We start from the raw sequence: 72,089 nt of genomic DNA, 5'->3' as shown, positions 1-72,089 counted from the left end.
GAAGGGAAGGAAAAAACAAAGAACATATAAATAGAATTCCCAGAATTGATGAAAGAAAGATACTGTTCAGGGGGAGGAGTCAAGATGGCAGAGAAGTAGCAGGCTGAGACTAATTCAGCTAGCCAGAGATCAGCTAGATAGCTTATCTAAAGATTGCAAACACCTGAAAATCCATCAGCAGATCGAAGAGAAGAAGAACAGCAATTCTGGAAACAGAACAACAACCACTTTCTGAAAGGTAGGACCGGCGGAGAAGTGAATCCAAAGCGACGGGAAGATAGACCCTGGGGGGAGGGACCGGCCCCCGGCAAGCGGCGGAGCAACCACGCACAAAATCAGGACTTTTAAAAGTCTATTCCGCTGAGGGACATCACTCCAGAGGCTAAACCAGGGCAAAGCCCATGCGGGGTCAGCATGGCCTCAGGTCTCACAGGGTCACAGAAGGATCGGGGGTGTCTGAGTGTCGCAGAGCTTGCGGGTATTGGAACGGGAAAGCTGGCTACAGAGACAGACCCGACAGTAAGCTCGCAACTTGGGGTGACCTTGAACCCGTGGCAGGCTCAGTGAGCTCGGAGCGCGGCCGGAGGTCAGGCAGACGGGAGTAACTGGGCGCTGTTCTCTGAGCGCGCACTGAGGAGTGCGGCCCTGGGCTCTTGGCACCTCCGGGCCGGACCAGAAGGCTGCCATTTGTATTCCCGTCCTCCAGAACTCTACGGAAAGCGCTCAGGGAACAAAAGCTCCTGAAAGCAAACCCGAGCGGATTACTCACCGCGGTCCCGGGTAAGGGCGGTATAATTCCACCTGGAGCAAGGACACTTGAGAATCACTACAACAGGCCACTACCTCAGAAGATCAACAAGAAATCCAACCGAGACCAAGTTCACCTACCAAGGAGTGCGGTTTCAATACCAAGGAGAGCAGCAGAATTCCAGAGGAGGAGAAAGCAAAGCACGGAACTCATGGCTTTTTCCCTGTGATTTTTTTAAGTCTTGCAGTTAATTTAATTTTTTTCTTATTCATTTTTTGTTTTTTTGTTTTTTTTCTCGCCTTCAGGTAAATTTTTTTTTAACTGTTACCTTTTTCTTTTTTAACGATTTTTTACTAGTTTATCTAAAATATATATTTTTTTCTTTTTTACATTTTTCTTAGGTGTTTTCTTTTTTTTAATTCTTTTATTTTCTTTTTTCTTTTTTTTTCTTCCTTCCTTTTTGAACCTCTTTTTATCCCCTTTCTCCCCCCTCACGATTTGGGATCTCTTCTAATATGGTTAAAGCACATTTTCCTGGGGTTGTTGCCACCCTTTTAGTATTTTACTTGCCCCTTCATATCCTCTTATCTGGACAAAATGACAAGACGGAAAAATTCAACACAAAAAAAAGAACAAGAGGCAGTACCGAAGGCTAGGGACCTAATCAATACAGACATTGGTAATATGTCAGATCTAGAGTTCAGAATGACAATTCTCAAGGTTCTAGCCGGGCTCGAAAAAAGCATGGAAGATATGAGAGAAACCCTCTCGAGAGATATAAAAGCCCTTTCTGGAGAAATAAAAGAACTAAAATCTAACCAAGTTGAAATAAAAAAAGCTATTAATGAGGTACAATCAAAAATGGAGGCTCTCACTGCTAGGATAAATGAGGCAGAAGAAAGAATTAGTGATATAGAAGACCAAATGACAGAGAATAAAGAAGCTGAGCAAAAGAGGGACAAACAACTACTGGACCACAAGGGGAGAATTCGGGGGATAAGGGACACCATAAGAGGAAACAACATTAGAATAATTGGGATTCCAGAAGAAGAAGAAAGAGAGAGGGGAGCAGAAGGTATACTGGAGAGAATTATTGGGGAGAATTTCCCCAATATGGCAAAGGTAATGAGCATCAAAATTCAGGAGGTTCAGAGAACGCCCCTCAAAATCAATAAGAATAGGCCCACACACCGTCACCTAATAGTAAAATTTACAAGTCTCAGTGACAAAGAGAAAATCCTGAAAGCAGCCCGGGAAAAAAAGTCTGTAACATACAATGGTAAAAATATGAGATTGGCAGCTGACTTATCCGCAGAGACCTGGCAGGCCAGAAAGAGCTGGCATGATATTTTCAGAGCACTAAATGAGAAAAACATGCAGCCAAGAATACTATATCCAGCTAGGCTATCATTGAAAATAGAAGGAGAGATTAAAAGCTTCCAGGACAAACAACAACTGAAAGAATTTGCAAATACCAAACCAGCTCTACAGGAAATCTTGAAAGGGGTCCTCTAAGCAAAGAGAGAGCCTACAAGTGGTAGATCAGAAAGGAACAGAGACCATATACAGTAACAGTCACCTTACAGGCAATACAATGGCACTAAATTCATATCTCTCAATAGTTACCCTGAATGTGAATGGGCTAAATGCCCCTGTCAAAAGACACAGGGTATCAGAATGGATAAAAAAACAAAACCCATCTATATGTTGCCTCCAAGAAACACATTTTAAGCCCGAAGACACCTCCAGATTTAAAGTGAGGGGGTGGAAAAGAATTTACCATGCTAATGGACATCAGAAGAAAGCAGGAGTGGCAATCCTTATATCAGATCAATTAGATTTTAAGCCAAAGACTATAATAAGAGATGAGGAAGGACACTATATCATACTCAAAGGGTCTGTCCAACAAGAAGATTTAACAATTTTAAATATCTATGCCCCCAATGTGGGAGCAGCCAACTATATAAACCAATTAATAACAAAATCAAAGAAACACATCAACAATAATACAATGATAGTAGGGGACTTTAACACTCCCCTCACTGAAATGGACAGGTCATCCAAGCAAAAGATCAGCAAGGATATAAAGGCCTTAAATGACACACTGGACCAGATGGACATCACAGATATATTCAGAATATTTCATCCCAAAGCAACAGAATACACATTCTTCTCTAGTGCACATGGAACATTCTCCAGAATAGATCACATCCTCGGTCCTAAATCAGGACTCAACCGGTATCAAAAGATTGGGATCATTCCCTGCATATTTTCAGACCACAATGCTCTAAAGCTAGAACTCAACCACAAAAGGAAGTTTGGAAAGAACCCAAATACATGGAGACTAAACAGTATCCTTCTAAAGAATGAATGGGTCAACCGGGAAATTAAAGAAGAATTGAAAAAAATCATGGAAACAAATGATAATGAAAACACAACGGTTCAAAATCTGTGGGACACAACAAAGGCAGTCCTGAGAGGAAAATATATAGCGGTACAAGCCTTTCTCAAGAAACAAGAAAGGTCTCAGGTACACAACCTAACCCTACACCTAAAGGAGCTGGAGAAAGAACAAGAAAGAAACCCTAAGCCCAGCAGGAGAAGAGAAATCATAAAGATCAGAGCAGAAATCAATGAAATAGAAACCAAAAAAACAATAGAACAAATCAACGAAACTAGGAGCTGGTTCTTTGAAAGAATTAATAAAATTGATAAACCCCTGGCCCGACTTATCAAAAAGAAAAGAGAAAGGACCCAAATAAATAAAATCATGAATGAAAGAGGAGAGATCACAACTAACACCAAAGAAATACAAACTATTATAAGAACATACTATGAGCAACTCTACGGCAATAAATTTGACAATCTGGAAGAAATGGATGCATTCCTAGAAACATATAAACTACCACAACTGAACCAGGAAGAAATAGAAAGCCTGAACAGACCCATAACCAGTAAGGAGATTGAAACAGTCATTAAAAATCTCCAAACAAACAAAAGCCCAGGGCCAGACGGCTTCCCGGGGGAATTCTACCAAACATTTAAAGAAGAACTAATTCCTATTCTCCTGAAACTGTTCCACAAAATAGAAATGGAAGGAAAACTTCCAAACTCATTTTATGAGGCCAGCATCACCTTGATCCCAAAACCAGACAAGGATCCCACCAAAAAAGAGAGCTATAGACCGATATCCTTGATGAACACAGATGCGAAAATACTCAACAAAATACTAGCCAATAGGATTCAACAGTACATTAAAAAGATTATTCACCACGACCAAGTGGGATTTATTCCAGGGCTGCAAGGTTGGTTCAACATCCGCAAATCAGTCAATGTGATACAACACATCAATAAAAGTAAGAACAAGAACCATATGATACTCTCAATAGATGCTGAAAAAGCATTTGACAAAGTACAACATCCCTTCCTGATCAAAACTCTTCAAAGTGTAGGGATAGAGGGCACATACCTCAATATCATCAAAGCCATCTATGAAAAACCCACCGCAAATATCATTCTCAATGGAGAAAAACTGAAAGCTTTTCCGCTAAGGTCAGGAACACGGCAGGGATGTCCATTATCACCACTGCTATTCAACATCGTACTAGAGGTCCTAGCCTCAGCAATCAGACAACAAAAGGAAATTAAAGGCATCCAAATCGGCAAAGAAGAAGTCAAATTATCACTCTTCGCAGATGATATGATACTATATGTGGAAAACCCAAAAGACTCCACTCCAAAACTGCTAGAACTTATACAGGAATTCAGTAAAGTGTCAGGATATAAAATCAATGCACAGAAATCAGTTGCATTTCTCTACACCAACAGCAAGACAGAAGAAAGAGATAGTAAGGAGTCAATCCCATTTACAATTGCATCCAAAACCATAAGATACCTAGGAATAAACCTAACCAAAGAGACACAGAATCTATACTCAGAAAACTATAAAGTACTCATGAAAGAAATTGAGGAAGACACAAAGAAATGGAAAAATGTTCCATGCTCCTGGATTGGAAGAATAAATATTGTGAAAATGTCTATGCTACCTAAAGCAATCTACACATTTAATGCAATTCCTATCAAAGTACCATCCATCTTTTTCAAAGAAATGGAACAAATAATTCTAAAATTTATATGGAACCAGAAAAGACCTCGAATAGCCAAAGGGATATTGAAAAAGAAAGCCAACGTTGGTGGCATCACAATTCCGGACTTCAAGCTCTATTACAAAGCTGTCATCATCAAGACAGCATGGTACTGGCACAAAAACAGACCCATAGATCAATGGAACAGAATAGAGAGCCCAGAAATAGACCCTCAAATCTATGGTCAACTAATCTTCGACAAAGCAGGAAAGAATGTCCAATGGAAAAAAGACAGCCTTTTCAATAAATGGTGCTGGGAAAATTGGACATCCACATGCAGAAAAATGAAATTGGACCATTTCCTTACACCACACACAAAAATAGACTCAAAATGGATGAAGGACCTCAATGTACGAAAGGAATCCATCAAAATCCTTGAGAACACGGGCAGCAACCTCTTCGACCTCTGCCGCAGCAACATCTTCCTAGGAACAACGCAAAAGGCAAGGGAAGCAAGGGAAAAAATGAACTACTGGGATTTCATCAAGATCAAAAGCTTTTGCACAGCAAAGGAAACAGTTAACAAAATCAAAAGACAACTGACAGAATGGGAGAAGATATTTGCAAACGACATATCAGATAAAGGACTAGTGTCCAGAATCTATAAAGAACTTAGCAAACTCAACACCCAAAGAACAAATAATCCAATCAAGAAATGGGCAGAAGACATGAACAGACATTTCTGCAAGGAAGACATCCAGATGGCCAACAGACACATGAAAAAGTGCTCCCTATCACTCGGCATCAGGGAAATACAAATCAAAACCACAATGAGATATCACCTCACACCAGTCAGAATGGCTAAAATCAACAAGTCAGGAAATGACAGATGCTGGCGAGGATGCGGAGAAAGGGGAACCCTCCTACACTGTTGGTGGGAATGCAAGCTGGTGCAGCCACTCTGGAAAACAGCATGGAGGTTCCTCAAAATGTTGAAAATAGAACTGCCCTATGACCCAGCAATTGCACTATTGGGTATTTACCCTAAAGATACAAATGTAGTGATCCAAAGGGACACATGCACCCGAATGTTTATAGCAGCAATGTCCACAATAGCCAAACTACGGAAAGAACCTAGATGTCCATCAACAGATGAATGGATCAAGAAGATGTGGTATATATACACAATGGAATACTATGCAGCCATCAAAAGAAATGAAATCTGCCATTTGCGACAACATGGATGGAACTAGAGCGTATCATGCTTAGCGAAATAAGTCAAGCAGAGAAAGACAACTATCATATGATCTCCCTGATATGAGGAAGTGGTGATGCAACATGGAGGCTTAAGTGGGTAGAAGAATAAATGAAACAAGATGGGATTGGGAGGGAGACAAACCATAAGTGACTCTTAATCTCACAAAACAAACTGAGGGTTGCCGGGGGGAGGGGGTTTGGGAGAAGGGGGTGGGATTATGGACATTGGGGAGGGTATGTGATTTGGTGAGTGCTGTGAAGTGTGTAAACCTGGTGATTCACAGACCTGTACCCCTGGGGATAAAAATATATGTTTATAAAAATAAAAAATTTAAAAAAAAAATCACTATATTGTACACCTGAAATGAATATCACATTGTATATGATACTGGAGTTAAAATAAAACAAAATATAAAATAAAAAAAAAAAAGTTGAAAATGGTCATTTCTGAAGAATAAGACATGAGAAATTAAATCTTGGTGTACTCCACTGGACTGCTTTTCATTACTCATGTAGCACTATTTGGCTTATTAAATTATGCATGTATCAATTTTAATGGAAATAAAAACAAAATTCAAAAGGAAAAAATAGGCAAAAATGAACAGTCAGTTCACAAAGAAAGAAGTTCAAACGAAGAACATATAAACACATGCCTAACCTCAATGACAACAAGGCCAATTCGTTTTAAAATAAATTTAAAAAATAAGTCTAATAATAAAAAATCAAATATTAAGTCTCCCACCAACTAAGCACAATTAGATTGGAAAGAAATTTGAAATTTGAAAATTGAATGTGTATACAATACTGCTAATCCATTCTGGCTTGGATCCAGGAAACTTTTGTACAGGATCAGAAAAAAAGTTTGTTTGAGAAAGTTAATCACAGTGTTGCTTAAAATAATGAAAATCTGGAGAGGATTAAATGTTTACACAATAGATATTTATCCATTCCAGATAAGATATTTTATATTTACATAAGATACTATCTGTCATTGAAAAAGAATGAAAAGGAGTAAACCAACTTTATATATATGAAGACACGGAGTGAGAACTTTCAATGAAAAAGAAATGCGAAAAACAGTTTGTCCAACCTATTACCAGCAAAACAAATTTGAAAACATACTAGCCATTCACTGTTCGTGAATATCTGAATGTAAAAACGTAAAAATATTAATTAGAGGGATACACGCTAAATTTGTGAGAGAAGTTGGGTTGGAGAGAGGTTTACAAAATGAAACTGAGGGTGAATACAGAAAAAACACCCACTTCATCTGTATTATGTAAGTTCTTATATTTAAAAACTCTTTTAAGGATAGGAAATTGGTTCTACAGATTTTGGGTCTGTGAGTCTCCATAACCATGTGAGCTAATTCGCTATAATAAATACTACATTTTGGGGCTCCTGGGTGGCTCAGTGTGTTAAAGCCTCTGCCTTCTGCTCAGGTCATGATCCCAGGGTCCTAGGATTGAGCCCCACATTGGGCTCTTTGCTCAGCGGGGAGCCTGCATCCCCCCGCCAGCCTGCCTCTCTGCCTACTGGTGATCTCTGTCAGATAAATAAATAAGATCTTTTAAAAAAATAAAAAATATTGCATTTAACACAATTATTAAATAGTAATATATAGTATAATATGTATTTTAAAAATAAAATAAACACTCAGAAGGAAATATGAGAAAGTAGTATTAATTATCAATTCTGGGTAATAGATACTCAGGTTTTTAAAAATGGTATCTAGATATTTACTTGTATCTTCATTACTCAAATTTTAAAAACTAGATGTAAAAATGTTTTATTGGGAAATTACAAAATTTGACTCAAAAAGAATGCAAGTGCCTGAAGAATCTAACAATCTATAGAGGATGCCCCAAAACAGTAGAGAACCATCCACTAAAAAAACAAAAACAAACAAACAAAAAAAGACGAAGCACTAAATCCATCCAGTTTTATGGGTGAGTTCTACCAAATGTTCCAGAAACAATGTCCTAACTCATCCTGTGAGGACAGCATAATCAAAACAGAGCTAGATTATTAGCACTCCAAATTCAGTAGGATATTAAAAGAAAAATCATCTTGCTTGAGTGAGACTGATAAAAAGTGCCTTCATGATTCAACATTAGGAAGGTAATTTTTATAACACACTAAAGTAAAAAATTAAGTGAGACAAAATTTTAATCTTAAAGCTCAAAACTTAAAGTTCAATTGATATTAAAAAAATAAAATTTAATAACCATATGTATTTGTTCAATTCTTTGCAAACAAGGAATAGAAGAAAACTTTTGAATGTAAAGGAAAAAACACTCCCCTTAGTCAAAAACAATCGAGGATGCCTTGCATCAAGGGCTAACCTATAAAATAAAATAAATTTTAAACATTCTAAATAAGAAAGCAAAGGTCAGCAGTTCCAGATTACATAACCCTTAGAATTTCCAAGAACATTTACCGACAGACTTAGAAATAACAAGCCTGGATTCATCTCTCCGCCTCTGGCGCCCCGCCCCCATGGCTCCGCCCCCTTGCCCCGCCCTCCACTGCTGGACCTGCGCGCGTGGAATTTTGGCGCCTGCGCGTGGGACGGAGGGAAGAAAAATGGCAGCTCCGAGCTTCCCCGCACCGCTGCATGGGCGCGTGGGCGGAAGGCGCCTTCACCAATGTGTACGAGTCCATAGAGGATAGGTTCCTGCTGCTGGAGGCGCTGGAGGCAGCAGCGGCTGAACTGACAGGATTCGAGGAGGACGAGGGTCCCCATGGGAGAGGGCTTCAGCGTTCTGGAGAGGCAGTGGCAAAGGAGAGCCCGGGAAAGAAGGCATGAAGTCCACAGGAGAGGAGGCGGTGTCCGCAGACTTGGCGAACATGGATACCAGAACGCTGGTACAGACGATCTTCCTTTAGATACCTGTCATGAGCGGGCTGAGGTGTCTCTACTTTGCTGAGGTGTTGCTTTGGTCTGGGGAGCTCCACCGCTCCTTACTACGCCAGCGTGTATCTTTTCCACAAGCCCCCAGAGCAGTGATGTGATAACACGTTCAAAACTAAATATTCTGAAGAACTTAGCAAACTCAACACCCAAAGAACAAATAATCCAATCAAGAAATGGGCAGAGGACATGAACAGACATTTCTGCAAGGAAGACATCCAGATGGCCAACAGACACATGAAAAAGTGCTCCATATCACTCGGCATCAGGGAAATACAAATCAAAACCACAATGAGATATCACCTCACACCAGTCAGAATGGCTAAAATCAACAAGTCAGGAAATGACAGATGCTGGCGAGGATGCGGAGAAAGGGGAACCCTCCTACACTGTTGGTGGGAATGCAAGCTGGTGCAGCCACTCTGGAAAACAGCATGGAGGTTCCTCAAAATGTTGAAAATAGAACTGCCCTATGACCCAGCAATTGCACTATTGGGTATTTACCCTAAAGATACAAACGTAGTGATCCAAAGGGGCACGTGCACCCGAATGTTTATAGCAGCAATGTCCACAATAGCCATGCTATGGAAAGAACCTAGATGTCCATCAACAGATGAATGGATCAAGAAGATGTGGTATATATACACAATGGAATACTATGCAGCCATCAAAAGAAATGAAATCTTGCCATTTGCGACAACATGGATGGAACTAGAGCGTATCATGCTTAGCGAAATAAGTCAAGCACAGAAAGACAACTATCATATGATCTCCCTGATATGAGGAAGTGGTGATGCAACATGGGGGCTTAAGTGGGTAGGAGAAGAATAAATGAAACAAGATGGGATTGGGAGGGAGACAAACCATAAGTGACTCTTAATCTCACAAAACAAACTGAAGGTTGCTGGGGGGAGGGGGTTTGGGAGAAGGGGGTAGGATTATGGACATTGGGGAGGGTATGTGCTTTGGTGAGTGCTGTGAAGTGTGTAAACCTGGTGATTCACAGACCTGTACCCGTGGGGATAAAAAGATATGTTTATAAAAAAAAAAACTAAAAATGAAAAAAAATTTTTTAAAAAATAAATATTCTGAAAACGTGGCTTATTAATATAATTTTTTCGTAACTATTAGAAGGTGCGTGGCATTTAATTTACTCAGTATACAAAAGCACCCTATAGTAAGGGAAGGACACAAAAATGAAGTGAGATTGTGGGATCATGGCGTGGATAAGTATTTTGAAACCCACTGAACAGCATATTCTGCCCTGAACAACTAGCCAGTTAGCCACGTGTGGCTACAGAACCCTTGAAACGTGGCTAGTGCGCCTGCAGAGTGTAATTTTTCATTAACTTAAAATTTTAAATAGCTACAGAGCTAGAAGCCTATGGAATTTTCCCTAGCACTTTGTAAATAACAAAATTGACTTGTTGAAGTGCCCCTCATATATTTTAAATGAGATTAAAAGAATGAATACCTGCTTTTTTTTTTTTAATGAAAGGAATTTGAGTAATTATATTTATTTAAAGATCAAGACTTGAAATTGGTATCTCAAGATGAAACAGCAGTCAGGCTTCATAGATCTGTATTTCTGTATTGTGTTTCTCTCTCTTAAATTTGGTCAGATTTTTCCATATGTAAAATGCCCCAATGCTTATTAAATCAGCTTTTCATTGTAAACGATGGAACTTTGGGATTTACTGGAATGTCGAATGGTATATTTCTTTTTGTAATTTGTCTTTTAAATTTCAAGATAAAATTTCTTTTAAGTTTCAAGATACCCCAGAAAGATGTACAAGCACAAATTGCATTGCAAAGTAGGCTGTGAAAGGAGCTGATTTTGTTATAAAGTCAGATCATTTCTGTTCTTGGGATTCTGTTTATGAAAGCATGATAGTTATTTTCAAATAAAAGCCTCCTGGTAAGGATCAACAGATAATTCAACAGGTAAGGTTGTCAGATAATGTGGGTTGATTCCAAAAGTTAGAAGCTGCTAGAGTTTATTTTTGGGTAGTCATCTGAGGCGTTAGTAGCCAGCAAGACCTAAATCCCATGAAACCCATTTCTGTGATGGAGTAACTAGTGCTTTTGATGCATATGTAGATTATAGAGAGGGAAGTAAATTTAATTGAAGGATAAAATAGAGTGTTATAAGGAATTTATTCAAAAGCATTTTAAAGTTATACTAATATTCTAAGATCAGATTCTGTGAGATTTTCTCTCTTCAGTGTACAGCTGTACAAATAATGAATTTCTTCCGTGCTCTAAATCTATTAAGAGAAAGGGGGAACGTTTTTTCCCCCCTAGGATATCCTAATGGATTTGTGAATGTTATGTACTTTTAAATGATAGAGAAAACATCATAAATAAAGAGTATAATAACTAACCTTATCATTTTAGGGAAGTACTAAACTACTAAACCCTTGTGAGAAGGGTTGATGTTTTTCATATTAATATTTACAACCTTCAACCTTATTCCATCGTTTTATGTAATGTTTTGTGGTAATTAATTGGAATCCATCTATTTTATGGACTTTAATTTCACACCCCAAACAATTCTGAGTTAAACAGTATTAAATGAGCACAAAGTGGTTGTCAGAAATTAGTGTGTTCATAAATTTCTTTTGTATTTCCATATATTTGCAGGCGAGTGATGCTGGAGAAATACACATTAAAAGTAGATTGAGCGTCATTTTCTGTGATGTATATTTTTATCCTACTATACTCATTTATTTTATTTTGCTTTTTTAGAGTGGAAATATGCCTTGAAGTAGGATCAGGGTCTGGAATGGTATCTGCATTCCTAGCCTCTATGATAGGTCCTCAAGCTTTGTACATGTAAGTATAAGTATATCAAATTCATCCACATCTTCCACTAAGAAATTCACTGGGGTATGACTGCCTGAATGAAATCATTTTTGTAAATGAATGGTATATATCTGAAAGGGTCTACTTAAGTGTAGTAAGGACTCAGATTATAAATTATTCTTCCCTAAACATTTTAACAGCATGTCCAAAACTGTTCCATCATACTACATAATTTATAGAAGCAACAAAATAATTTTAGGGCATTTCTAAATTTGAAAAATTTTAGGCAAATAGCCTGATTACCAGAAAAAAATTGAAAATTACTTAAATTTTTAAGAAAATTTGAGAATATGGAAAGTTTAAAGAAGAAAATAAAAATCACTTGCAGTTCTACCACACATGGTCCAAAGTGTGTTTCTTTCTTTTTTTTTCCCATTTCCTATGTTTTTAATATTGTATCATGACTATCTTTCAAAAATTCCTTTTAAATTTCATTTTTGGGGTGGCATAGTATTCATTAGATTCATAATTCCTTCAGATGTGTATGCATGTATGTGTAGTTTCTATTCTTGCACATTATATCAATATAACAATCTTTTTCATTAATATAACATCTTATTTCTTTTTCCTCCGCCATTATTAAAGCATTTTCATTTTTTCTAAATCTGCTTTTTAAAAAAGCAGTGGAACATTTTAAAATTTTTCAGTAATAGGTTGCCTCATGGTTGCAAAATACAGTTTTCTTTCTTTCTGTTTCTAGGTGCTCTGATATCAACCCTGAAGCATCAGCTTGCACTCTGGAGACAGCACACTGTAACAAAGTCCACATTCAGCCAGTAATTACAGACTTGGTGAGCTGTTCATCCTTGTCCAATAACAGTTAATTTTTTTTAAATAAGTGAAGGTTAAGATGATTAGGTCAAAGAAGCTTGAGTGATAAATTAATTAACTTTTAATCCACTAAATAGTATACACCATAATTTACAAAGTAAATTCTTAACTGATGTAATTCATCTTGTCCAAAATTCAAAGGAAACTTATACTGTCTTGGAAGGATCAGTCATCTTTTGGTCAGAAGTGACAGAGAATCCAGTTTAAACTGGCTTAAGTAAAGTGTGTGGCTTCAGGCACAGCTGGCTCCAGGAACTCAAGTGATATGACAGGCATCTTCTTAACTCTGAACTTCTCTGTTGGCGCTATTTCTAGGTAGTCTTTTTCTTCTTGGTAAAAAGAAAATTTGAGAATATGGAAAGTTTAAAGAAGAAACTTTCTCAGTTCTCAGCAAACACCTCCTTTATCCTTCCATGGAAAGAAACTCTTTCTATTTAGTTAGTCTTACAAGCCCCAGAAAGAGTATTGCTTGGATCATCTTGGATCATATGCCATCTCAAAATGTCTCACTGTGGCCAAAGGGGATTGAAATATGCAGATGACTAGTTTAGGCCTGAGTCATAGTCCCACCCCAACAGCTGCATTGGGATAAGCCCTACCCAAGCTAAATGGATTGAGAATGTGAGGATAGAGAATTTACCCATTAGAGATCAAGGAGATGAAATCAGAAGAAAGAGGAGAATGAGGCCTGGAGAGATTAAAAAAAAAAAAAAAAACACGTCACAATTATAGAACCACCATTTAAAGTTACACATATATTTCCCAGTCACAGTTTTCCTTTAATATTTTAATTAGTAGGACTTAGATAATTTTGGATATTTGTTGTTGTTATAAGTGCTTTTTTGTAAGCAAAAAATCTTAACACCATGTATCAGATAGGGATAAGAAATAAAAATGCTTTCCGTGCTTCTTGACGTGTATTATTACTGTTAAGAGTATTTCGTTTTTCTGCTTTTTTAAACTCAGAAGTTATTTTTCAGCTTAGAAGGAATTAAGCAAAATATGTAAGAAATTCTTACCTATTAGAACTTGTTACTGCTATTAAAAACTAGATTATCAAGAAAGGTACTTAGGTGAGTTACATGATTTACATTAATTTACATAATTTACATTAAAGGTTTTGCCCTTTAAAATTTTAACTTACTTCTTTATTGTCTCTATGACTAGTGTTAAATATATGGTTTTGGTATATAAAAACTTTAAATAAGAAATTCAAAATATCTTTTTTTTAACAGAGGTGGAAACTGAGGTGAGGTTCATTTTTTAAAGTCATGTAACTAGTAGAGTGATAATTACAAAACTTAAGCCCCGACAATTGAGTCTAAATCTAGAAGTCTCGTGGCTGTTTCAGGACATGGCTCATGGTCTTCCATGCCAGTCAGCTCTTTCTGTGGTTTGAGTGATGGTGACCCTGAATGCTGACAAAGAAAGAAGGAAGAAGGAGGCATTAGCGTAGGTATTATGATCCACTTATAAAACTCTGTGTTTGTTTAATATTCAGAACACTAGGCATAGATTATCACAGCCATGATAAAAAATCATTGTTTTGTTTGTTTGTTTTATGTTTTGTTTTGTTTTTTTTTGTTTTTAAGATTTAATTACTTGACACAGAGAGAGATCACAACTAGACAGAGAGAAAGGGGGAAGTAGGCTCCCTGCCGAGCAGAGAGCCCAATGTGGGGCTTGATCCCAGGACCCTGAGATCATGACCTGAGCCAAAGGCAGAGAGGCTTAACACACTGAGCCACCCAGGCACCCCCAAAATCATTGTTTTAGATAACTAAGCTTACCTGTTTACAAAGTAGTACTTTTATTTTGCTTCTTTTTTAGTTTTAGAAAAAAGACTTTTTCAGATATGGCATATGGCTTTCCTGACATTCCTAAAATAAACTAAACATAACTTAAAATAAACTAAACATAACTTTATCTTTGATTGATTCAGGGTCATTAAAATGAACATTAGTTGCTATTCTGTGCTAGCTGTGATGAGGATTACTCAGGGCTTTCTTCCTTACACTGAGTAGCTAGAGCCTACAGTGATTTTGAGTTTTCATTTCCTCTCTTTGTCTCTTTTCTCTTGCTTTATGTTGTCTTATTTTACTGTTACCTGTTAGTGGCATTTCCGCTCTCTCTTTCCATGTGCTGTTTGCTAGAAGACCAAACAAGTGATTTAGTTAAACTTGTATTTAAGCTAAGAGTTCAGGGGCTCTAAATAAGAGCCTCTCATATCAATCAAGTGCATTTTGCTGTTTGAATTTAAAACTTTTTGTCAGAGGCCTTTTTTGCTTACTTCCCCATTTTTAGATCTGTTCTAATGCTCTGAGACCACCCAAAAGCTGAATGTGGATGGGTTAAGGGTGTGTGTGATTAGACCTTATATCCAGTCTATAGTAACTTTGTCATTTAATCCATTTTCTTTTTAAACTACATAATTTTCTGTATTTTAATATCAATTTTGCCCTTTATTTAAAATCCATACTGCAATGATTATTAATATATAGTACCTCAGAACAATTTTTTAAAAGATTTTATTTATTTATTTGACAGAGAGGTAGAGAGCACAAGTAGGCAGAGCAGCAGGCAGAGGGAGAAGTGATGAGGGAGCAGGAGGCTGGCTGAGGACAAAGCAGAAGCTGGAGCCTTGCACCCCCTCTTCACCCGCTCCCTTCCATATGTGTAGCATTCCTCAGGCACCCCTGACTGCCATAAAACGATAAATAGTTAACTTGCAGGGATCGCAATCCTGCAGAACAGGAATCTCCCTTGCTCTACAAGATGTCCTAGAGACCTAAACAGGGAGGTTACCTTATCAATAGCACAAATTTCCAGAGGCAAATAACTCTTGGTTCCTGAAGCCCTAATGTCCCCCTCCCACCATAAACTGGAGGAGACTGGGGTAGAAGGGAATGTGAATGATAGCCAGATCATAATGCCCCACCAAGAATCCCCCATTATCTTGATGTTAGTGCCTGACCTAAAGACGACATTGATCAGGCCATAAGGGCAAGGACTCCCCCCGGCACCTTGTAGGCCCTTCCTAGCATGTGAGAACTCTGTCAAAATCTCCCATTCCTTCACCACCTCCCCCCAACCGTGGGGTATATAACAAGCCCACCTTCACAACCCGGGGCAGCAGCTCTTCCTGCCCACGGGTCCTGTCCCCGTGCTTTAATAAACCACCATTTTGCACCAATGACGTCTTAAGAATTCTTTCTTTAGTCGTCGGCTCCGAACCTCCTCACCCCACCGAACATCACTTAGGTTCTGGGACTTCATCAAAAACGACAAACAGAAATGCTTTTAGAAACCTGGATAAAATGGAAGTTGTAAGGCTGTGTGTATATAGCCCAGTGATGTGTCCAGTGCTGAGATGGTAAGACTGAGTGTTAAATAACTTTGAATCACATGATGTAAAAGCTCTTTCCTCTCTAATCCTCCTACAGCCATTTTGATTACATCTGGGAGAAGGTCTCAGTTTTTTTTTTTTTCTTTTTATAAACATATATTTTATCCCCAGGGGTGAGAAGGTCTCAGTTTTAACAGCTTTTAAACACTTGCAAATGTCTCTTTTTTCCCTCTCTCTTAAAGATTTTATTTATTTACATATTTATGAGGTTACTCATTAGCATAGTAGGTAGCAAATCAGTCTCGTATTTACATACTTATGTATTTATTTATTATATATTTGAAAGACAGAGAGAGAGCACAAGCAGCGCAGAAGGAGGAGAGGGACAAGCAGTCTCCATGCTGAGAAGCCTCCCTCCCCCCACAGTGGGCAGGTGGGTGTGGGAGTGCTTCATGTGGGGCTCCATGTGGGGCTCCATGTGGGGCTCCATGTGGGACTCCATGTGGGACTCAATCCTAGGACTCTGGGATCATGACCTGTGCTGAAGGCAGATGCTTAACTGACTGAGCCCCCCCAGGCGCCCCTCCAAATGTCTCTTTAACAAAGAGGCAGAAGGCCTGCATCACCCTCAGACTGGAAGCAGTAACTATAACCATGACATGTTTAAAAATTTATATCCCATTTATTCTTGTAGTCATTTCTATTTCCAGGAAGTAATACTGATTTCCCTTTAGAGCAAATTTATTTAACAACAACAAAAAAAAAAAGTCCATTTAAAGAAAAATATTTAGTGAATAATGGTAGGTCTCTATACATATATAGGAGAATTGTAAGAATGTTAATAAAATACCTGATACTTTGGACACTGCCTTGAAGTATTTCAGCTATTCCATCTCAAGAAACAGCCTCAGGGGGCGCCTGGTTGGCGCAGTTGGTTAAGTGCAGTTGCTCGGTGACCAACTCTTAATTTCAACTCAGGTCATGATCTCAGGGTTTGTGGGATGGAGCTCCACATCAGGCTCCATGCTCAGTGGGGAGTCTGCTTCCTCTTCCTCTGCCCTTTTCAAGCATGTGTGCATGTGTGTGCGCTCTGTCTCTTTCTCTCAAATAAACAAATCTTAAAAAAGAAAGAAAGTAAGAAATAGCTTTAGAGTTCATGGATGAGAGTCTGTACAAAGTGGTAATTGAAGGAAATGGCTTTAGGGGTGAGAGCCCATCCAGATATGGTGTTTTTAGTTTACTGTGCCTGTGACAGTGCAGGGTGGCATGATGAGACATGATTTTGTGAGTATGTATATAATTCAGTCATCAGAGGAACCAAAGGAATACTTTAAATGGCATTGTGCCTTGAAAGCACTTTGTTTAAAAAGACATTTTTGTTGCAGATTCACAGAAAATTGCACCCAATGGTTTAAAGATTTACAAAATGCCAGACAACTGAGATTTTCAGTGTCTCTTCCACAATTTTTAGGCCTCTCTAATTGTCCCATCCAATATATTTATTTATGTATCTTTATTTTATGAGTAAAGTAGAAAGCAAATATATATATGTATATACATATATATATATATATACACACACACACATATATGCACAAATATATGTGTATCTATTTTTATACATATGTATTTTTGGATGTTTTTTGTTATCTCATAAAACATTTCTCTTGGTTACAGAAAATAAATGTTTAAGTTAGAGCAATAGGTTTAAAGCATATGTATATCTATATAGAATGTAGGAGAGCTTGCTTCCTTATTTAATCTTCGAAAAGAACCCAGAATATAAACATATGAGCTGTTGAAAAGCAGAGGCTTTTTATACATTTTGTGTTAATTCTGGTAAATAGTTTAATTTCCTGTTTTTAGGTAAATGCATATAACCTATATCTGAAAGAAAATGTAAAAATATTTATTTCTGTATACAGTTTTAGCCCTCTAATACATTTTTCTCTAAAAACATGGGAAGAAAGTATTTTTAAAGATTTATGTATTTATCTGTTTTAATTCTGAGTCCAGTTTAAAACTCTGACTATTGAAACATTTAGGTCAAAGTCTTATTACCGAGATTGAAGGAAAAAGTTGATCTTCTGGTGTTTAATGCACCCCTGTGTAGTGACTCCACATGAAGAGATAAGACGGGTAACAAGATTTAATTATTAATATTTTCAGCTATTTTCTTTACAAAATCAAATGAACTTATTATATGACATTAGTCAGCTGCTGATTAACACAAACCAGTCTGATATTACTCATAATTGTCAATAGTTAAGTATGTTGGCAGACAAAGGAAAGGAATCTCAAAGTAATGGAAATACAGTGACCCATATTATCCTTAAAATTCCTCTCGAAATCAAGCCATATGTTTAAATTTGTGTGTGTGTCCCCTTTATCATGAATGGTAAATTTGCAAAACAATATTTTTAATCATCCTTAAATTCATTATAGGAATTCTTTCTGAAAGTCAACAATTTCCTCCTTTCACAAGTGTAGGGGCACTGATTCTTATTTCAGGTAGGGAAAAGAAATATCTTGAAATATATGATTTGGAAAACCTCAATAATGAAGAGGTAAATCATATCTGAATTGAAAGAGAGAATGGTCAAGGCAGACAAAGTTTAATAATGAACTAAGGCCAGCTTTCCTTGAACTTCTCATGACCTGTTTTATTCATCAATGAATCATGGCCAGGCTGATAAACATTACATTGTCCTCTGCCAAGATGGCAAAGTCTGTGTAGCTGCTATCACTACTAAGGGCAGCTAAGCAACTAAGAACTTGTTGCTCCTCTGACTAGGAACTCCTATGAGAAGGAAGTCATTGTTACAAGGTTAACAGAGATTTTAGCCAATGCAACTTAATACAACTCTTTAGAAAGGGACTGTGTGAATAAATCTCAAGAATGATAAAAATGTTTCAGTCCAATAATTTTAGTCTTTTTTTTTAAGATTTTATTTATTTATTTGACAGAGAGAGATCACAGTAGGTAGAGAGGCAGGCAGAGAGAGGGGAAGGGAAGGAAGCAGGCCCCCGCTGAGCAGAGAGCCCCTTTGCAGGACTCGATCCCAGGACACTGAGATCATGACCTGAGCCGAAGGCAGCGGCTTAACCCACTGAGCCACCCAGGCGCCCCTAATTTCAGTCTTGAGATATAATTTAAGAAAACTATTCAAGGGACACCTGGGTGGCTCAGTCAGTTGAGCCTCTGCCTTTGGCTCAGGTTGTGATCCCAGGACTCTGGGATGGAGTCTTGCGTCAGACTCCCTGCTCGATGGCTTCTCCCTCTGCCTCCCACTCCCCCTGCTTGTGAACTCTCTCTTGCTGTTTTTCTCTCTGACAGATAAGTAAATCTGAAAGAAAGAAAGAAAGAAAGAAAGAAAGAAAGAAAGAAAGAAAGAAAGAGAGAAAAGAAAAAAAATCATTCAACAGTAGATTAAAAGTTGATGTTCAGAAAATATGCTTATTGCATGTTTATTTATGATAGCAAATAATATGAACCTATATATGTAACAGAGGAAATGCAGTTAAGTAAATCATGGTCTACCAGGTCTACAAACTTCTGGCAAGACTAGTGAATGAAGAGGAGATTCTGGGAACATGGGGACATGAATGGGCTTCCTGTCTCCCACATTTCCACTACTAAGCTACATACTTGCTTCCCTGACTCACTCTCCTGCTGTCACTAAGTAGTTCCCATTCTGTCATGGGTGATCTTTCTTTATCTTGAGATTCTCTCACCCTATCCCTCTCCCTCTCCCTCTGCACCTTCCTCTGTTTGCACAAGGGCTAGCACATGCAGTCTCTCTCAAATAAATAAAGCCAGGACCCCTGGGTGGCTCAGTCGGTTAAGCATGTGCCTTTGCCTCAGGTCATGATCTGGTGTCCCAGGATCAGATAGAGTCCCACATTGGGTTCCCTGCTCAGCAGAAGAGTCCGCTTCTTCCTCTCCCTCTGTCTGCTGCTCCCGCTGCATACTCTCTCTCTCTGTCTCTTAAATACATACATAAATAAAATCTTTAAGAAAAATAAAAATTCAAATGAAAATCCAACTTGTATTGTGGTTCTAAGTCAGGACCCTAGGTCAGAAAGTAGCCAACTGAAAATAGTTATTGGCACTTAGGAGACTAAGTGACTTACGAGAGAACATTTCTCCCTATGGAGGCCAACCCAGAGCCATGCATGCCTCCTGGAGTCCCTGCTTCAAACAGTCATGAAAACAGAAACAGAATACTGGGCCCTGCAAGCAGTCTGTCAGAGAATTAACCGAGTGCCCTCAGGAAGATGCAGCACAGGTATAGACATGACACAACAGGTGGACAACTATTTGCAAAACAGCAAGATTTCAAAGCTGCATTAGAATTGTTTTATCTCAAAGTACTGTCTAGAAACCAATGTTATCCAATAATACAGCCTGTAAGTGTGCAAATGTGGAGACCGTGAATGTGACTAAGAATCCAGAGTCTGTTAGTGGTTCCGAATAAAGAAAGACTTATGGATTCAGAAACCTCTGCCCTCCAGCAAAAACAAGGGGAAAGATTGATTTGTCATGGCATTATGATGAGGCTGTTTCTGAAAGATCACAACAACAACAACAAAAAATGCTGCCCCCTTCTGCAAGGGTTTGGTAAACGTGGGATGGAGCACTGTCTTTCCACGAAGGAGAGAGGAAGCAAGGGTGAGAAAAGGTACATGGGTCTCATTTAGGCATCATGGCAAAGCTGTCTCTTGAGATGCCATCCACTTCAGTGCTGGGAAATCTGTACTTTTAGGTCACCTCATGGTGTGCAGGTCCCACAGAATCTGGAGATTTCCTCCAGTGTGCCACGTGAATCCAAGAGCCTATTCCCTGGAGTTTGGCAGCACAGGGTTGCTTAGCAAGACCTGATAACGGGCCTTTCCAAAGGGCTTGAAGAGTTTTTTTTTTTTTTCTGGAGTTCTTTTCCAGTAGGCAAGATCTCCAGGTTTCAAGATGGGATGATTAAGGTCATCCCCTAAAATGCACTGGGGAACCATGTTATTTTTAACATGAACAATTAAGCCCTTACATATTAATTTCCATTCATGTTATTTATAAATTCCCTTTATTAATCTTCATAGTCTGAAAATTACACATGGCCTGTGTGGACTGAGAAATCTAACCCGAAATGTGAGCTTACTACATCTACTCACATTGGAGGTACCTAGAGGAATACGTATAAAATTTACTCTACAGGAATGTGCTTTAAAGCCAGGCATTAATATATTCCTATTGGAAAACTTTTGAGAAAATAAACAGAACCCACACAACAGTAAAGAATGTGAACCAAAGAGCCTCCTAGATGGGAATCTCTCTTTTCTTCCTCCGTGACTTCATTTGGTATCATTTCCCCATGACCCAGAAGCTTCATTCACTCTTGTGGAATATGCTGCAATGGTTCATTTTTTGTGTTGGCTTCACTGGACCACAAGGTGACCAATTGGGTGAAACTTTGCTCTGTGCCTATGAGAGTGTTTCTGGATGAGACTAATATTGGAATCGGTTACTCAGTAAAACAGATTGCCACCCAATGCTCCTGGGCTTCATCCAACTGATTGAGCCAGAACAAAAAGGCTCAGTAAGGGAGATGCCTCTCCTTCTAACCCTCTGTCTTTGAGCTGGGACATTGGTCTTCTCCTGCCTGGGTCATAACTGTGTGAGCCAGTTTCTAATAAATCCCTCTCTAAGAGAAAGATGACATGGAGATGTTTCTCTGAAGAATACCGACTAATACACATTCAATTCCTCCTCCTGGCTTAGTTCCATTGATTTAACTCCTTCCTTTCTTTGGAGAATGAGGATCCCGGTTAGATGCCCTTTCTGACCTAAACAGCTTTAAACCACACAGATCCGCAGTTCCCACCCCAGTGAATGGAAACACCACTCTGTGGTCCAGATCGTGGATCTGCATTTTCACAGCTCCGTCCTAGGGGGGCTTTGGGTAGTTTGCCATGTTCCCCCAGGGCCACGAGAAGCCCTTATTATTTGCCAAGTGGACTGATAAGAGGCCACATCCTATGTCAGCTACAGGAGGAACAGAGCAGAACAACAAGTGGATGAACCCAAAGAGCAGACCGCTTGCAAATGAAAAATGAAATGAAATGAAAATTGAATGGAAAATTAAATGAAAAAATGCTTGTTCAACCAATTCTCATTTAAATTAGGAAATCTGGGTTCAATTCAGATTAAATCAGCAATTTAATAGTACAGATGGGTATTTTAAAATTTTTCTTACAAAGACAGGAAACCTGCACCGGGGAAAGTTAAAATCCCTTTTAACTGATGATTAAACAAAAAATTCAAATGATTTATTTGACCAAGAAACAGAGGAACTCAATCTAAAGTAATCTCAAGGGGGGGAAAAAGGACTGATAGAATGAGAGTGCAGATTTAGGCATTAACTAAAATCGAGTAGAGAATATATGAAAATGATGGATATAGAAATATCATTGCAAGCCAGAGATTTGCCACATTCCTCATATCTAAATGTCACAGTCAAGTACTTCTACTTATGCTCAAGTCCCAGGCCATGCTGTGCTATGTGATACATCCCAGATCCAGAGGAGGAAGGAAACCTCCCAATTTCTTTGAATGAAGCCCTGTAGCCTGGATCATGAAGGCTGCGTGACACAACCAAGTAGAGAAAGCCAGCCTTCCTCCCTCAGCCGCTCTTGTAAATGCAGACTCCAATGTCCTCACTGCAATAATAGCAGCTATCATCTCTCAGTAAATTAAAATCCTAAAAGAGATTATGAAAAAGCCTCAGAAGAGGAATACAGAGATATTTAAGAACATATCAAATGGTATAGAATAGATTAATAGTTGCACAGGGAGAAATAAACGGACAATAAAGAGTGAAAATATATTAGATGTAACCTGAGCCTCCTCCCACCTCGCTGCCCCAGAGACCCAGAGGCGCCTGAGGATGATGTGTGACCCAGGCCAACTGTTCCCCCGAGTGGCGCTATTTGCGTAATGACTAGGAGAATGGACTGTGGATCCAGGCCACCAGGATTCCAATTTGGCCACATTTCCTTTGTGACCTTAGTGAGATACCCAATTTAAGTGCCCCAGTTTCTATAACTGAAAAATGCTGATAATAATAGTACCTGCCTCCTGGGGTAGACATAAGAGAGGGGTGAATGAATATACATGAAGTGCTTAAAATGGCAAGATGACAGTTCAGTGTCCTCTTGTTGGTATTTGCATTATTATTGTCACTGTTGGTATCTTACTAAAGCCAGCTCTCTGAGATTTTCTCTCACTCCCTCCTCCAAAAGAGTGACCTAGATGGGCATCTGGGTGGCTCAGTCAGCTAAGGGTTCTACTTTTGATTTGGGCTCAGGTCGTGATCTCAGGGTCCTGGGATGGAGCCCCAAGTTGGGCTCCACTCAGCAGGTGGTCAGCTTGAGACTCTCTCTCCCTCTGGCCCTCCCCACCCTCTCTAAAATAAATAAATAAATAAATAAACAATCAAATAAGTAAATAAATCTGAAGGAGACAAAGAATAAGAAGAGGAAGAGGAGAAGGAGGAGGAGAAGAGAGACCTAGATGGGGAGGAGGGAGGATGGGGAAAGTTTCTGTTGTGCTCAGAAGGCAGCATCCAGAGACTAACATCTATTTTGTTCAACCAGTGGGATTTTGTGTTTATTTACTGTCACAGATTAAGGTAACAATGATGAGGCTTAATTATTTGTCTAAAAAAGTTGTACAAGTCACTGTGGCTGTTTCAAGTTTGGTTTTCAATTCTTGATTTTCAAAGGCCTTTTATCTGTAAAAAGAAACAATCTGTCCTGGAGAAAATTCTTTATTGTATACTGTTTACCACGTGCTTTGAGAACGCACAAATAAAGGTTTTGTTTTAAAAAAAAAAAAATAGCAGGCCCAAAATGGAGTCATTTGTGCTAGACCCACCAAGACTTAATATCTTAAGCTAATTCCTATTTCAACCTCCCTCAGAAATATAGTCTTAACTGGTCAGTGTGGAATTTTCTGGTCAGCACCAATGATGTAATCTGCCACATGGCTCCTTTCCCTCTTCCAAAAGAAAATGAAGTAATCCACCTAATATACACTTTTATCCTCAAAAGGAAGGTGACTTCGCCTGGAGCAATTATTTAAAAAAAAATATTATGAGTTAGTTGACTTGTCTTTAAGAACCTTTCCTTATCTGTAGACTTTGGAATTCCTTTCTAGTGTTAGATAGGATGTTGGCTGATTTGTGAATCATTTGATAAAACCAATTAGATCTCTAGAACTGACTTATTTCAATATTTGTTGCTTAGCAGTCTTGACATTTCTGGTTAATTCTGAATATTTGAAGAAAATTCTTCCATCTTCTGTGTTTTCCCATTTGAGATGGACTCAGTCTATTTATATATTTATTAAGAGAATAAGAAGATTCAAAGATGGTTTTCAGAAATATAAGGCTCTTGCTTTCTTCTCTCATTTGGTTCCAGGAAATTTGAAATCTAAACATCTTTGAATAGGAGATCTCAAATAATTATTTTCTGGAGTCTCTGTCATTTTAATAGTACATGTGAAAAAACCCACCCTGTAACTTTTAATTAATTTTTCATGAAAAGAAGCTACAAATAAAAGTTTCAAAGATATCTTTTAATTTTTTTATATTTTATTTATTTGACAGAGATCACAAGTAGGCAGAGAGGCAGGCTGAGAGAGAGGAAGAAGCAGGGTCCCTGCAGAGCAGAGAGCCCAATATGGGGCTTGATCCCAGGACCCTGGGATCATGACCCAAGCTGAAAGCAGAGGCTTATAACCCACTGAGCCACCCAGGCGCACTTTTAAGTTTTTTTTTTTTTAATCTTCTAAATTTTTAATAATTTTTAAGTTGATAAGTTCTATGAGATAAGATTTTGGTATATAATACTATACAACGTTTCTGGTCTTTTTTTCCAACAAAATATTCACTTTGTTGAAAGAACTCATAGTTTTTTTCTTAGTTCAGTTGTTAAATTTTCAAAACAACATATATAATTAAAAATGGATGTTCTTGGACTAAAGTATCTGGAGAGTTAAGACAATATTTAAACTAATATTGCCTGCATATCCCTGTGTTTTAAATATCACTGATAACCAAATGAGATTATATTTATGTTTACAATATGTTATAAGCATGCTACAAAAAGAAAGTTATTGAAAACTTAGAAAAATTCATCAAGTTTATTCACTGATCTAGGGTTCTTTTTATAATTCTTTAGGTTATTCCTTTGCTTTCTATCTCTCTGAAATAGAAATATAACAGAACTATTTGTTCTGTGTCTCCATTTCAGGCACAAAACCTCTGTAATTTCCAATGAGGATAGCAATAAAGGTTTCTTTTGTTATGTTAATGAGGTGGCGTTTGGCTCTCACCTAGGAACTGGGGCTGGTTGGTAGTGGGGTCAACTTGTGATTAGAGGCATGGACCCTTGAGCCCACCAGCCAGACCTCTGGGGAGAGAAGACAACTGGACATGAAGATCAATGGCCAATAGTCAATAATGTAATCAATCATGCCTGTGAAATGAATCCTTCATAAAACAGTTAAGACAATATTTAAACTAATATTGCCTGCATATCCCTGTGTTTTAAATATCACTGATAACCAAATGAGATTATATTTATGTTTACAATATGTTATAAGCATGCTACAAAAAGAAACATCATGTATTGTAACATCATGTATTTGTAAACCAGGCTTTGATTTTAGACTTTCTGTTTTAGCCAAACTAGCAAAAAGCGTGAGGTTTTTGTTTTGGTTTTGGACATTCTCATATTTGGAATCATAAGGGTTCTGTGCCCAACTCCACCACGGGTGTGGGAGGGGGTGTTCCACTCACCAACAATTCTCTGACACCAGTTAAGTGTGCATGTAACTCCAATCTGACACTATCTGTGTGGACATAGATACCTGGAGAGAGCAGGGGCTCAGTCCCACAAAACTGTCCCCCTGCCACACACATATTTCACACTTCAGACAAGAGTCACAAATCCGGGTTGTCATCTGTGCCTCCGACCGAACTATTCTAGGAATTACAGCCATTGCTGTTATGGCTACCACTGTGGGATTGGCCTTGCATCAGACCGTACAAACCACACAATTTGTGCAAAAATGACATGAGAATGCTAGCAAGGCTTGGAATCAACAAACAGTCCTAGATCAAAGATTTCATGAAAGAGTCTCTGATTTAGAAGAAGCCATAATATATATAGGAGAGAAGATCTTCTAAATATAAGGCTTCACCTTCCGTGTGATTAGAATGTTTCTTCCTTCTGTGTTACTCCTACACCTATAATAAATCAGAAATACCGTGGAACAAGATTTCACCATATTACTAGTCATTATGGCGGTAATTTAACTGTGGATATTAAAGAGCTTCAAGATTCTCTTCAGGGCATTCCTTGCTATCCTTACAATGTTCAAGAATGAGTTTCGCACAAATAATGTGCGAAATGATTCTGTCTGATGTAAACCCCTTTGCTTGGATCAAAACACTGGTCTTGGCATTATAGGTGGAATGATGACACTTTTTATTGCTATAATCATATTACCCTTAGTCCTCAGATGCTCACGGAAATCTTTCTGATGACTAATGGTTCAAGAACTTGAAAAACGGATTTTGCTGCTTCTGCATTAACAAAAAGGGAGAAATGGAACCATCCCTCAGAAAGGTAGGCTGCTTAAAATATCACTAATGAGAAATTGTACTGGTCACGCAAGCATGCTTGACGATGACCTTGAGAAAACCTGTACTACCAGCAGGCCTCCAGTGGAGAGGAGGATACAAGTCCTTGAAGCACAGCCGCTCAGGGTGGAACATCACCTGTTTCCCTTTTCCATTGTCTCCCCTGCCTCATGAAAGCCTGCTGTTAGAATAATCCCTTTATGTGCACTTGCTCAACCAAAAATTCCATGCTGCTGGGCCAGGCCAGCCTACTCTGTTTACCTACAAGACTATGGTCGACGTAGGCCTCCCATTCCTTCTGGTTGACCTACAAGACCCATGACTAATGTATAACCTCCTCCTTTGTTGGTTGTGATCTTGTATCTAATAAATATGGGACTGAGGAGTTTTGGGGGGCGACGGTCTTTCATCGTGGTCCCTGCTCCCTCCCTCTCCCAGGTGACTTGTTTGTTCCTCATTCTTCTCCCCAGTGCCATCAGGAAGGGGCCTCCAAATGCCTGGCAGAGGGAAGAGATGCACGGAGGGAGGCCTGGTGCTTGTGTGAAGTGCGATGTCACTCAGCGCTCAGGGAGCTGTCACACCCTCAAGGCAAAGCCATCCTCCTGTGCCCTGAGCCACAACCTTTGATGCCAGACCCATACTCTAGGCCAGGAGTGTCTTTACATTGTTCTAGGGCTGTGAAGCAAGAATATTCCATGGGGTCCCCAGTGGGAGAGGAGCAGTGCTTCCAATAGGCAAGGGTGAGTCTCCCCACTTTGCCCTCCCCAGGCCAGTGTTCTCCCAGGCCCATCCCCAAAATGGAAAACCTGCTCTTCAAGGGTCCATCCTTCTTGCCCTACCCACTCTGCTGGTCCATGGGAACCTGGAAATGATGGCGTCGGGCTTCCCATGCCAGCACCCATTCGGCTCCCAACTTTTGCGCACTTGACCCACAGAAGAGACTCAGGAGAGCTATGCAGAGAAACTAGAACAGGCTTTAATTAATGAAATGAACACTACCTAAAGGTTCTGTGAAGAACATGGGGAGAGGGGAGGGGAAACCTGTGGGCAGCGGCAGGAGTCCCAGGAGCTGTGGGACTGGAGGCCAAAGGGACACGGATCTCCATGTACTGTCCCAAGGCTCATGGCTGCTGGGATCACAGACGAGGCCTCAAGCCCCCACCTTCCTTCAAACTGGTGGGTCAGGGATTGGGAAGTTTCCCAACATTGGGTGGCAGGCTGGGAGCCCAGTTTTGCTCCAGGACTGGGCTTGATTTGTGTCTCCCATTCCACACTAGTCTTGCACCGGTGTCAACGGGAAGGAAGTGCAACACCAGCTACTTCTCCAGGAAGGTATTGGCTCAGCCGAGCCTCTGCCTCTTGGGCCCCAAGGAAGTGGGCTGTGATGTGGAGGAAAATGGCTTATTGCACGGTGCAGATCTTTTGCGTCCTCTCCGGTGCTGGGCAGGGGATGAGGGGTTCTTTGTGGCAAGGCTGCTCTGGGCCTTGCTGACCGGGGAGGCGGGGCCACTAGGAGGAAAGGCCAGGACGCCCCCACAGGTGGCCTTGCTGGAAGTGCTGCAGCCATCTGATCTGGAGCTCTTCTTGGTCTTCTTGGTCAGGTGCCTGGGGATGTGACTGAAGCTAGGGGCACTCGGGGCTCCCGACACAGGCTGGTTCGTCGTGCCAGCTCCAGCGGTCCCCAACACGGTGCTCTGGCGTGGGCGGACCCCTGTGTTGGGGCCCAGGCTTGCCCTGGAGCCATGTGGGCCACTTGGGGCCCTGCTCGTTCCTGCTGCGATGCTCAGAGCCCCAAAACTGGAGCACAGATCTGCAACATCAGCTCCTCTCCCCAAACCTGGGGGTGCTGAGGAAAGCCCCATGCTGATGGGGGCCGGCATTGTGCTGCCATCTTGGGGGCCGGGCTGCTGGCTGTTGGGCCCAGCATGGGACACGGCGCCTGGCACCTGGGGGACAGCTGCCTATCCAGGGGCAGTGGCAATGGGCTGTGATGTGGATGAAAATGGCTTGTTACACGGTGCAGCTCTTTTGCACTTAATCAAGCGCTGAGCAGGGGATGAGGGGTTCTTGGTGGCAAGGCTGCTCTGGGCCTTGCTGACCAGGGAGGCGGGGCCACTAGGAGGAGAGGCCAGGACGCCCCCGTCCCCGCAGGCGGCCTTGCTGGAAGTGCTGCAGCCATCTGATCTGGAGCTCTTCTTGGTCTTCTTGATCAGGTGCCTGGGGATGTGACTGAAGCTAGGGACCCTCGGGGCTCCCGACACAGGCTGGTTTGTTGTGCTGGCTCCAGCGGCTCCCGACAGGGTGCTCTGGCGTGGGCGGCCCCCTGTGTTGGGGCCCAGGCTTGCCCTGGAGCCCTGTGGGCCGCTTGGGGCCCTGCTCGTTTCTGCTGTGATGTTGAGAGCCCCAAAGCTGGAGCACAGATCTGCAACATCAGCTCCTCTCCCCAAACCTGGGGGTGCTGCGGAAAGCCCCATGCTGATGGGGGCCGGCATTGTGCTGCCTCCTGGGGGGCGGGGTTGCTGGCTAATGGGCCCAGCATGGGACATGGCACCGGGCAGCTGGGTGACAGCTGTCAAGCCAGGGGCAGCGGCTGCGCCAGGGGCGAGTACAGTAAGAGAGGTAGCCGAACCTGGCTGGGCACTGGCACGGGTGCCCCGGGAGGCAGATGCGGGTAAGGGAACCACATAACCTGCCTGGGTGCCACTACCCAAGGACAGCTGGACTACTGCTGTGCTCAGGGCCTGGAGAGGGTTTGGAGCCTGAGCTGCTGGCTGTCCATGCGGGGGAGAGCTGTGAAGGGGGCTGGCTCCGGGCCACTGCCCCCCAACAGCCCCGAATGGGGCCTGGACAGTAGATCCCGGGTTGCCACTCCCCCCAGGCAGCGCAGGCAGGCCTGTGGGGACTGTGACTGAGGCCTTGTTGTCCCTGGACTGCATCGAGAGGACCTGGGTAGATGCAAAGTTGCTCCCACTGCAGCCAGGGTGAGACCCCAAGAGGAGAGGCTGGGAAGAATGGGAGCAGTCCACAGAGGTGACCTGGGAGTCAGAGGCTGGCAGGGGATCAGCCACTGCAGTAGGCAGGGCCAAGGCACTGGATGGGCAAGTTGGGTCACAGCTGCAGGTGGCCTCTGTGTCCCCTCGAAGAGCATCTTGGATGCGCTGGAGAGCAGCTGTCTTTTCCCAATCCAGGTCCTCAGCAGTCACTGGAAACCCCAGCTCAGGGGGTGACGGCAGCCTCAGTGGCTCCCCTCGCCTGTGTGGCAGCAGTGGAAACTTGCGTTTTCGGGGCCTGGAACAGTCAGCTGGGGATGAGCAGTGCCTCTGCGCTGCCTTCTGCCTTTTCCAGCTGGTGGTTCTTCTGGCAAAGTGCAGGCACTCCGGCAGGACACAAAGGGCTCTCTTGGCTGACTTTTTTGGGGGATCTCAGGGGCCACGAGGCCTGACTTGTGGCCAGACCCCTCCTCCTCTGCACCGGGTAGCAGCCCCTGGTGGAATTGTAAGAACTGGTAACGGCATTTCGAGTGGGGCAGGAACTCCTATGGGAGCTGGGGGACTTCTTATTGTATGGGTCTTTTGAGCTCTTTTTCCGGGGGACGGCTCTCAGCAGAGGCCCAGGCCTGGGCACAAAGAAAGAGAGCCCTCCTTGGACCCCCAGGGGCCTAAATGCTCCCTGTGGGGCCCCAGCACTTTTAGGGTCCTTTCTGTGAGTCTCTATCTGGGCCCTCCCTTTGCCGCTCTCTCTGGGGTCTCTGCACATCCTCTCCCCTCTGGAGACTTCGTGGACATTCCTGGGTGCTGAGGGCCGCAGCCCGGTGGCGACCTGCTTCTGCAGCACACAGGGGGTGACCATGTCCACGATGGACTCGCAGCGGTGGCGGCAGGACACCTGCAATCCAGCAGCCCATAGCATCACCTTCAGCTGGCAGCCCCACCTGCAGGAGGAGGTGAGGAGCCCCAGAAGAAAGCGTGGGGTCGCCAGGATCATGGAGTGCCTTCTCCAAGCTGCTAGGACTGAGCGCGGTTGCCAACTTGTGGGGGACTTGGAGGACCGCCTGTGAGTGGACCCCGGGGCGTGGACCGCTGGGCTAGCCCTGGGCGCCAAGAGTTGTCTGCGGCCACAAGGAGCCCGGCGGGGGTGGACGAGCCCTCCTGGCAGGTGCGGATCCCGCAGATCCGGGGGCTGGGGGAGGGGCATGGCCTGTTCAAGGAGGTGCCCATAGAGCAGTCGGGTAAGGCCAGATGCTGGGGATAGCGAACTAGGTTCGCAGCGCTCTCCTTCAGCTGCCAAGTCGTGGCTGAAGGCCTAGAACACAATGTGGGGCCTGTTGCCAGGACACAGCTTTGGAACCTGGAACCTGAGGAGTGAGTGCGCATGCAGGAACCCCTGTGCACACGCACAGCTTCTGTTGGGTCGCCACCCAGTGCAAGAATCAGACCTGCAGAGGCGCCGTGGAGGGGTCGACCCCCTTGTTCCCAACCCTCGGGATGGGAACAGATCTCTTGGGCTTGAAGGCTGAACTGAGGAAGGGGAATGGGGGTGCACTGGGTGCCAGCCATCTCCCCTGGCTGGGCCCCAAGCATTAAGGGACAAGAGCTGGTCCCATAGCCGTGCCCCTGCGGACCCGTCAGCTGGGCATGGCAGGGCTGCACGCATCCTCTCTTCCCTCGGCAAGTGCCCCCATTGCCTCCTTCTCTGGGTGTCAGGCCCTTTGTTTCTGGGTAACATCTTGGACGGTGGGCTCACATGTTGTGCAATGCTGGCCTCTAGGAGACACTCTGAAGACCTTTAGGGGAAACCATTTTGATTAATCCAGCAACAGGGTGAAGGTCCAAGTGGGCATTCCATCTTGCCTTTTGTCCACCATTCTTGTTCCAGTGCCCTTGGCTTGCCCTTGCCATGCTCTTCGTGTACACTTGGCACACCCACGTCTGGGGTTACATCTACAGCTGAGTCTCTCTGTTCTCCCTGAAGATGCCACGGACTGGATTCCATTCACAGAACTTTCTTTACTTTCTGACAGCACCCAGTGTGGAGTCTCCTTGGACAGTCCCCACAAGCACCCACTGAAACCCAAAGGGCAATTGTTTCTGGTAATACCCTCTCACGGAGACCCCAGCGGTCCCCTGGCATGTGTGGGTCCACACATCAATGGGTGATAAGCCCCCCGGTCAGCTACAGCTGCGATCCTGGTGCTCTCTGGGCTTTTCTCTCTCGCTGCTGCTGCTGCCACTCAGAACTGAATTCTCACCACTGACTGTGGCAACTGCCGTGCCAAGTTCTTCATGTCTGTTCATCCCTATCCAGTCCTCAGAGGCACTTTAAGAAGGAGAGAGTCTTCTCTTCCCTGTTCTGTAGTTGGGGACACCGAGACACGCAGATGATTCACCGCCTGTCGCAGGTCACTCAGCTGGTAGGCTGATGCCACCCTGAGTCCATGCTGAGAGCTGGGTCCTAGAGGCTTGCAGGCCTGGCTAGAACTCAGGCCCTGACTGTCCCTCATCTGTATAGGTCTTAGAACTTGCTGGAGAAGGGTGGGAAGGGGGAGAAGGTGCTGGGCAGTCCCCACACTGGGACTGGGGCCTGAGTGGGGCCCATTCCCTGTACCCTGGCCGTGACCCCGACAGCTACATTTGCAGTGTGGCCATAGGCGGGGTGTACCCCTGTCCCTCACAGGGCCCCCTTTTGCCACTCTCCCAGGAAGTACGGCTTGGGCTTTAATGGTGCTGGCCTGAGCATGCAAGAAAGGTGGCCTGGGGGCTGAGAAATGATGCTGACTGCTGTGGACACAGTGGCAGGTAGTTGGGAAAGATGGGGCAGCAAGCAGACAGAGAAGCAGAGAAGGGACAGCATTGCAGAAGGAGGTAGGAGGGGAGAAGTACAGAGGGGACTGACAACACACACATATACACACACACACATGCACACACAGAGACACAGGGCAGATAGGAAAGAGGGGAGGAGCAGCGACCCAGGGATACAGTGAGGCCATCTAGATCCTGCCCTTCCTCCTGGCTGCACGTCAGGTTCCCAGTGGGCAGGTCACCCCCGCTGTGTCCTAGTCAGTCTCTTCCTCATCTGCATAGCAGTTTGGTGGGACCTTGTACCTGCTTTCACGAGTGGGTGGCATCTACCGTTCCCTGTGTCCAGGGCTGGCCTAGTACCAGAGCTTTCATCTGCTCATGGCCCAACCCACACCAGGGGCACACAGAGAAACTTCAAGCAATGACACTTCCTGAGGCCACAGACATGCTGCTGGGGGCTCAGGAGGCTGAAAACTTGGCCTGGAAAGAGAATTTCTTTCCCTGGTGTTTTGCTGCTGAAAACGATTCCCCCCAGGCCAGGATCCAGCTGTGTTCTTGTATAGTCTGTGGCCATGGAGTAGCAGGACAACCCCCCACCCCATATGAAAGCCTGGGAGGTGGGTTAATGAAATCCTGAACTGTAATCCCATTGGTAATAGTCCAACAGTTTGCTTTAACCAAAGATCCTCTGTATTTGAACATGCTTTCCAATTGTTCAGTAATGGGAGTCCCAACATAACATGGCTCACATATTTTTATATGTGGATATAGATTTTTATCTATCCGTAGAGAAAAATGACAAAATTCTTTGTTTTTAGAGGTTATTTCTCATGCCTGAATCCATCTCTACACCCAGGGGGGACTCAAACTCACAACCCTGGGACCAAGCATCACACACTCCACCGCATGAGCCATCTGGGCAGCTCTTCTTTTTAGAGGTTATTTCTAAAATTCTGCCTTAAAATTTTTTTAAGATTTTATTTATGTATTGGTCAGAGAGAGATGGAGAGCACAAGTATGGAGGAGGGACCGAGGCAGAGGGAGAAGCAGACTCCCCTTTGAGCAGCGAGCCCAATGCGGGATTCCATTCCAGAATGCCGACCTCATGACCTGAGTTAACACACTGAACCAGTCGGGTGTCCTGAAAATTCTGCTTTGAAATGTAACCTGGGCAATTATCAATTTATTTATTTTATTGTTAGTTTTATTATTATTTTTAATAATTTTTAATATTTTATTTGCAAATTATTTATTTTCTTTTATTTTATTAATTTTACTTTTTAATTTATTTTACCATTCATTTTTATTACTTATTTATTTAAGATTTTTGAGATTTATTTGACACAGAGAGAGAGAGAGGTCACAAGTAGGCAGAGGGAGATGGGGAAGTTGGCTGCCTGCTGAGCAGGGAGCCTGATATGGGGCTCGATCCCAGGATCCTAGGATCACGACCTGAGCTGAAGGCAGAGGATTAACCCACTGAGCCACCCAGGTGCCCTAGATTCATTAACAAGTTACCTTACAATCAAAAGTTCACCTTTTAGAGTGCAGTCTGGAGGATAGTTTGATTTTTCGGTGGGGGGAGCTGTTGGGGCCTTGGAAAATGACAGGATCATTATGGAGCTCAGTCTGAAGTTGCTTTACCAGGTAACAATGGACAGGGTATAATTGTAGAACTTAATGTTACCTCTATTATCATCTGTGACAATATAGCTGAAATGAACAAAAACATCTGTTTGGGAACTAACAGTAGTAAGTACCATCTCCTGAACAGTTCATTTTATGTCCAGCTCTGGAATCCAGGTGTTGTACAAATTTCACTTTAACACTGTGGCTGATTTTACAGTCGTTCCACTTTACATCTGGAAAATTAAGGCTCAGAGAAGTTGAGAAATTTGCTCAAGGCCTGGGGTTGCCAGATTTAGCAAATAAAAAATGCAGGATGCCCAATGAAATTTGAATTTCAGTGAAACAAGCAGTAATCTTTCAGTACAAGTATATCCCAAATACCGCTGGGGACCGACTTACACACAGCAGCCCCATCAGGCCCCGTGGCTAGACTGTGCAGGGACCCAGGGGTACCTAATGCAAAGCACACACTCTGTCTCGCTCTCCTCTCCCCGCCCTCTCCCATCAGCCACATGCAGTGGCAATGGGCATTGATTGATATTCTCTGCCACGAGACCACAGAAGACATCAGAGTCCATCCACCAGCCCTCCGAAATCACACATATTGGCAAAAGCACACAATCCACTTTACAGGAGGGCATATAAAACCCTGTCCAGTGGTCACAGCCAAAGGCAGTGTCCTGTGATATAATGGCTTTTATTTCCAATTCTCAGATCCATCCCAAATGGGTATTGGCATTATGCACTGGCATAAGTCTAATCACGGTCGGGGGCGGGCAGGATGGGGGATCCTCTTATTGATGCAAAGTGATTAAATGCAGTTTCTGATTGATCAGCAAGGCAGGTGGGCAGAGTAATTGGTGAGAACATCTTTCACTGCCATCTGCTGGAAAGAAATGGGAAAACAAGCCAAGTGTTTTCAAGATCCTTGGTGGGCTCCCTGGTCCTGGCTGGATTTTATTTACCATGGAGAGAGGGGAGTACAGGCCTGGTCTTCACTGGGCCCTAGCCCCCCAACTAATTAAAGGCTGATTCATCATCAGCTGCAATTCTTCTACTGTATTTTCCACACCCCCGAGTGAGGACAACTTGCATTTCTCTTTGTAAAGACATGCCAGGACCTCACCGCTCTCTGTATTAAAAGAAATGAAAAAAAAAAAAAAAAGTAGGGCTTTTGAAAAGCAAACGGCACAGTGACTCCAAACACATGCACATGGTCCCTGTCATGAGGGAGAGTCCTCTATCCCTGTCGGGAACTTCTCAAGCATACTAATAACGATGATTATCTAGATGATAATCTAGAGCTGATTATCTAGAGCTCCCCTGTGCCAGACAAGGTGCTAGAGTTTTACGTGGTTTGTCTCACAAAATTTCTCATAAAATCACTCTGAGGGAGAGTGTCATCATGCCCATTTTCTCCCAGCTAGCGGCAGAGCAATGGAGCACAAAATCAGAACTTTTAAAAGTCTGCTCCACTGGAAAAATGGAGGCTCAGCCAAGTTAAGTCCCTTGCCCCGAGTCATTCAGCAAGGCAGGGATACGTCTGGAATGTGAACCCCTTTCTGTCTGAGACCAAGGCCTTTAATGACCCCCTCTGAGCCCCCACAGCCTCTTCAGTCAGCAAACTTTATAAAGTTCTGTTGTATTTCATATTTTCATAATGGGTAAGTGTTGTTTTGTAATCAGAAGAAACAATATAGTTATTTCATTTCCTTAAAATTAAAGTACATAATATTTATGGTTAAAATGAGTCTAATGAGTGTGGAAGGAAAAAAGCAAGTTTTTGTTTCACCAAAACAAAGGGGTTCTTTAAAAGTAATACATGGGGGGGGGGGGGGGAAAGGCAAACCAGGGAGGAGTCAAGATGGCAAAGAAGTAGCAGGCTGAGACAACATCAGATAGCAGGAGATCAGCAAGATAGCTTATCAAACCATCCCAAACACCTACAAATCCAAAAGGAGACCGAATAGAAGAAGAACAGCAATTCTAGAAACAGAAAATCGACCACTTTCTGAAAGGTAGGACCAGCGGAAAAGTGACTCCAAAGCGATGGGGAGATAGACCACAGGGGGAGGAGCTGGCTCCTGGCTAGCGGCAGAGCAATGGAGCACAAAATCAGAACTTTTAAAAGTCTGCTCCATTGAGTGACATCACTCCAGGGGCTAAGCCGAGGTGAAGCCAGCAGAGCGGGGCCTCAGGTCCCTCAGGCTCACAGAAGGATGGGGGCTATCTGAGTGTTGCAGAGCTCATAGGTATTAGAGTGGGGAAGCCAGCTACAGAGATGGAGTCAAGGAGCGAGCTCTCTCCTCAGGGTTACCTTATTGTGATCTGTGGCACAGGCAACTGCTCTGTGAGCAGGGACCCCACAAGATCCAGGGAGACCCCCCTGGAAGAACTCAGGGATTGGCGAGGTTCAGAGAATCCAGGCAGGACCGTGTGCCAGAGACAGAGAAGTTTGGTCACAGGTTGGAGGCCAGGGAGATAGGAGTGATTGAGCTCTTTTCTCTGAGGGTGCACTGAGGAGTAGTGCCCCAAGCTCTCGACTCCTCTGGGCCAGAGATTGGGAGGCCACCATTTTCATTCCTGACCTCTGGAACTCTACAGAAAGCATTCAGGGACAGTGAACCCGAGCGGATAACTTAACCTTGCCCCTGATAAAGGCAGTGCACTTCCACCTTGGGCAAAGACACTTGAGAATCACTATAATATGCCCCTCCCCCAGAAGGTCAACAAGAAATCCAGCAAAGACCAAGTTCATATACCAAGAGAACAGCAGAATTCCAGAGAAGGAGGAAGCAAAGCAGGGAATTCATGGTTTTCTCCCCATGATTCTTTAGTCTTGCAAACTTAGTACGTTTTTTTAATTTTATTTTTTTTCTACTGCTAATTTTTTTAACTTTTACCCCCTCCTCTTTTAACGTTTTTAACTAGTTTCTCTTAACAATACCTTTCATAAGAAAAAAACATTTGGAACATTCATTATTAAAATCATATTTTATCCTTCATTGTATCTAACTTTATTTTTTTTATACATAGGGTTTTTTTCTTCTAAAAATAATATGGGTTACAACTTCTAATAGATCAAAATACACCCTAAATCTAGCACAGGGCTTTGTTATAGTCTCCAGCCTGAGCAGATTGTCTCCAATTTCTTTTTCTTTATTCTCCCAACCAATTTATCCTTATCAACTCCTTTTATAGAAACTTAAAAATATTTTTCATCTTCATAACCATATTCCATCCCTTCATTGTGTTTACCCTTATATATGCTTTTCATTCTTTAAAATTTGGGGAGGTGGTTTATTCTAAGAGACCAAAATACTCCCCAAATTAAGTGGGTGACCCTGTTCTATTCAACAGTCTAATATATATATTTTTTGTTTGTTTACTGTTTAATTTTTTTTCCTGATCTTCTTTTTACCCACTTTCTTCCCCCCATGGTTTGGGCTCTCTTATGATTTGGTTAAAGCACATTTTCCTGTGGTCTTTGCCACCCTTTTAGTATTTTATTCACTCCTTCATATATTCTTATCTGGATTAAAATGACAAGGTGGAAAAAATCACCACAAAAAAAAAAAAATACACAAGAGGCAGTACTGAAGGCTAGGGACCTAATCAATACAGAGATTGGTAATATGTCAGATCTAGAGTTCAGAATGATGATTCCCAAGGTGCTAGCCAAGCTTGAAAAAGGCATGAACGTTATTAGAGAAACACTGTCTGGAGAAATAAAAGAACAAAAGCTAACCAAGTTGAACTCAAAAATGCTGTTAATGAAGTGCAATAAAAAAATGGAGGCTCTCACTGCTAGGATAAATGAGGCAGAAGAGAGAATTAGTGATATAGAAGACCAAATGACAGAGAATAAAGAAGCTGAGCAAAAGAGAGACAAAAAACTACTGGACCATGAGGGGAGAAATCGAGAGATAAGTGATACCATAAGATGAAACAATGTCAGAATAATTGGGATTCCAGAAGAAGAATAAAAAGAAGGGGAGCAGAAGGTATTGGAGAGAATTATAGTAGAGATTTTCCCTAATATGGCAAAGGGAAAAAGCATCAAAATCCAGGAGGTTCGAGAGAACCCCCCTCCAAATCAGTAAGAATAGGTCCACACCCTGTCATATAATGGTAAAATTTACAAGTCTTAAAGACAAAGAGAAAATCCTTAAAGCATCACAGGACAAGAAGTCTGTAACATACAATTGTAAAAACATTAGATTAGCAGCAGACTAATCAACAGAGACCTGGCAGGCCAGAAAGAACTGGCATGATATATTCAGAGCACTAAATGACAAAAATATGAAGCCAAGAATCCTATATCCAGCTAAGCTATCATTGAAAATAGAAGGAGAGATAAAAAACCTTTCAAGACAAACAAAAACAAAGAATTTGTAAACACCAAACCAGCTCTACAGAAAATATTGAAAGGGGTCCTCTAAGCAATGAGAGAGCCTAAAAGTAGTAGACCAGAAAGGAACAGAGACAATATATAGTAATAGTCACTGTAGAGGCAATACAATGGCATTAAATTCATATCTCTCAATAGTTACATGGAATGTAAATGGACTAAATGCCCCAATCAGAAGACACAGGGTATCAGAATGGATTAAAAAAAAATCAATAGGTTGTTTATGAGAAACTCATTTTAGACCCAGAGTCACCACCAGATTTAAAGTGATGGGGTGGAAAACAACTTACCATGCTAATGGACATCAAAATAAAGCTGGGGTGGCAATCCTTAGATCAATTAGATTTTAAGCAAAAGACTACTTAAGAGACAAGGAAGGACACTATATCATACTCAAAGGGTCTGTCCAGGAAGAAGATCTAACAATTTTAAACTGTTTTTTTTTTTAAGATTTTATTTATTCATTTGACAGAGAGAAATCACAAGTAGATGGAGATGCAGGCAGAGAGAGAGAGAGAGAGAGGGAAGCAGGCCCCCTGCTGAGCAGAGAGCCCAACGCGGGGCTCGATCCCAGGACCCTGAGATCATGACCTGAGCCGAAGGCAGCGGCTTAACCCACTGAGCCACCCAGGCGCCCAGATCTAACAATTTTAAATATCTATGCCCCTATCATGGGAGCAGCCAACTATATAAACCAATTAAGAACAAAATCAAAGAAACACATCGACCATAATACAAAAATAGTAGGGGACTTTAACACTCCCCTCACTGAAATGGACAGATCATCCAAGCAAAAGATCAACAAGGAAATAAAGGCCTTAATGACACACTGGACCAGATAAATATCACAGATCTATTCATAACATTCCATCCCAAAGCAACAGAATACACATTCTTCTCTAGTTCACATGGAACATTCTCCAGAATAGATGACATTCTGGGCCATACATCAGGTCTCAAGTGGTATCAAAAGATTGGGATCATTCCTGCATATTTTCAGACCACTGCTCTGAAGCTAGAACTGAACTCAATCACAACAGGAAATTTGGAAAGAACCCAAATACATGGAGACTAAAGAGCATCCTTCTAAAGAATGAATGGCTCAACCAGGAAATTAAAGGAGAATTGAAAAAAACTCATGGAAACAAATGATAATGTAAACACAATGGTTCAAAATCTGTGCGACACAGCAAATGCAGTCCTGAGAGGAAAATATATAGCGATACAAGCCTTCCTCAAGAAACAAGAAAGTTCTCCAATGAACAACTTAACCCTACACCTAAAGGAGCTGGAGAAAGAACATCAGAGAAAGCCTAAACCCATCAGGAGAAGAGAAATCACAAAGATCAGAGCAGAAATCAATGAAATAGAAACCAGAAAAACTATAGAACAAATCAATGAAACTAGGAGCTGGTTCTTCGAAAGAATTAATAAGATTGATAAAACCCTGGCCAGACTTATCAAAAAGAAAAGGGAAAGGACCCAAATAAAAGAAATCATGAATGAAAGAGGAGAGATCACAACCAACACCAAAGATATACAAACAATTATAAGAACATATTATGAGCAACTCAACGCCAGCAAATTTGACAATCTGGAAGAAATGGATGCATTCCTAGAGACATATAAACAACCACAACTGAACCAGGAAGAAATAGTAAACCTGAACAGACCCATAACCAGTAAGGAGATTGAAACAGTCATCAAAAATCTCCAAACATGGAATACTATGCAGCCATCAAAAGAAATGAAATCTTGCCATTTGCAACAACATGGATGGAACTAGAGCGTATCATGCTTAGCGAAATAAGTCAAGCAGAGAAAGACAACTATCATATGATCTCCCTGATATGAGGAAGTGGTGATGCAACATGGAGGCTTAAGTGGGTAGAAGAATAAATGAAACAAGATGGGATTGGGAGGGAGACAAACCATAAGTGACTCTTAATCTCACAAAACAAACTGAGGGTTGCTGGGGGGAGGGGGTTTGGGAGAAGGGGGTGGGATTATGGACATTGGGGAGGGTATGTGATTTGGTGAGTGCTGTGAAGTGTGTAAACCTGGTGATTCACAGACCTGTACCCCTGGGGATAAAATATATGTTTATAAAAAATAAAAAATTTAAAAAAAAAAAAAAAAATCTCCAAACAAGAGCCCAGGGTCAGAGAGCTTTCCAGGGGAATTATACCAAACATTTAAAGAATAATTAATTCCTACTTCCTGAAACTGTTCCAAAAAAATAGAAATGGAAGGAAAAGTTCCAAACTCATTTTATGAGACCAGCATCACCTTGATTCCAAAACCAGACAAGGATTCCATCAAAAAAGAGAATTACAGACCAATACCCTTGATGAACAGAGATGTGAAAATTCTCACCAAAATACTAACCAATAGGATCCAACAGAACATTAAAAGGATTATTCACCACAACCAAGTGGGATTTATTCCAGGGCTGCAAGTTTGGTTCGATATCCGCAAATCAATCAATGTGATAAAAATACATTAATAAAAGAAATAACAAGAACCATATGATACTCTCAATAGATGCTGAAAAAGCATTTGACAAAGTACAGCATCCCTTCTTGATCAAAACTCTTCAAAGTGTAGGGATAGAGGGCACATACCTCAATATCATCAAAGCCATTTATGAAAAACCAAATGCAAATATCATTCATTCTCAATAGAGAAAAACTGAGAGCTTTTCTGCTAAGGTCAGGAACATGGCAGGGATATCCATTATCACCACTGATATTCAATATAGTACTAGAAGTCCTAGCCTCAGCCATCAGACAACAAAAAGAAGTTGAAGGCATCCAAATCAGCAAAGAAGTAGTCAAACTATCACTCTTTGCAGTTGATATGATACTATATGTGGAAAACCCAAAGACTCCACTCCACATTGGCTAGAACTTGTACAGGAATTCAGTAAAGTGTCAGGATATAAAATCAATGCACAGAAATCAGTTACATTTCTTTACACCAACAACAAGACAGAAGAAAGAGAAATTAAGGAGTCAATCCCATTTATAATTGTACCCCAAACCATAAGATACCTAGGAAGAAACCGAACCAAAGAGGCAAGGATCCATACTCAGAAAACTATAAAGAATTCATGAAAGAAATTGAGGAAGACACAAAGAAATGGAAAAATGTTTCATGCTCATGGAGTGAAAGAACAAATATTGTGAAAATGTCTATGCTACCTAAAACAATCTACACATTTAATGCAATCCCTATCAAAATCCCATCCTTTTTTTTTTCAAAGAAATGGAACAAATAATCCTAAAATTTATATGGTACCAGAAAAGACTTCGTATAGCCAGAGGAATATTGAAAAAGAAAGCCAAAGTTGGGGGCAACACCATTACAGACTTCAAGCTCTGTTACAAAGCTGTCATCATCAAGACAGTATGGTACTGGGGCACCTGGGTGGCTCAGTGGGTTAAAGCCTCTGCCTTCAGTTCAGGTCATGATCCCAGGGTCCTGGGATCGAGCCCCATGTTGGGCTCTCTGCTCCACAGGGAGCCTGCTTCCTCCTCTCTTTCTCTCTGCCTGCCTCTCTGCCTACTTGTGATTTCTCTGTCAAATAAAGAAAATCTTAAAAAAAAAAAAAAAAGACAGTATGGTACTGGCACAAAAACAGACACATAGATCAATGGAACAAAATAGAGAGTCCAGAAATAGACCCTCAACTCTATAGTCAACTAATCTTTGACAAAGCAGGAAAGAATGTCCAATGGAAAAAAGACAGCCTCTTCAACAAATGGTGTTGGGAAAATTGGACAGCCACAGGCAGAAAAATGAAATTGGACCATTTCCTTACACCACACATGAAAATAGACTAAAAATGGATGAAGGACCTCAGTGTGAGAAAGGAATCCATCAAAATCCTTGAGGAGAACACAGGCAGCAACCTCTTCGACCTCAGCCACAGCAACTTCTTCCTAGGAACATCGCCGAAGGCAAGGGAAACAAGGGCAAAAATGAACTATCGGGATTTCATCAAGATCAAAAGCTTTTGCACAGCAAAGGAAACAGTTAACAAAGCCAAAAGACAACTGACAGAATGGGAGAAGATATTTGCAAACGACATATCAGATATAGGGCTAGTATCCAAAATCTATAAAGAGCTTAGCAAACTCAACACCCAAAGAACAAATAATCTAATCAAGAAATGGGCAGAGGACATGAACAGACATTTCCACAAAGAAGACATCCCGATGGCCAACAGACACATGAAAAAGTGCTCCACATCACTCGGCATCAGGGAAATACAAATCAAAACCACAATGAAATAGCACCTCACTCCAGTCAGGATGGCTAAAATTAACAAGTCAGGAAATGACAGATGCTGGCGAGGATGCAGAGAAAGGGGAACCCTCCTACACTGTTAGTGGGAATGCATGCTGGTGCAACCACTCTGGAAAACAGCATGGAGGTTCCTCAAAAAGTTGAAAATAGAGCTACCCTACGACCCAGCAATGGCACTATCGGGTATTTACCCTAAAGATACAAATGTAGTGATCCAAAGGGCACGTGCACCCAAATGTTTATAGCGGCAATGTCCACAATAGCCAAACTATGGAAAGAACCTAGATGTCCATCAACAGATGAATGGATAAAGAAGATGTGGTATGTATATATATACAACGGAATACTATGCAGCCATCAAAAGAAATGAATTCTTGCAATTTGCAATGACATGGATGGAACTAGAGGGTATTATGCTTAGTGAAATCAATCAGTTGGAAAAAAGACAACTCTCATATGATCTCCCCGATATGAGGAAGTGGAGATGCAACGTGGGGGCTTTGGGGGGTAGGAGAGAATAAATGACACAAGATGGGATTGGGAGGGAGACAAACCATAAGAGACTCTTAATCTCACAAAACAAACTGAGAGTTGCTGGGGGTGGGGGGTAGGGAGAAGGTGGGGGGGGTTGGGACATTGGGGAGGGTATGTGCTATGGTGAGTGCTGGGAAGTGTGTAAACCTGGGGATTCACAGACCTGTACCCCTGGGGCTAATAATGCATTATATGTTTATAAAAATATTTTTTAAAAAAAGCAAACCAATTAGTACAAATGAGATCATGAGAAGAGGTGAAGCCACCCCCACCCTTGATCCCGCTTCTGTGTTCATTTCCTCACCAAACATTCCCAGTTAATAAGGACTTTCTCCAGAAATATTTACTGCATATACAAAATATGTGTATACATCCAAAAGGGTTGTAATATACTTTCATAATTACTGATTGCTGCTTTTTCATTAAGTTAATTACAGATCCACTGTAGAGGGCACAAGTGATGCCCTCTTTCTGAAAATGGACCAATTTACAAGGTGTGATTTGAGGAAAGCCACAGAGGCGGAGGTAGGCTATGGTGGGCAGTGGATGTCCCAGACAACCAGCTTCCCTTCCATTGTCATGGAAAGTATTCATGTTAAATTCAAATGAAAGACTGACTGGCTAAATTTTCCCATGAGCTTGTTGAAGGTCTGCCTTTCAGAAAACAGATTACACATTACGTTGGTGATAAATATAAAACAAAGCATTTGTCAGTGTGGCATATTTTATAAATTACATTGATTTACAGTAGGAAAAAAGATAAAAATAAAAAAAAAAAACAATCACTAGGAAATCTCTTCCCCATGAATTGCCATGGTGCAGGCCATGGCATTTGCTGAACCTCTGAAGGTTTGCTAGGAGCAAGTGAAGGGCTGTGCACGGGGTTCATTAAAATGTTTGCTTCAAGCAATGAAAAAGTGTTTAACCACTTGTTTATATCTGTTCAACTTCTCTTACCGAGGTTTCAGAGACTGATAAAAGAGACTAATGTCTGTCTTGTGCAAAAACATGCTCCGGTTGTAAGGGATCACAAAATAATTATCCCAGTCTTATAACTATAAACTTTTTCCATGAACTATTTTCCCATCAGTAGAAATTAAGTACTGTACACAGACATGCCCCAGACACCTCATGAAATCTGTGCTACATAAAATAAGGCACGAGAGCCATCTTTCTTAGGCAATGTCTTGGAGACAAAGTGTAGAAAGAACCCAGAGAGGTGAGTGGAGCCCCACAATGAATGTACAGTGAATGAATCAATCAGAGAAATGCCTTCATTTGACATGTGATACAGCAAGTTTGCTGCCCCCTTCTCTAACAACACTTAGAAGATCCTCGGGCTCACCTTTTCTGCCCTGAACACAGGAGGGTCAAAAAACAATCACTGGTCAAGGGAGGCCATCAAGTTCTTCCTAAGAGCTGCTCTACTTTCATACAAGGCATTGTCATGGCTTGTGGATTCTGTATTTGCAAACTCACCTACTCGCTACAATTTATAACCCCAAAATCAACCCTTGTGGCCCTTTCATGATGGTTTGCAGACACGTGCAAATGCGGAGTGGCAAAAATCTGACTCTCCCTGTGCACACGTTCCTAGCTGAGTCCAGTGAAGACATGCACTGCCTTCTTATTCCAGCTTTCAAACTGTAAACAAGTGTCTTTTCAGGGTCTGCTTACTGCCACATGGGTCACGTTTTTGAGGTGTTTTTTCTTGGTGAGAGCAGTATTTAAACTAATGCAAACATGGTACTGAAAGGCAGTCTAATGACGTACCTTCCAGAGAATATACCTGAGTTAGATAAATGTCATTCAGGCATGCGTTTCAGAGATGCTGGCTGTGAGTCAGTGCTAATGCATCAACATTATGTATTAAACACTGTGTCTTCAAAAGAAAACACACATAAGACAAGGTTATGTATCTATCTGTGGGAGAAACTGCTATGACCCGAGGCTGGCAGGAATCTAATCCTATACCTCTCCTAGGAGCAATGATTTTGTACTCGCTGAGGTCTGCAGAGACTTTGTGAAACATAACTGCCACATATAATGAGAATTGACTTTATTGTTTGGTAACTTTGACTTATGAAAAAGAGGTTTGGACAGAATCATCTTTGTATCCATCCATCTCAAATTTTTTTTTTTTGCATGCCCTCTTAAAAATAAATTTCTATAAATTCTACCAAGAGTGAAGAAAGGAAGCAGAAGAAACACCATCAGGTGCTCACTGTGGGCAGCTTACATGGGTGTCAAATGCAGAAACTGTGGCAGGAGACGGGACCTGAGTCCACCTCAGATGCAACAATGGCTCCAGGTGAGCAGGCAGGCAAGATAACTTGCCTGATGCACCTGATGCACCACCTTTGTACTGGCTCTGAAACGTCTAAATATGTAAGATCATGTTTTATTATTCTGAGAACTGGATAGCCTAAAAATGAGCCACTCACATTCAACTCTTTATTATATCACTCCGAACTAACTTTTCATTCTTTGTCATATGCACACATATATTAGTACAGGCATCACGTTTTGGGGGGTATTTTCTCAGGGTCAAATTTCTTTTACATAATATTTTATTTTGAACAATGGTTCCATTATTTTCAGCTGACAATTCAATACAGTAAAGGACCCAAGTAAAAATGTCCAATGATTTGCCCATGGTGTACTATGAAGACAAATAAAGAGTGACTAAGCTTACACATATTTACTCTCTACAACATCTGATATATAAAAATGCAGGAAGCATTACTCACTTTTTCTGTTAAACGTGGGGCACTGTGAGCAAGTATATCTCCCTCTTCATACTGAGGGGTACAGAAAAAATAATCACTATTACAAAAAGACCTGGTTTCTAAGAGAAAGAACTACTATAACCACAAAATCAAAAGGAATGCATCTAAACAGGGTCAGAGCTTTGCAACCTCCTCAGATAAGAGAACCTGCCTCAAGGAACATCTGAAAGCATTCGGAAAGAAAAGCAAATATTTTTTTTTAAATGCCAGAAATGATTTTGACTTTAAATGGTAGTAAATGAAAATCTGAATGCTACATTTCTAAGGCATTAAAGCTACAATAAGTACCAGAAGTTACAACTAGCACTGAAAATTGGTGACTGAATCAGTGTTTTTGATTTTGCTTTGCATTTTCCATTGAGGTAAAGTTCACATAACATATAATTAACCATTAATCATTTTATTATTTTTTTTAAAGATTTTATGCTTTAAATATTTTTAAAATATAAATTCAATTAATTATAAAGATTTTATTTTGAGGGGTGCCTGGGTGGCTCAGTGGGTTAAGCCTCTGCCTTCGGCTCAGGTCATGATCCCAGGGTCCTGGGTTCGAGCCCCACATTGGGCTCCCTGCTCAGCAAGGAGCCTGCTTTCCCCTCCGCCTCTTGTTACTACTTGTGATCTCTGTCAAATACACAAATAAAATCTTAATAAATAAATAGATAAATAACAATTTTATTTTGACATAATCTCTACACCAAACAACTCCAAGATCAAGAGCCACATGCCCCACTGACTGAGCCAGCCAGGCATTCCAACCATTAGTCATTTTAAAGTGTACAATTCGGGGACACTTAGTACACTAACAACGCTGGGCACCATCCCCTCTGTCTAGTTCAGGACATTTTCGTCACCCCAAAAGGAAGACCCCCCTCCATTAAGTTATCATGCATGCCCCTCCCTTAGGCCCAACAACCACCATTCTGTACTTTGTCTCAATGGATTCTCCTCTTCCAGACATTTCACATCGATGGACTCATACAGCACATGGTTTGTTGTGTATGGCTTCTTTCCTTTACCATGATGTATACAAGATTCATCCATGTCGTAGTGGGTGTCAGTGCCTTGTTCCTTTGTATGGCCGAATCATAGTCCATTGTACAGAAGGACCACATTTTGTTTATGCATTCCTTAGCTGCGGGACATGTGGTTTGCTTCTATCTTTTGGCTACTGACAATTATACTGCTGTTATGAACGTTTGTATGTTTGTATTTGTTTTAAATTCCTTTGGATTTAGGAATTGCTGGGTCATGTGGTAATTTTATGTTTAAGTTTGATGTTTTTTTAATCTCATGATTCTTCCCTGTGTCAGTATACACATTGCTGATCTGTTTGCTAATTCCTTTCTAAAAGGGGGTAAAAACCAAGGTCTTGAAAAACCCTGTATTTTTTAAACATGTTAAATACATTCAAATAAATATTTGCCTCATTACTTTAAAAAATTAAATGAAATTTAAATTAACTGTGGAAAGAACCAAGATGCCCTTCAACGGACAAATGGATAAGGAAGATGTGGTCCATATACACTATGGAGTATTATGCCTCCATCAGAAAGGATGAATACCCAACTTTTGTAGCAACATGGACGGGACTGGAAGAGATTATGCTGAGTGAAATCAGTCAAGCAGAGAGAGTCAATTATCATATGGTTTACTTATTTGTGGAGCATAACAAATAGCATGGAGGACATGGGGAGTTACAGAGGAGAAGGGAGTTGGGAGAAATTGGAAGGGGAGGTGAACCGTGAGAGACTATGGACTCTAAAAAACAATCTGAGGGGTTTGAATTGGTGGGTGGGAGGTTGGGGTACCAAATGGTAGGTATTATAGAGGGCATGGATTGCATGGAGCACTGGGTATGGTGAAAAAATAATGAATACTGTTATGCCTAAAATAAATAAAAAATAAATTTAAAAAATTATCTGCTTCTGACTTAATACACTAGTTTCCAATGAGACTAAAGTAAATGCTATAATTAAATCAAAGCATTTTAACACATATTTATTGCTTCCTAAGTAGATACCGTATGGTTACATTACCAAAACATCTCTACTTGGGGAATGAACATATACTTGTCCCTACATTTAAGACAAATCAAAATATTTCTACTTACCCACAAATAATATATTACTTGTGTTCTACTGTTGCTCACCAATTCTTTATTATTTGTTGGATTAAAAGTAAAATAGTTCTGAAATATAAATTATGGAAATATATTACATTATTACAAATTTTCTGTTTCTCTCTGGCTAAGCTAAATGTTAAAAATAAATAATATTTATATTATATTAAATAGATGAGTAGGAATATAAAACAGAAAAGACAACAGCATTTTGCAAGCAATAGGAATAGAATTGAAAACCTGAACATTAAAATTATTGGCCTCAAATGTGTCCCCTTTCTTATTTAGTCTTATTATAATTCATCATCTGTAAATTGGAACAAGCAAAAGTAGCACAATATTCACTGATAACCTTTACTCTGTGTCCTTTTGGACAAAAAACTGCTGCATACACATTTCTAAATTTGACAAGGTCACAAGGTAACTTGGAGTGAATGCAAATACTGGAAAGAGTCTCTGATTCCTGCCAACATGGTGAATAGCATGGACTCCTGGCTCCCTTCCATTAAATCAACCCTGTGGTAACTATGCAAGTGAGGAAACCACAAAGTGCAGAAGCTTAACAACAACCACACCACCATGGAGCTCCCTGGGGAGACTGAGGCACATGTCCTGTGGGGGTATGTGTATGGGAGGGGGTGGCTGCAGCCTGAGTTGAAGGGATGCAGGGGGCAGCCCTGGGAGACAACTTCTAGAAACACAACTTAAGTTCCATTCCTCCAACCTCCACACCATCACCTACTCCATGCCTGCTCCAGGTATGTGAAGGACCAGACCTAATGTTTGAGAAGTAATTTCAGGACAGCTCATCAGCCTTGGCAGGGGTGGGGGGAATGGGGTGGCCGGGGGTGGGGCAGAACTGTTGGAAGTAAATGCATGGACAAGTCCTCAAAAAGGCTGGAAATCAGCCTCAAATCACTGCAATTAGTGATGCAATTAATCAGTTAATCTCGTGAACTTTGCCAGATGCCAACAAGAAGCAAAAGTGAATCTTCCTTGGAGGAAAGTGTCATCCTGAGTATCAAATTATTCCTAGACTTCTTAAAGCATGACACTGGGCATCCAATGAAACACAACCAGGCATATGAAAGAGACATTTCCAAACAACTGACAATCGGGAGGGAAGCAATCATCAGCAAGAGACCCCAGGAGATGCAGGCATAACATCGACACACATAGACTTGACAATAACTGTGGTCACGATGTGCCAGAGAGTAGAGGGCAAGATGGGCAATCTCAGCAGTAACTTTTAAAAAGTATCAAGCGGAAATTCTAGATCTGAAAAAAAAAAATTGATTTAAAAAACTTCAAAAGATAATTTAACAGAAAATAAAATATAGCCAAAGAAATAATTAGTCAGTACAATGGGAAGATAAATTGTAGGATAAAATGTCCACACTGAAGGATAAAGCACAAAAGAACAGACAATATAGACAATAAGAGAGATAGAGCACAAGAGAGGTCTAATTTCTGTATAATTGGAGTACCAAAAGAAGAGGAAAGAAAAAAAGGTGATAAAAGCGATGTTAAAAGAAGTAGTGGGAGAGAATTTTGCAAAACTAAAGAAAGATATTCCAAGTTCAAAGAACTCCAGAAGATACGTTTTTTAGATTTTCATTTTTATTTATTTATCCTTTTTTTGTGTGTGTGAGTAATCTCTTTGCCCAACATGGAGCTTGACTCACAAGTCAAGATCAAGAGTCACATACTCCACTGACTGAGCCAGCTAGGCACCAATTTTGGATTTTTTAAAAAATCAACAACATAGCCATATACATAGAGACACATCCTTAAAAGCTGCTAACAATTAGCAGAAAACCTTAAAAGCGGCCAGAATGGGGCAGGAGGGGAAAGACATACATAACTTTCAGAAGAGGGAACAATAAGATTGATAGTTGACTTCTTAACGGAAATGGCGTTAAGACAATAGTATCTTCAACATATGGAAATAACTACCACCCTACAGCCCTATAGTTAGGGCAAATAGCCTTCAGAAAAAAAGATAATTACTAAGTGAAACGAAAGCATATATCCTACAAAGACTTGTGCATGAAAGTTCATGCACCTTTGTTTTCAACAGCCACAAACAGGAAACAGAGCAAATGTCTTTTAACAGGTGAATCAGCAAATTGTGACATATCCATTTGATGACTACTCAGCATTCACATTTTAAAGGACACATAAAGAGGAATAAAGAGAAATAAGCTATATAAACTATTTTTGCATTCATAGATGAATCTCAAAAATTAAATCAAATAAAAAAATTAAATTGATTAAAAGAAGTCAGCACCTGCCACAAAAAGAGTCCATTTCTGTAAAATTCCAGGGAATACAAATGGACAGACATTAATAAACAGGAGGGTAGATGCTGGAAGATGGGTGGAGGGAAGCTTAGGGTTATCCCCATCACAAAGGGAAGCCACTCAAAGACTTTAAGTAAGAGAGTGGTATGATCTGTCCAGCTCACTTAAGAACTATCACTCTGGCTGCTGCAGTGTGGCAGGAAGGACTGGAACAAGAGTGAACACAGCTCAGCTGGAAGGATGTTGTAGTCATGCAAGGAGCTGTGGTGGCCGTGGAAATGGAGAGGGGAGGAAGGATTTCGGGTGTATCTTGGGAGTGCACAGGACTTAAAAGTCATGGGAATGGAGAAGAGAACATCCAGGAAGAAGGTGTCGCCATAAGAGGAGCTCCCACAACTCAACCCTGAGGACATCCAGCATTTGGAAGGTGTGCAGTCAAAGAGGATAAGGCCACAGAGTAGCTCAGGGAAGGTTGTGAACACAAGGAAGGTGTCTTCAGCACCTACTGGGAACGGTGCTCATGCCGATGTAATAGTGCTTGCTTCACTTGGAAATGCCAGTGACTGTGATAAGCACAGATTTGGTAGAGCTGTGGGTAGGTGGAAGACAGATCAGAAGAACCAAAATGTTCATCATCAGTAGGATAGATAAATGAGCTATATTATATTCAAAGTAGAAGAGACTAGATAGGCATGAAAATAGTGAATTATAGATCAGTAATCAAAATGGATGATTCTCAGAAACAAGGCAGAAAAAATGAAGCAATTATGATTCCTGATATGCCCCAAACAAAACAAGTAAAACAAAATAGGATAGTGCTGAGGGAGGGTCACCCGGCTGGCTCAGCCAGTAGAACCCACTGCTCCTGATCTCAAGGTCCTGAGTTCCAGCCCCATGTTGGCTGTGGAGCCTATTTTAAAAAACTGGTGACGGGGACCCGGGTGTCTCAGTTGGTTAAGCATCTGACACTTGATTTTGACTCAGGTCAGAATCTCAGACTCCTGAGTTCGAGCTCCACATCAGGCTCTGCACTCAGCCTGGAGTCTGCATGAGAGTCTCTCTCTCCCTCTCCTTCTGCCCCTTCCTGCTCACGTTCTCTCTCTCTCTCTCACTCAAAAATAAATAAATAAAGTACTGAGAGATACTTGCTAGACAAAAGTATACAGGAAAGCATGGGAATGTGTAACACAAATTCTGGGACACTAGTTAACTAGTTAACCCTAGTTAACTAGGAGACGGGATTGTGGAAGGAGGACAAAGGGATTTCCAGGGTTTGGGTGATTTTCTTTCTTCATCGGGCAGTAAACACACAGGAACCTTTTGTTTCATGCCTTAAAATGGACACATTTTGGATGTATGCAATGAAATATAAAGAGATCAAATATTTGGGGCACAAAAGAGTAAATGAGACATGATGAAGTCAGGAAGCAGGCACAGACAGCACCTCAGAGACATGTAACTGTGAAAGGTGCAGAGAGCCAGAGCCAGAGGGTGATGCACTGTCAGTGGTGTTCCCCAAAGACCAGGGAAACAAACACATGTATGTCTGCTCGGGGTATAGCCAGGGAGGGAGAGAGAGCGGATCATTGCAGGAGAGGGCCTTGGGCGCCTGAGAGGAGTGGCATCTCGTGCACTGGCCGCTGTTACACTCAGAGGGGCAGGAAACAGTGGTGAGGATGAAGCAGGTTGTAGGCTGAGAGTGAGAACAGGCCAGTGTTTGTATCTGATGGCCCCCATTCTCTCCACGCAAAATGAGAGAGGTCATCAGCCAAGAGGAAGAGGAAGGGATGGGGAGAGATGAAGAGAAGGTGTGAGACAGTTCACTCTAGAAATGAAACAGCCAGCCTACTAGAAAGCTGGGCTGTGCTGAGAGCTCGCTCACCCTTTGTGACTCAAGCCAAATGGAAGGGCTCGGTCCAGCGGGGTGGGCAAGAATGTAGAGCAGGCAGAAGATGGCAGAATCCTTCCAGACTTGGGGCCTTGCAGCACTGCACACAGCACATTCCTCTGTGACCAAGATATTGGTTCATCTGTTCTGTCAAACCTGGCAGCCACTGGCCACAGGTGGCTGGGGAGTACTTGAAATGTAGTGATGCCAAGGAAATGAATCTGTAGTTTTGTTTCTTTGTTTTTGTTTTGTTTTAAAGATTTTATTTATTTAATTGACAGACAGAGATCACATAGTGGTCAGAGAGGCAGGCAGAGAGAGTGGGCAAGCAGGTTCCCTGCTTAGCAGAGACCCTGAGGTGGGGCCCGATCCCAGGACCCTGGAATCATGACCTGAGCCAAAGGCAGCAGTTTAACCCACTGAGCCACTCAGGCGCCCCTGAATCTCTAGTTTTATCTCACTCTAACCAACTTAAATCCAAGTAGCCACATGTATTCAGCAAAGTTTCATGACACAAAATCCTACACATAGCAGTTGTGTTTCTATAGACTAGCAATGAAAACCCACGAAGGGAATGAAGAACACCAATCCACTTATGATATCATAAAAAGACCTAGGAACAAACTTTCGGTGGAGGGTTTGTTTGCTGCAAAGGACACTGCTGAAGGAGACTCAAAAAGATGTAAGAGAATGGAAAGACAGCCTGTGCCTGTGGATTCTTTTGTTTTTTGTTTGTTTACTTGCTTTAAAGATTTTATTTATTTATTTGACAGAGATCACAAGTAGGCTGAGAGGCAGGCAGGAGGTGGGGGGAAGCAGGCTCCCTACTGAGCAGAGAGCCTGATGCAGGGCTCAATCCCAGGACCCTAGGATCATGGCCTGAGCAGAAGCTCAGAGGCTTTAACCTACTGAGCCACACAGGCGTCACTGTGCTCATGGATTGTTAAGAGGACAACTGCCCAAAGCAATCCATAGATTCAATGCAAGCTCTACTAAGTCTCAGAGCGGTTTCTTGCAGCAACAGAAAAACTCACTATGGCCAGTGGCTACTGTATCAGCTCAGCTTATAAAAGCTGAGAGGAAGGTGACCTAGAGGGAAGGTGAGGGGTCAGAAGGAGAGACATGGACATGAAGCTACAGCATGACATGTGCCCAGGAGAGCCCAGTCACCCAGGCCCTCTGACTGGGTTCTGGGTCCTGCACCCAGGTGAGCACTGTGCACTGTCTGGCACATTGTAGGGGCTGAGCAGCCATGTGGTGACCGAAGGTTGCAAGGATGAGTGTGACAACGCAGAATGGAAGAGTTGACTCGGTGGGTGTCCTTGGCAAGTCGCTTCAAGCAAACTGAGACTAATAATTTCTGGGTCTCAGGAGCAGTTAAGAGCATGTCTAGAACAGGAAAGGCCGCTGGCCCATGACTTCAGACAAATTACCTAGTACTTAACAGTAGCAGTCCATTGTGTTATTAAAGAACCCCTCCCCAGCACCTTTGCATGCACTGCGTCAGAATCTTGCTGTAACAAAATTAGCAGAACCTGGCACATAATACATGCTCAAAAAAATATTGCTCACTATTAAGAAGAGTAAAATGAGATCAAGGATACGGTCGTGTTTTGTTTTGTTTTGTTTTGGTTTACAAGTGCTAGTGAACCATAACTGAATGCCAGCAAAACCAAAAATACGTTTGGACCTGGGCTTGGTGTGACTGTAAACTAGCTTTGCACACTCAAACTGAGCTCACCTGAACACCATACTCTTTGAGGAGGTTGAAGGTACTTGTTGGCATTTCCACGGCTAAGGTCCACCTCCAGATGCAAAACTTCCTGTGAGTGACAGCAGATGGAGGAGAATGAGAAGGTTCCTGAAGGCTGTTGACAAATCCGACACCTCTCATTGTAGCCATGTAACTTTGGCTAAGGAACATGGCAACATGAGCTAAACCCCAGGAAGAGAACCCCCAATGAGGGGCCATGGGGTCTGGTCCTTCCCTGAGAGCATCACATTACCACAAGGCCCGAGGAGAGCTGCTCACCAGGACCCACTTGATAGGCTGGCCAGCCCACTGAGGCCACCTCCACGTGCCCCATACCTGGATTTCAGCATCGGAGATGGTTGCCAGATAATTGGCATCCCAGATGATGCTATGGCCCCAATGCTGTTGCCTTCTGGGCAGCTGTCAATATTGTGTGCACAGGAATGCTACAAAACAGGACCAGGGAACACCCATTTGCGGAGGTCTGCCTTGCTCCCCAGAGAAACTCGCTTCAAAAGCTATGGAGGAAAAAAATGTGGTCCATCCATACAACAGATTGTGATGCAGCCAGCCATACAAAGGAAGGAAGCATGGACCCCTGCTGTATCAGGGGTGGACCCCCCAAAACATCACGTGAAGTAGAGAAGCCTGCCACAAAGACCACACGTCGTTCGAGCTCATTGATATGAAGTGTCCAGAATTTGAAAATCCACAGGGACAGACAGGCATGTCAGTGGCTGCCAGGGGGAATGGGAGGGATGACTGAGGGCTTTAGGTTTACCTTTTGGGATTTTGGAACTAGGGGCACCCAGCGGGCTCAGCTGGTGGAACATGTGACTCCTGACCTCGGGTTTGTGGGTTCCAGCCCCACTTTGGGCATAGAGATGACTTTAAAACAGCAGTTGGAACTAGATAGAAGCGGCAATGGCACAACATTGTAAACACGCTCAATGCCACTGAATCACAGGCTTTACAATGGCGAATTTTACCTTATGTGAATTTTACCTCATTTTAAAAAATAATAAAACTAACTCAGCATTATGCAAACATGCTGTTAGTTCTCTTCATGAAGTCGACTGTCACCCACTATTGAGTGCTGATTCTGTGCCAGGCATGAAGGACGGAAATAAGAAAAAAAGATGCCTAGGACAATACCCCAGCTCTCAGGAAAATGAGTGCCCTCCCAGCTAAGAGGGAATGAAAATAAGCACAGGCTTTCTAGACAGCAACTTAGCTGCATCTGTCAAAATTTTAAATGCACACACCCTAGGACTCAACAATTCCTCTTCTACAGCTTTTTTTCCCAGAAAAATAATAGTGAAATTAAGCAGAGATAAATATAAAATCATGTTCATCATGGCACTGCTTTAATGGCAAAAAAAATCTCAAAACACAAATATCCACGGATGTGGGAACTGTTTAAAAACATTATGACATAACCATATAATGAAAAACTAGGCTACTTGCAAAAAGATTGAGGCAGGGGCACCTGGGTGGCTCACTTGGTTAAGGGGCTGCCTGCAGCTCAGGTCCTGGGATCAAGTCCTGTATCAGGCTCCCTGCTCAGTGGAGAGCATGCTTCTCCCTCTCCCTCTGCCTGTCACTCTGCCTACTTATGCTCTATCTCTCCCCCCTCTCTCTGAAAAATAGCTAAATAAAAAAAAAAAAAGAATGAGGCCAATGTGGGAAGGTGACCAATATTTTGTGAAAAAAGCAAGTTGCCAAACAGTGTAGTTAACTTCATCCTGCATGAGGGAGAGAGAGTGCACACATTTCTGTGCACAGAAGAGTCTAGAGGAACAGATTCTAAACTAAACAAGGGTGACTCTGGAGATGGGTCTGGGTAAGGAAGGACTCACTTTTCCTTCCCTCATTCACTACTATACCGTGTCACTGGCAAGACTGTAGAACCCTAAGAAGCAGGAAAAACCTTGTCACATGCAGAATTAAATGAGATACTAATACTAATACTAATATCTAAGCGAGCCAGAGAAACACAACAGAAGCAAGGCTGTGAGTGATGTGAGTGAGCGGCAGCACAGGGGTTGGGGGAGCGAAGGCCTGTGGTAGGACGTCCTGATCCAGGACCACGGGCTGGTGGTTCCCATTGTTTTTCACTACTGAGCTCTTGTTACAGGAAATATCAGCAGGCCTCCTAGGTCACTCCAGCGCCCCCACTGGCTGGGACCAAGTCTGTGCCCCGGCTGAGGACCTGGCTGGTTTTCTGTCACCTGAGAAGGCTTCATCCCCCTGGGAACTAGCCCCCCAAATCCTTTGAGAGAAGGCAGTCTTAACATTGCTGTGAATGGCACCATGATGTCCTTAGTGTGGAAAAACATCTTATCCCTGTGGCTTTCCAGAATTAAAACAGAGAGCCAGTGATGTCATCTGGGCCTGTTCTATAAACATATTGGTGGGAAGAGAATCTGCTTATTTTGCTTAGGAATGGGTGATGTTTAAAAGAATTTAATGTATCAGAGCCTATGATGGATTAAATTTGTGACTCTGATGGATTAAAATTGTGCCCGTCATTGATTCAGACTTGTGATTTTACATTCAAATCATACTGGTTTATAAACAGTATTAGAATACTTATGAGAACTTAAGATTTGTCATAGTTATGTCTAATTTATTAGATTTATAATAATTCTCTAAGTATGGGTGAAGATTATTTTTTAATCAGGCTACTAAAGAACTTAGAGATAAAACCAAATATATTGTTTCTTTTTTTTTTTTTTAGATTTTATTTATTTATTTGACAGAGAGACATCACAAGTAGACAGACAGACAGACAGACAGAGAAGAAAGAAGGCTCCCTGCTGAGCAGAGAGCCCGATGTGGGACTCAATCCCAGGACCCCGAGATCATGACCTGAGCCAAAGGCAGCAGCTTAACCCACTGAGCCACCCAGGCGCCCTATATTCAGTTTCTAAGTGCAGTTTAAAAATGTTTAAAAGGGGGACGCCTGGGTGGCTCAGTTGGTTGGACGACTGCCTTCAGCTCAGGTCATGATCCCGGAGTCCCGGGATCGAGTCCCGCATCGGGCTCCCAGCTCCATGGGGAGTCTGCTTCTTCCTCTGACCTTCTCCTCGCTCATGCTCTCTCTCTCACTGTCTCTCTCTCAAATGAATAAATAAAATCTTTAAAAAAAAATAAAAATGTTTAAAAGGAATTAATAATCAAATTTGTGAGTTGGGCCAAACATTAATCAAAACCCCCTTAAAGGCAATTATAAAAATCTGCTAGATTTATAAAAGGTATAAAATTTATAAGTTGAATAAAAAAAACTTAAGGGAAAACTATGGTTCTGAGTTTATAACTTTAATAAAGTGAATATTCATTCTAAAACCAGCTAATCTTTTCTGGGTCCCAAATTCATCATTTACTATATCATAAAACTCATACTGACATATTGAATTGTTAACCAAAGATGCACTTTAGTTTGTAATTAAAAAGAAAAAAAAATCACTGTCAGAGTCACCCCTAGTCTAGTCGAGGAGACAGCTTTATAAGCAAGAGAATATAAGAGGGGAGCCTGGGTGGCTCAGTCAATTAAGCCTTCAGCTTGGGTAGTGATCCCAGCATCCTGAGATCGAGCCCCACACCAGGCTCCCTGCTCGGCAGGGAGTCTGCTTCCCCTTCTCTCTCTCTCTGCCTGCCTCTCTGCCTACTTGTGCTCTCTACTTTGTCAAATAAATAAATAAAATCTTAGAAAAAAGAAAAGAAAAGAAAAAACCAAAGAATAAAGCCTTTTAAGGGGGCCAGCCATGCCTGGGGAAAAGGAGCTATCAGCAACAGTTTCAGAGAAGAGACACATGTGAGGTGCCCACCCTTCCTGCCTGTGGACTCTGTCACGGATAGAACAACTTTCCCTCAGGTGTAAGTCAGATATCCCACTACTTGCAGCTGGAAGCGTGTGACAGCCACAGGTGACAGCCAGGCACATGGAAGGGGAATTCCACTTTCTGGGGGACAAGTTTCCATGACTAGGATGCAAGATGCGTTTTTCCCTCTATCTCAGGCTGCATCAGCAAGAGGCAGCCTCTGAAGGGTGTTCAGCAGGGGAGTAACACAAACAGATTTTGCCTTTGTGAAAAGATCACACTCAAAATGCTGTGGAAAACAACCACACAATGCTACACGCTGATGTCCATGGATCTGTATTTAGGACAACAGCAAATGTTCTGGAAGGAAACATACCAAATTGACTACCTCCAGGAAGAGGGTGAAGATTGGAGATGGTGGCCAAAGGAGACCTTAGCTTTCAATTAAAAGATTATTAAAAATCAACAGATGGGTAGATAAGCAGAATCAGTATATCCATGTGATAGAATCTTGAAAATAAAGGAAGCACTGACTGATACCACAGCATGGGAGAACTCTGAAAACATTATGCTGAGAGAAAAACCAGACATAAAAAGACACATATGATTCACGGACATAAAATAATGACAAGCAAACCTATAGAGACAGAAAGTTGATGAGGGGCTGAGAGGAAGGAGAATGGGGAGCTCACTGTCACAGAGTTTCTGTTTGGGGTGATGAAAATGTTCCAGAAATAGTGCCGATGGTCGCACAACATTGTGAATGTAATTAATGCCACCAAATTGGACCTTTAAAAACATAATTTGGGGCACCTGGGTGGCTTAGGGGGTTAAAGCCTCTGCCTCCAGCATATAATAAAATCTTTAAATTAAAAAATATATATTTTTACAATGGGGTGCATGGGTATCGCAGTTGGTAAAGCGGCTGGCTCTTGGTTTCAGCTCAGGTCTTGATCTCAGGGTCCTGGGATCGAGCCCCATGTTGGGCTCTGCACTCAGCAAGGAGTCTGCTTGTGGATTCTCCCTCCATCTTCTGTTGCCCTTCCCCCACTCACACTCTCTTGCTCTTAAGTAAATAATAAAGAAAACTTTTCTAAAAATGTGAAGATGGTCAATTTCATGTTATGTGTATTCTAAATCACCATCCTGGAGGTTGGGTTGTAGAGTGAAGCTGCAGAGGAGGAGGCTGGCCAGGTTGGAGTGGGTGGGCAGGGGCAGCAGAGGTGGCTTTAGAAGGCCTCTGGGAGGAGATGCAACAGGGCTTGGGAGATATTTTAGCAGGAGATATCCAGGTGGAATGTTCTCCAGCTGCTTCCTCATCCATGAAAAGAAGAATTATGAGGTTGTTAGGGAGATGAAGATGGTGTGGTTACCACCCCAGGTCTGCTCCCTTCTGGATGGAGAAAAGGACCAACCACATCCTCCTCACCATCTTGGGCCAGAGGAAGCAGAGTCTCAGAAGGCAGATGAAAAACAAGGTGACATGGTATCCCAAAAGCCAAGGCAATGACAAGTGTCAAATGCCACTGAGACGTCTAGTAAGATGAGGACCAGGATTAAGTAACAGGTCCGTAGGACGTCACCAGTCAACTGGGGGACCTGTATCAACCTAACTTTCCAGAACACCCAAGAACTTTAAACAACTTCTTCCTAATCATCCCCAACTGGACTATCCACCCCCATGTCACCACCCCCCACAACTCAATCAGGGCCATACAATCTTATCAATTAATCTAGCACTGCACTCTGCCTCTAGGACCAGGAATGAAGAAATAAAACACACATTAATATCTATCATGGGCCATGGACTGTGCGCTACTGGTCTTCATGATAGTCCTGTAAGGTAAGTGCAGTGTGTTGAGGGCCTCCTCAGAAGTCAGGTCCACCCAGAGCCTCAGGATGTGAGCATATAATGCTCACAGGGTCCTTGAGATGTATTAGTTCAGATGAGGGTGGATTAGGATGAATCCTAAAACCAATGACTGCTGAGCTGATAGAAGTGCAGACACAAAGAGACACATGGAGGACAACATCATGTGAAGACAGCGGCAGAGACTAGAGTGATTAGTCTACCAGCCAAGGAAAACCAAGGGCTGCCAGCTACCTCTAGCAGCTGGGAGAGAGGCCTGGAGCAGGTTCTCCCTCAGAGCCCCAGAAGGAACCACCCCTTAGGGCACCCTAATTTCAGACTTCCAGCCTCGTGAACTGTGAGGGAATAATTTTCTGTTATTTTAAGCCCCTCAGCATGTGGTAATTATTTTTTTAAGATTTTAATTATTTATTTGATGGACAGAGATCACACAAGTAGGCAAGAGAGGCAGGCAGAGAGAGAAAGGAAAGCAGGATTCCTGCTGAGCAGAGAGCCAGATGCAGGGCTGGGTCCCAGGACTCTGGGGTCAGGACCTGAACCAAAGGCAGAGGCTTTAACCTGCTCAGACCCTCAGGCACCCCAGGGTGTGGTAATTTCTTAGAGCAGCCCAAGGAAACTAAAACAGTGGGTATGATTAGCCTCTTTTTTTGTAGAAGGGGAAAATGGCTTCACTTCTCTGGGCCTCCAAGCTGGGTTAGTGTTAACTTCCCTAATCTACTCTGGGACATCGCCAAACCAAGTTTCTCAGCCTAAAGGACCAATAATTGTAGCTGGGGAAATTCATGAAGGTAATGTCACTTGACCGGGCCTCAAGGCAACAGGATGGCCAGCCTCCCCAGGCCGCTTCACCCTCACCGGCATCCCAGCTCTGGCTTCTGCATGCCCAGACCAGCATTTCTCATTTGTTGCAGATACGCTACAGTGAGTAGAGAAAAAGAGGCTTGCACCACACCTACCCTGTGAAGGAGTCCCATATGATTATCAGGAATTCGGGCCCTTTGTCAGCTATGGCAATCCACCACCTATCTTCCCTGATTCAGAGGCAGGAGATCACATTAGTGTGGCCCTGCAGAAATGCAGAGAAAATGCTCTGAAACATTCAGGATGGCCAGAGAGGCTGGAGCCCCACAGAGAGAACTAAGCTCCCCTTCCAGGTTCATCGGGCTGAAAACCCCACTCCTATGGCCTTTCCCTGGCATTTCTCCACAACCAGTGGTTTTCTGATTTTCTCTCCCGCAAAACCCCTGAAGGGTAAGCCACACTCCCCACAAGGACAAGGGCTCCCTACAGATCTAGGCATGTGCCCAACTGTGAACCCAGGTGGGGAATAAATGGGGTTCTGCCCCACCTCCAGTCCCCTTGAAGCCCTGCTGGCCTCTTCTCCCTTAAACAGTGTCCACTCAAGCCACTGAGCAGATCTGGAGCAAAAGCCTCTCTGCTGGTCTCCCTGCTTTCATTCCCATCCCCCCATAATCCTTTCCCAGTAACTCAGGAACCTTCTGGAAACAAACAAAATGCTCGTGCTGCCTGCCAGGAAATAGCCCATTCCCTCCCTCCTTCCTCTTCCCTTGCTCACTCCATGTCAGTCATACCAGCCTTCTTTCCGGGCCCCTTGGGCAGGCCTGCAAACCTGCAGCTCCCTGGGTCTGGACTGCTTTTCCCCAAACTGCCCCTGGTTGGTTCATTCTCCTCAGTCAGTCAGATCTTGGCACAAAGGGCATGTTTGCCAGCACAACCAACTGGAGGGCCATCTCTCACTCCTGCTCTCTCTCCTGCAGCAGCCCACATTTCCTTTGGAGTGTTTGTTGTAATTCATAATTGTGTATTTATGAGACTATAAGCTCCATGTTTTGTTCATGACTACAGGCCCAGAATCTGAAACAAAGAGGTTCTGATAAATACCTATGGAATAAATGAACGAAGGAATAAATGGATGGATGGATGGATGGATGGTCAAGGCCACTCCCAGCCACCTGACTCTGCAGGAGGCTGGACTCCTGCCTGGCATGGTCCCTATTTCTCAGCCCCTCTGCCTGCTGCTCCTTCCTCGCTCCACAGACACAAACTCCCCCGTCTCCCTCCCAGCAGCACTGGACTCAGTGCTGCACATTCAACTAAGCTCCAAGAAGGGCTGCTTGTGGGCTTGGGTGTTTCTGGACATCTAGAGAGCAAATTCTGCACCTACATGGCATGGATCCCTGAGTACTGACTAGGTTTTTGGGAAACCCTCTGTGATGTTTTTGACCTAGGCATTGACTTAAGGAAGGTCCTTATTAAAATATATGTTCGGGGGCTCTTGGGCAGCTCAGTCAGTTAAGCGTCTGCCTTCAGCTAAGGCTTTGATATCAGGATCCTGGGATCGAGCCCCACGTCAGGCTCTCTTCTGAGAAGGGGAGTCTGTTTCTCCCTATTGCTCTCTCTTGCTTGCTCTCTTTAAATAAATAAATAAATAAATAAATAGAATCTTTAAAAGCAACAACAAAAACTTGCATACCTGAAGATGGTGCTGAGTATTCTGAAGACATTGTAGATAAACACAGTGTCAGCACAGATGTACAGAAGAACTCGCTGGTTTTCATCTCAAATGTAGTAAACAGGAAGAGAACTGTTCCATCCAAAAGATCAAGTTATGGTCTGGAAGGCAAAGGCAAGACCAGCAAGACACTGAGTGCATGGAGCCCAGAACTGTGATGCCAGGCACCCCTGGCACAGTCTCTGGAGGGGAAGGATTTCACATCTTCAGTCCAAAGTAGGAGAAATCTCTTCAAGAACGTCATCAACCACATTCTAGGGCATGGAGGACCCTCGAATCCATGAAGCTGAGTAAAACGGGCCACACACAGTACAGGGTCAGTCTAATCCATAGAGGTGGAAAGGAGCCCAGTGGCTGCTGGGGGCCTGGGGAAGGTGGTTGGGGAGTGATGGCTAGGGGATATGGATTTCTTTTGTGAGGGATGAAAATGTTCTGGAATTAGACAGTGGTGACAGCTGCACAACCTTGTGAACATGCAAAAAAGCAATGGATGGTATACTTTAAAGGGGTCAATTTTATGAGGATGTGAAAAAATTGGAACCACTGGTCACTTGTGGTAGGAATGTGAAATCATGCAGCTGCTTTGGAAAACCCCAGGGAGAGCTCTCCAAACACTGAAATCAGAATTAGTATATCATGCAGCAATGACACTTCTGGATACCTAGCTCAAAGAGCTGGAAGCAGGCTCTCAAGGAGACATTCACACGCCCATGTTTAGAGCAGCATACTTCACAGAAACCAGAAGGTAAAAGGAAGCCAAGTGTCCCATGATGGACAAATGGATGAACAACATGTGAGTGTTGTTCAGGCTTCCACAGGAAGGAGACCCGATGCTCTATGACATGGATGGACTTTGGGGACATCATGGAAGTGAAATCCACCAGTCACAGAAATACAAATATGGTAGGATTCCACAGACATGGTCCCAAGAAGAATCAGTTCCATAGAGACAGAAAGTGGAATGGTGGTTGCCAGGAGCAGGGCTGGGGAACGGGGAGTTGTTCAATGGGTAGGGAGTTTCCTTTTCACGAGATGAGTTCCAGGTGTTGGTTGCAGCACAGTGTGAATGTACCTACTACGATACTGTACACTTCAAAATGGTGAAGATGGTAAATTTTAGGGATTCCTGGTGGCACAGTTGGATCAGCAACTGACTCTTGGCTTTGGCTCAGGTTGTGATCTCAGGGTTGTGGCATCCAGCCCCACATCAGGCTCCATGAATAGTCTGCTTAAGACTCTCCTCTGCCCTTCCCCAACCTCCCCTCTCTTTCAAATAAATAAATATTTAAAAGAAAGATGAGGGGCACCTGGGTGGCTCAGTCATTGGGTGTCTGCCTTCAGCTCAGGTCATGATCCCAGGATCCTGGGATCGACCCCCCTGCCAGGCTCCCTGCTCCTGGGAAAGCCTGCTTCTCCCTCTCCCACTCCCTTGCTTGTGTTCCCTCTCTCTCTCTGCCTCTTTCTTTGTCAAATATATAAATAAAATCTTTTTTTTTGGAAGATGCTAAATTTTACTTTATATGTATTTTACCACAATTTTAAATTTTAAGAAGGTAAATTTAATGGTATATGAATTATACCTTGCTTAAAAAAGAAAAGAAAGTCAACAGTAAACAGAAAGAACGTCCTATCCTCCTAATCCCCAGAACCTAGGCTGCTCAGTATCTGACACATAGTGAGCACTTAATATAGTGAAATTCAATTTACTTCATGAAAATATATAGAAAGGGGAAATTACAGTATAGTCACCAAGGAACTTCATAAGAAAGGCAATTATTCAGCTGGAAATATTTGTATTTGGTCCTCATATACCATTTCCCCTGGAAGAATAAAGCACAAAGAGACAAAATTCCCTAAGCATGATTAAAAATTCCATATTCCCAGGAATAAATCCAAGATTAAAATTTTCTGAAATGAAAAATTTGAGCTATTATAAATCTATTACTTTTAATTCAATAGTAGTTTACTTATGCATAGTTTTGTGTGCAAAATCTTTTGTAAAAATCACGGAAGTGATTAAAACTGTTTATAAATTCTGTGGATTCATACAAAAGAGTATTATTCAGAAATAACAAGTATTAAACTGGCAAGCCAGGAAAAGACATGGAGAGATCTTAAATACATTTTGCTAAGTGAAAGGAGCCAACCTTAGGGGGACACAAGGCTGTCCCCCCAACCTTAGGGGGACACAGTGGGGACACCTGGGTGGCTCAGTTGGTTAAGTGTCTCCCTTCGGCTCAGGTCATGATCTCAGAGTCCTAGGATGGAGCCTTGCATTGGGCCCCCTGCTCATCCAGGAGTCTGCCTCTCTCTCTCTCTCTCTCCCCCTCCCCTGACATGTGTTTTCTCTCTCTCTCTCTCTCTCTCTGACAAATAAATAAAAATCTTACAAAAAAAAAAAAAAGGACTTCACATTGTATGATTCCAACTACATGATATTTTGGAAAAGTAAAACTATGAAGATGGGGGGTGGAATAATGGCCAGGGAGTGAGGGGGTGAAGGCAGGGATGGAGAGTGGGGCACGAGGGATTTGAAGGCAGTAACACAAGTGTGTAGGGCACTACAGTGGTGGATATACCTCATCATACCTTAGTCAACGCCCAGAGAATGTTACACCCCCAATTGTGAACCCTAAAGTAAAATATGGATGTTATTTAATAATAACAGACAACATGGGCTCATCACCTTTAACAAATGTCCCCCACTAATAAAGATATTAACAAAAGAAGAACCTGGTGGGGGACACAAGGGAATATATGGGAACTCTGTACTTTTCATTTCGTTTGCAATCAATATAAACTGCTCCAAAAAATAGTCCTTTTAGGCGCATGTGGCTGGCTCAGTCAGTAAAGCCTATGCCTCTTGATCTCGGAGTGTTCCAGCCCCTTGCTTGGTGCAGAGATTACTTAAAATAGAAACATTCCATTTAAAAAATTAGCCGAGGCCAATTAATTGAATGTGGTAGCATCTAAAGTAATGGATAAGTGATTAGAGACTTTTAGCAACTGACTCACTCAGTATTAACGGGACCTCCTTGCTCCAGCAGCGCTCACACTCATTGAAAGCACGCGCTATCAGTTGATGCTGGGCACTAGGGCTACCGTTCGTGATGAATGGTCATGGAGTAGCCGGCTCTTACAGCAACCTTCCAAACATGAACAAAAAACGCTATGGTCCAAAGCAGATTTCACTGCACTTGACAATCATCAAAGATTCCTTCTCATAAATGCATGACACCTTGTTTTCTTGGTGGAAGTCAGTATCCAGGGTTATGCCTACTTACCAGGAACACTCTGAATTACTCCAGGCCTCTAGGGTAAGGCAGGGGACCCCAAAGGAAAAGGGGGATGCTACAGGCAGAGAGAGGCAGGAACACACTTGTTGAAGCCCCTTTGGTGAGAACAAATCAGAAGTAAAAAAAAACGGCCATCCATAACAGGGCATTGGTTGAATTTAAAATGAGGAAGTGGTTCTACATTCCCTGATACAGAAAACCCTCTGAGACATACTAAGTGGTCATGCAGAAGATCTGACTGGTAAAGAAAACAAAACACAGCATGTGTCGTGTGTGTGCACACACACACAGATGTGTCCATAGATGCCCAGGAAAAGGTATGGAAAGATATACATTTATACAAACCTGGAATGGTAGTCACTTTCAGGAAATGGATTTGGTGTGGTCTGTGTGAGAAGAGGAATCTGCCTGATTTTTTTAAAATTTTAACTTATTTATTTTTAGAAGGGGGAGGGCCAGAGGGAGAAAGGCAGAGAGAATCCCAAGCAGGCTCCATCCCCAGTGCAGAGCCCCATGCTGGGCTCAAGATTACAGCCCTGGGATCACAATCACAACCCCAGCCGAAATCAAGACTCAGGCACTTAACCAACTGAGCCACCCAGGTACCTCTGCTTTAATTTTTTTTTTTAAGGGCACCTATTATTTTTAACAGGAATAAAAAAGGGGGGGTTACCTGGGTGACTCAGTGGGTTAAGCCTCTGCCTTTGGCTCACCTCATGATATCAGGGTCCTAGAGCCCCACATTGGGCTCTCTGCTCAGCAGGGAGCCTGCTACCCCCTCTATCCCTGCCTGCCACTTTGCTTACTTGTGATCTCTCTCTCTGTGTCAAATAAATAAAATTTTAAAAGGGAGAGAGAGAGATAGAGAAAACCAATACAGGAACGGGAACAGAAAGGAACAGAAAGAAGGTGTCCTCAAGGAGCTAAACAAATTTGCGGAGGGAGGTGGTCTAGAAGAGTTGAGTTCTGCAGTGAGCCCAAGGGTAACAGGGGACCCAAACCCCTGGCATGTAGGATACTTGCTCTCATTAGCGATATCCCCAGATGTCGTGCTGGCTGACTAAACAAGCCCAAAGTCTTTACAGTCTCTAAAACTTGTCCTATCTTTCAGACTGGACAAGCCCAAGTTTTGACCTTGAACTCCACTGCTCAAAGTAAACCCAGTCTACAGCAATGAGGCTGTCATTTGTCTGCCTCTCCCACTAGGTGTTTGCCATCATCCTCATCAATGCCGCCACCACCATCATCATCCAGATGTGAACACCCGTCCAGTGCTCACTGTGTGTCAGGAACTACATTAAACACTTTACGTGCATCCGATCGCTTACAAATCTTCCAAAGGCAGAATCTACAGGGAAAAATAGAGGTGAATCCTAGGAAGCAATTTTCAGTGGCACACGGAGGAGGAAGGGAAAAACTCTCCTCCTCTTATTCTCTTGGTAAATGGTGATATTTGTGCGGCAAAGACAGATGTCAGTCGACCCCTTGGTGCCTTTCTCAGTGGCTTTCACTTTTCCCATACCTTTTGCTTTCTGGTCCATCTCCGAACGTGCAGTTTTAGGAGCCCGTAATGGTTTTAGGAGCTTGTGAAGAAGCATCAAGCCATCTAAAGAAGAGGTGAGGAGAGGAGGGAAAGGGGAAAGGAATGGAGGAGCAGGAGGAGGAAGTGAGAAAGAAGGGGAATGGGGAGGAGAGGGAGGGATTGTCCTGAGTCTCCCACAAGAAAGGGCACCCTATGTAACAGAAAAACCATGTCCAGAATTTCCTGCCTGGGGAGCAAGACTGTTGGACCCAGATGTCAGGCCCAGAGTCAGCACTTCTGTCACACATGTCCCTCCAGAGCGCTGAACTGAACTTTAAAACATAGGAGTCTGTTATTAATTCAAAAGGATATTTCTGGTGGTATTTTTTCTTCCATATGCATAAAATCCCCTTATTTCACAATGCTTTTAAAGCACTAGAGGACACTAAAATCCATGTTACATTCCCTTCCAAAGGATACACGTTGGCGCGGTCATCCTTTCAAAACAATATGTCCTCGCTGGTAGACACCAGTGATTTCTCCGGGATTTCTGCTTTGGACTGGAATTCTTCCTCTTGTCACTCACTTAAGTCTGATCATCTTTTTTTCCTCTCTCCTTTACCATCCCAGTTCATCCTGAGGATCTGATCAATTTTCTCCCCAAGCCCGCTTGAGGGCTGTATTTCAGGGAAACTAATCTCTGGTTCCTTGGAACCGCTTTGATCCAAATCAAGACATTTTCCTTTTGAGCTCAAGTCTCTTAAAGGCTCATTTGTTTCCAAATGCTCTGATTCTAATGCATCCTTTCACTCTCCAAGTGTTCTCTTAAAAAAGAAATAAAAGAAGATTATGATTCCAAATACAGTGTATAGCCGCTTCATTCCCTCCTTTACTTTTCTTTCTGTTCCTACTCAGCCAGACTTAGTGTTCCTCTCACACTGGAACTATGAACTATTTCAAAAAGGTGCCTCAGGGGTGTGTGCGAGTTAAGTATTTGCCTTTGGCTCAGGTCATGATTCTGGGACCTAGGATGGAGCCCCACATTGGGTTGCCTCCTCAGTGGGGCATCTGTTCTCCCTCTCCTGCTCTCCCCCTGCTTGTGCTCTCTCTCACTCTCTGTCAAATAAATAAATCTTAACAAATAATAATAATAATTTAAAAAAATAAAAAGGAGCCTGGGACATTTTATACTTAAATAACATGAATCATGCATGTGCCAGGTTTATTCTTGGCCTATGAGCAGAACCACACAGCAAAACCATTCTTCTAAGTGGCCCTGGTCATCTCCAAGGATGGGCGAGTCACAGTCACTCTTCTTCTTGGATCATAGCTGAGTTCTCCTTCGCAGGGAGAGCCTACATTATTATAATCATGCTGACTGTGTTCTAAGACAATTGCATTCCAACTAACCCCTAGGAACTCTTTCTGTCAGCTCCCCTGCATACCTTCTCCAGGAGGCCTTCCCTGACCATCCTCCTAGCTGGGCTAAGTGTCCTTGATTTTTGTTTTTTAAATATCTCCCATGCATCTCTCAATCACTGCACTTAGGATATTGTTTTATGGTGCTCAGGTATCAGTTGGCCTCCCTACACACCCTAGAGCTCCTTAAGAGAATGAACTGTGTCTTGTTTGTATTATCCCCATAGCCTGGCAAATGGTGAGTATTCCATGATTCTGAATGAATGAATGGATAGATGAATGACTTAAAATTACTACTTACTAGGGAAGTTCCTGACATGACTGACTGTGTAAGTATCTGCCCTGCACCTGACATTCTTTGTGGAATTTCCTTTAGAGAAATATTGACCATAACCATCGGCAGTTCACTCTGCTTCCCATTTTAATTTCCTAGTACATGAACCTATCAATGAACTCTGCAATACCAGCTCTGGTTCCTTTCCACAGGAATAAAAAGAATTTCATACTTCTGGGAAAACCTATACCTAATCAGAAGCATATTGATGTCAGGGCCTCTCATCCTTCCAGGAATAATTTTAGAGCTCTGTAACTCACTTTGTATACATTCATATTCCCACAGGCAAGCGAAATGATAACCCAGGCATTTACAACAATTCTAATTATGTAAATAAGGACAGAAGCAGCGACTTAGTGGTTAAAAGCGTGGGCTTTGCAGTCGGCCTCTCCTAGCACTCAATCCTGGTTCCACCACTCACTTGCTCTGAGACCTTGTGCAAGTGGCTGTTCCCTCAGAGTGCCTATTTGCTCACAGGCAGGATAAAAGTGAGAACCCTAATTTCTGGGGTTGAGGTGTCCTATGTAAAACGTTCAGTGCAGTTGCCACAGAGGGCTTGAGAAAGGCAGCAATCGTTTACAGTTTAACAGCCTTTTAACATAGTCTCTCATTCATTTCTTTGGACAAACTGGAATTTGTGGCTCTGGGAGTTGAAATAACTTAATGGGCTCACACCGCTGGAAAGAGGCAGACCTCTCTAATGCTCAGTTCCTTCAGGTGGAAAAAGCACTCAAGGCCCAGGGCCTTGAGTAGGGGGCCTGCTCCAACTGCAAACTTTGTCAGCGCATCTTGATGCGGGGCCCAGGGGAGGGGAGGAAAGTGCAGGGGTCTGTGGGGGAGGGAAGGAGGACACAGAGGCACAGGTCCTTCCTCCAGCTTAGGTCTCTCTGAGGCTGACCTGGCCCCCAAGCATCCCCAATCCCCTGAGGGCCACCAGGCCCTCCCACACCAGGACCCCCAACCCCAACTCACAGAGTGCGCCCTCCAAGGGCCTCAAAGGACTGGCCCTCCTGCCACCTGGACCCCTCGGTCACCTCCCCAGCCTCCAGTGGCCACTGCTTTCTCCTCCAAGCGCTCCCTCCCTGTGGTTGTCACCCAAGCCCCGCCCCATTGTAACCGCCACCAGGGCCAGCACAAGGCAGGAGGGCCGGCCGGTGGTCACTTGTCCAAGGCTCTGTCTCGCGCCGGCGGGCACGCCCCCTGGTGGTCAGCATGGGAGAGGCACCACAGGGGCCCTTGTCCTGAAATTAGCCTTCCTGTCCTCTCAACCACTGTCTTCAGCTCCTTCCACAAACGTATTCCCAAGGCGCCAAGGCGTAAGAAGCAGCATTGGTGGCACCTGCAATTCTGACTTTCCGAAGACTAGGTATGAGCTGTTCGGTAAATTCCTCCTTGCCAAAAGAAAACTAAATTTCCCCACCTCCTGGCTACTCCGCGAAGTGACTCCCTTACTGGGGGTGCCGCCCCCGCGGCGGTTCCCGCGCCCCAAGGTCCCGCCCTCATGGCCAAAGGACAGGGCGCCTTTGCCCTCTTTCTGCTGCTGCAGGCGCGTGAAGTGCGGCAGCGCGAACTCTAGCAGGTCTGCAGGCTGGTGCCTCGACTTGTCCACTGGGAAGCCCTGCAGCAGCTCCGTCAGTCCTGCGGGGATCTCCATGCACATCCCGCCAGCCCCCCGGAGGGGCGCCTGGGAGCTGCCCTCGCCTCCTCCCTGGACTGGTCTGCGGCCCTGCGGCCCCCAAGCGAGCGCGCTCAGAGGGCGCTGGAGGCGCTACTCGCTGCTAGCGGGGCTCTCTGGGCCCAGGCTGCCCCGCTGACGCGCGCCTAAGCTCAGGCGCTCTGCTTCTCTGACCAGCGGAGGCCGCGGCTGCGGCTGAACAAGCCCTGCCTGGGGAGAAGGCAGTATCTTGGGCTCCTCCGGCTCCCCCTTCCCTTCTGGCGCTTCTCTCCCACCCCTCCCACTCTCAACTGTTGTTCATTTTTGTTAAAGATTTGTTTGTTGGGGAGAAAGAGCACACGTGAGTGGGGGAGGCGGGAAGGGCAGGGCGAAGAGAGAGTCCTAGTGGACTCTGCACCAAGCCCAGAGCTTGCCTCAGGGCTCAATCGCAAGAGCCTGGGATCAGGATCTGAGCCAGAACCAAGAGTTGGGCACTTCACTGAGGGTACCGCCCAGGTGCCCCTCAGCTGCTTATTAAAAATTTCTTGAGGGGCGCCTGCGTGGCTCAGTGGGTTAAAGTCTCTGCCTTTGGCTCAGGTCATGATCTCAGGGTCCTGGGATCGAGTCCCGCATCGGGCTCTCTACTCAGTGGGGAGCCTGCTTCCTCCTCCTTCTCTCTCTGCCTGCCTCTCTGCCTACTTGTGATTTCTCTCTGTCAAATAAATAAATAATTTTTTTAAAAAAAATAAAATATAAAATTTACTGAGCCTTGTTTTAAAATGGGCTAGAATGTGGTTGATCTCAATGAGTATTTCCTGCGTCCTTGGGTATTCTGCATTTGTTGGGCCTTGTGTTCCAGTGCCAAACAGGTCAAGCAGGTTGAATGGATTTTTAGGTCTATTTACTTGCCATTTTTCTATCTGCTTCTTCTATTAATTATTGACAGATGAGTGTTGAATTCTCCAAATTGTCAATTTCTTTTTTTCACGACGGTTTTGCTTCTTGTATTTTGAAGCTCGCTAACCGGATGCAGACACCTTTATGATGGCCATATATTTATAAATTGATCCTTTGTTGTTATGAATTGTCGTCTTTCTCTGTTCATTATATTGGTTGTCTTTCTATTGTCTATTGTCAATACCTATTAAATTCAGCCTTTGATGATTACTATGTTTACAGTATAGCCCTTTTCATAATTTTTCTTTTCACAAAATCTATATTATCCTGTGCATCCTATTTAAAGTTTATTTTTCACTAACATATTTAGGTCTTTTATTTAAATAGAATATTAATAGTTAATTCTTAAGGTAATTTTTGAAATCTTTGAGTTGAAGTCTACTACCTTGCTAG

General features: G+C 42.8%; 1 protein-coding gene and 1 pseudogene across 1 annotated transcript; one reads left to right on the top strand and one right to left on the bottom strand.

Annotated features, from left to right (window-relative positions):
• The first annotated feature begins 8,707 nt into the window (after positions 1–8,707).
• Positions 8,708–18,172, top strand: LOC123393064 (methyltransferase N6AMT1-like). Its single transcript, XM_045083682.1, has 4 exons — positions 8,708–8,828; positions 11,755–11,839; positions 12,570–12,660; positions 18,092–18,172. The coding sequence occupies exons 1-4, from the start codon at positions 8,708–8,710 to the stop codon at positions 18,170–18,172; spliced, it is 378 nt and encodes a 125-aa protein (XP_044939617.1).
• Positions 18,173–31,914: 13,742 nt separating this feature from the next.
• LOC123393059 lies at positions 31,915–70,745 on the bottom strand (annotated as a pseudogene).
• Positions 70,746–72,089: the final 1,344 nt, after the last annotated feature.

Source organism: Mustela putorius, unplaced genomic scaffold (genome assembly GCF_011764305.1).
Source record: "Mustela putorius furo isolate JIRA1106 unplaced genomic scaffold, ASM1176430v1.1 tig00000731_pilon_pilon_pilon, whole genome shotgun sequence".
In the NCBI taxonomy this organism is placed as follows: domain Eukaryota; kingdom Metazoa; phylum Chordata; class Mammalia; order Carnivora; family Mustelidae; genus Mustela; species Mustela putorius.
Note: the sequence above shows the minus strand (reverse complement) of the source record. Positions and strands in the feature narration are given on the sequence as shown.

Bases quoted from the DNA above. Each gene is read 5' to 3' on its own strand.
- LOC123393064 (XM_045083682.1), top strand. From the start codon at position 8,708: ATGGGCGCGTGGGCGGAAGGCGCCTTCACCAATGTGTACGAGTCCATA. The intron at 8,829-11,754 runs GTCCCCATGGGA...GCTTTTTTAGAG, and splicing joins AGGATTCGAGGAGGACGAGG to TGGAAATATGCCTTGAAGTA. The intron at 11,840-12,569 runs GTAAGTATAAGT...TTCTGTTTCTAG, and splicing joins GGTCCTCAAGCTTTGTACAT to GTGCTCTGATATCAACCCTG.